The sequence below is a fragment of the Micropterus salmoides genome, unplaced genomic scaffold (assembly GCF_014851395.1).
Source record: "Micropterus salmoides isolate LMB-PRFRI ecotype aquatic unplaced genomic scaffold, ASM1485139v1 Ms_hic_scaffold_14, whole genome shotgun sequence".
NCBI lineage: Eukaryota > Metazoa > Chordata > Actinopteri > Centrarchiformes > Centrarchidae > Micropterus > Micropterus salmoides.
In genome coordinates this window covers 18,194,032-18,266,120 of record NW_024040485.1, presented here as the reverse complement: position 1 = coordinate 18,266,120, position 72,089 = coordinate 18,194,032, and the positions used below count along the sequence as shown (strand labels likewise).

Here is a 72,089-nt window from a genome sequence, read left to right as displayed (position 1 = left end):
AGTTTTAGCGATTTTTACAGCTCTCTGATAGCTTGCAAGGCAGTCTCTTAGAATTTCTAGGGAGACCTGGAGCTGATCTTTTTTCCATTTCCTTTCAGTTTGTCTACAAGTACGCCTAAGAGAGCGGGTTGTGTTATTTAGCCATGGTTCTGAGGATGGCTTTAGGAGTTTAATTCTAAAAGGAGCAACAGAGTCCAGGATATCAGTGCAGGTGGAGCCAAAGGAGGAAATGAGCTCCGCAGCACTGAGACCACATCCACCATCCAAGTTACAGAGTTTAGATTCTTTAAAAGCATTTGCAAACTGCAGCGTAGTTGAAGGGTTGATTGCACGCTGAAGACGAGTAGGATGACAAGCTGTGATCCTGGAGCATGGGATGGTAGCAGTGAACAGAACAGGAAGGTGATTGGATATTACAGATTTCCTTAATATGGACACAGAGACCGTGCGACAGTACAAGGTCCAATGTGTGACCTTTTTCATGTGTTGGGCCGGTCACTGACTGGTTAAGATTGAATAAGTCAATAAGATTCATAAAATCGGCCTCTAAAGTCCGGTGAGTAGACAGTGGAGCGACGGTACCATCCATCGCTCCAGAGCCGAGGATTGATCTCATCGGTGGGCATCAGGTAGGCTTTGGATCTCACCAGTACACCTCCCCGCTTACCCCGTCTTCTAAGACGTTACTTACGGGAATAGGCACTGGGTAAGCGCCACAAGCCTAAAGGAAGATGGTTAGAAATTATCAAAAAAAAAAGAAAAAAGAGCATGGCTGTACACCACCTGACCTTATAATATTAGAGGCAACCAGACGGGTGAAGTTGCAGAACAAATCAACCAGGACAGCAAATCATTTTGACATAACTGTACTACCATATTACCATACTCTGACATGGTTCTGTAAAATGATCACCACAGAAGAAGTCAGACAGCCATGCCAACAACAACAGTTGGTTATAAAAAGCCACACGGAAGATTTTTAACATGGAAGCTTATTAAACTTGTGATGTTAATTTTGGTCTGTTGCTGAGTGAGATCAAAAGATATGCCTAACAGTTGGGCATGGCACACCAGCTGATGTTCATGCCTATGCGGGAAACTTATTTTCCTCCATGTCAACTTCCGCAATCAGTTCCTGATCAAGGGGCCACCTGGCAACAGAGGGGGTAATCCCTATCGATGGATGAAAGATACACACTTTGTTGATTTCCTGAAACATCTCAATGAACATAGTTCTCAAATGAGAAGTCCTGTTTACTCCTTTTGGACAACCACAAGCCTTATATTTCCATTGATGGACTGAATTATGCCAAAGAAATGATGCTGTCATTCCCACCCCGCTGCTCACATCAGTTCCAACCATTAGAAATCAGTAGTAATTGTGTTCTTAGTTTTTGACAATCCAGTTTGACAACTTACCTGATGCAGTGTGACAACTTACATGCCTGTGGGGCTAATAGTCAGTGCACACTCTTTATTCAACAGTCTACAACTCCGTAATGAGATAAGATCTGAAGATGTAATGAAAACAAAATATGTCCCTAAGACTTCCTTCTTTCATTTGGTATGACATTTATACAATTGTGATGGATGGTGCCCAGTAAATGTTAGCCAGTGTGAAAAGTGTGACAACCAGAGTGTGAATTATACAGTGACAACTTTTATCCAGGTTAAAAAAGGAAACCCAGTACAGCGCAGGCGTGTGATCAGAGGCGGAAAGAGTACAAAAATCTTCTTCTTAAGTAAAAGTGTGATTACTTTAATGAACTTTCAGTACCAGTAAAGTTACTGGTATAAAAATCTACTCAAGTAAAAGTAAAAAGTATCTCATTTAAAATTTACTAATTTGCTAACTAATTAAAAGTTACTCAGTTAATCATTTATATTGATTTTATCATCTAACTATTGCATGTGAGTGTCTGCAATAGAAGCCTATGTTCCACCCTATGTAAGGATTTATTACATACTGTAGCCTGTGTATGCATGTATTTAATGATATATTTTAACATTTGACTAGCTACTTGTGTTTGTGGTGCCTTTTTCTTGGCTGGGTTTCCCTCATGTAATAAACCAGAGGCACAAAATCATTAGTCTGTATCTTAATTTTTCAATAATTTATCATCATACAAAAAGTACAAAATATATGAAAACGACAATTAATATAGATTACATAAAGTTATAATTAAAGAAAATAATAAAAATAGAATGGAAAAATAGAAGTGTAGTTAAGATCACTTTAATATCCTCCTATTCAGAACCTAGACAAAAATCTAAAGATTACCCAAGTACCTCAAATTCACTCAGATTAGCCAACTACAATAATTGGACATTAAACTTAACATTATATTGATATTAAATTATTCAATTCTTAATCCAAATTCTTAAAGAGAGATAACTGACCCAATTTTGCTGGAGACGTATTCCCTTCACTCTCTGGAATCAAGTCTGCCGGCCACTCCTTGTTTCCCAAATATAAACCCCTAAAAACTACAGCCATGTAGGCAACATGGCCGATTTCTAAACCGTGTCATCACACTTCTGGTGTTCTAGGTACTTTTCCATTGCATTAAAGTTCAACAAAACATGTGAACATGTAAGTTCACAGGTCAACTTTTACATTCAACATGACATTTTGCATACATACATTTAGATATAATTTCAGTTATTACATTTTCCCCCAACTCCTCTCTCAAATTTGTTTTTCTCATGTGCAGAGTGTTCCCGAAGGTTTTTTGGCAGAGGCAAAAGGAATTTGTGTCTCGTGGGTCACTTATCTTTGTTTTATGGGTTTAAATGTCTTTTGTATACAGAGCTGTTCCCAGTAATCATTTTCACAGCTTTCACTGCATTTCTATAAACCTTTATCCAGTCATAGTTCAAGGTTTTTGGTAACATACCACCAATATTTTTGGTAGTAGCCATATGAGGAAAGCTGAGGGAAAACTCCCTTAGCGATGGGCATCAGAGGGACACATTTTATCCTGACCCTTTTTTATTACCTACCTCATTACTGTTATTTATAAATGGTTTCTCTGCATGTAGGCCATTTCTACATGTTCAAAGTTAAGTTCATTACACATATTTAGTAGATGGCTATTGCTATAGGTTTTATGTGTTTGTATTGTATTGCAGCCTAAGGCAGTTTGTTTACCCTAAAACTCACTTTATCTGCTGATATTCCAGTCACGCGATTCAGTAACAGGCTAGCTAACACTTGTAACCAATCATCACGAAACAATGACATTTTAAAATTGGCTACTGTCAAAAAACACTGGAGCTAACTAGCAGAAGTAGTGTGAAAATTACTCAAACTAAGTTACTTGTATTTTTTATGTTTTCTTCTATGGCACTACTGTTCTCTGCTGCAGCTTAAGCAGCCGAATTGAACCCATTCGAGTTCAACTGATTTTACACAGTTGGTTTGCACAGACTCCAGCATAAACTCCAACATAATCTACACATGAGGATACAACAGTAAAGGTTTATGTGCTGAAGCCTGTCAGGCCAAAGAGAATCAGATAATGTCGGTGTACAGTCAACACCAGAAAGGCTGGAGAAACACAGAGAGTCACATTAGGTTACACCGAGCAGTTGCTAAGTTATCTGGTGCAATATATAATATGTAATTTTATGGCTTTCCATATTACTTTATCAGCTAACAAGATTCATACTATCGTACTATCCTGTGTACCTCCGGTTTTATGTCAAATTGTATTATAGCCTGCAAGAAAGTATGTAACGCTACAAAGCAAATTTGGAGCCATTTGTTTATACCAGCCTTGATGCAAGGCCGGAGCAGCCAGTTAGTTTTGCACGGATCTAACGTTACCACTGATTGCTTTGTAATGTTCAATTTTGACTTATTGCGTTATTGCCTTATTGTTTTACTGATACTCAGGTACACAGCTTCTCCACCATCTCAGTCACTGTAACTTACATGACTCACATAATAGGCTATACAATAATGTAGCATAACGTCACAGAACCACAACACAATGGAAGACCCATCCACTAATTTTACAGTAATGTTACTCACTGCGGTCTAACTGTTATTAAGTCTGACAACAATCTAATTTATAATATTCAGTCTAGCTCACTAACTGTTTCGGTGTCATCCAAAACATTTAGCTGTGCTGACATTGCTGAGCCTCCGATGAAAGACAGACAAATAGTAATGTTAGTTAGCCTACTGAAAAGCGGCAGGCGAGCTAATGCTGATGTATCACGTGAGCTAAATGAAGTAAATGTAACAATATCATGTAACGAGCATGGATTAGGTCAACCACAAGCTGATAAAAATATTACTGTAACGTTGCAGTGGGAGTTTACCTGAGTTTCCAGCATGTTGTGTGAAGCTGTTTGTGTTTCTGTCTGTTGACGCTTTCACACTGTCTTTTTTCCGGGAGTATTGTGCCAATATGCTTGCTCGCTGCCCTGTATGAGCCGGGAACATGTAGTAACAGAGCCTTAACATGTCTTAACATGGATCTCTGTATGAACGCTGTTGTGCGCTTGCTCATGAGCTCAAGTAAACAGGAGTACGAGCACACACCTGAATACTATATATTGCACATTTAAGGTAGGTAGCTAGATTAATTTTGTGACAATATAACAGGTTATAGAGTGAAATTGAATTTGTAATTCCCTAAGCCAAATGCTTATATTTACCATTATTATTATTATTATTATGATGATTATTATTATTATACCATACTGTAATCGACAAGTAATAGCTACCCGTCATATGTGCCATCGGCCTGTAAAAACAATGTATTTTTTAAAAATCTGATCAGACCGCCTCAAAAAATGGTCCAGCCCCTCAGCCATTTGCCAGAATGGCCAGATGGCCAATCCGCCGCTGACGTTGGCTAAAATATAGAAGACTGTCGGGCGACACCAAGAAAGTTGAATATATGAATGGACACTGAGGTTTGGCCAATGGTGGAACTGTTTTAACCAATTTTCCCTCAGTATGATTTCCCTGTGGGTGCCCACAGTGATGTGTTTGCCAAATCTCCCAAGCACCGATGTGATCAGTGCATACTGACATTTATGCAGCTGAAAGAGAATCACTTTTGAATAAATGGTAAGAATGGCATTGACACAGATGTTAAACACAGACAAATAATGTTTTTCAGTAAAACAAAATGACACACAGTTCCTGTAAATAAGTTCTAATTAGAGCCAAAGCTTAATGCATTAGCAGAAGTAACTAAATGCAATGGCATTGTCTCTTATGGCGCTTTTCCTCTGTGGAGAAGTCCTCCCTGAAATGGATATTCAGCTCTTTGCACACCCTTGCTTCTTTGGATTTCCTCCAGATGTCGTTCCTGGCCGTCCGTGTTGCAAACTGGATGATGATGGGCCTTGGCATTTTGGTATTTGCGGCATCATTTTTCCTTCCCAGGAGATGAACCGTGTCAACTATTTCTCAGAGTTTATCACCCGCCACTAGAATCACCCTGGTTAGGAGTCCGACCACAACTTCCTTGGTGTCTTCATTTTCCTTCTCAGGTAGGCCCATCAGTCTGAGATTCCATCTTCTCTTGTATCTTGCATTTTCCTGGCTCAGTTCTCTCAAGAAGCAGTTTTCTTTTTTCATTACCTCAATTTGTCCCTTGAGTTTTTCAATTTCTTCTTTGTTTTCTTTTGCAGCTTGTGAGTTGGCTTCTATGCGAAGTTCAAAACGTTTCAGACGCTTATGTTGTTCGTCAAATCTGTAATCAAGTACTGCTTAGACAGCTTCACAAATGTCCGATCTCTGGCTTACCCCCTTGCACTGAACGGAAGCTTCCCGCTTGCAGCATGTTGTCATAATAGGCTCTGTCACTTTAAGAAGGTAACCTATGACCCTGAGCTGTGACGTTTATTTTTAGAAAGGCCTCCGATTCGTTTATGTACATGCCTATCACGTTTCTAAACTTGTGATTGGTTAAGGGGTGGGCCTAACAGGCAGAGCCGAGCCGAGCCGAGCCGAGCGGAGTTACGGGTGAGCCTGCTGCTTGAAGTGTGTGTTTGTCTGTGGAGGTAACTTAGACAAACCGCAGAAGACAGAAAAGTGCAATTTAATTAATATACAGAGAGTCAGTAGCCTGGCTAGTTTATAATACGCTTGACACACTGCTACAGAGTTTTTGTACTGTACTGTGTATAAGAGCTATAGAGACTGCAGATAGCAACAGGTTAGTACCATCGCTAACAGCAAGCTAACGTCAAAGGGACACTGACAGCGTGTGACCTGATAAGCACCTTTGGCTTCTAGGGAAGCCATCCTGTGACTGTTTTCATCTTCATCTTTCTGAGAGGATTGCAAAACATGAGAACAGCGGGAGTCATCTGGACGATGCTGTAAAACTGGGCTTAACATTAGGTTCACTGGCCAACACAGGCAAGCCATTGAGCAGCATAACAAACAGATGGAGGAAAACAGCTACAAGCTCAGTGAAAGGATAATGTTTATTAAACTCAGAAGAAAATGTTAAACAGCACTGCAGGGCCGCAAGGAGTCGGTAGAGCCCACAACTCTGGTGAGTTAAAGCATCTTTTATCATCCTGATTCTGTGCTGCTGGTCCATGCATGGGCCAAATTGTTGTGCTGAATCGATTGATACTAGGCTATTAATTGCGGTTGTTGTCATGATGTTGTTATCATATAGCCGCTTTCATGCTGCTTTATTATTCAAGAATTTGATTGCAGGATCACTGTGGAAAGCGGCTATAGAAAGGGTTTGGATCCCTAAAACCTTTTCTGTGCGTGTTTTTGTTGACTTCAGTGGTGTTGAGCTCACTGTTGTTTGCTTATGGCCCTGTAGGCTCATTTGTTCTGAGCTTGGTTGTGTCGGCTTAAATATTGCATTCTTAATTTAGGTTTGTGACAGTGGTACTGTAACTTGTGTCAATGCACTCCTCTCTCTCTCTAACACTCTGTCTTGGTCCAGCCATGCTGTTTGTTGACATGTTAAAAACACAGTAGCAAGAGAGTATTGTAGTTTTACTGGCATCTATGTTTTTAAACCATTTTTATAAAATGGTATGGTTAATAAATAATTACACAACTCTGTACAGACTCATATTGTATATTTCAATTGAATAACTATATAGTCTAATATGAAAGAATAATATTTATGCTCTGTGATGTCTGTAATCTTGAGTTGGCTTGTTCCCAGTAAATGTTTTGTTCTTGGCAATCAGTGCTCTCCTACAAAAGCTGTAGTTGTTTTTTTAAGGAAAAGGTCAAGAACAATTGCCTAACACATACAGATACATAACACAATAAAATAGGATTTTTATGGAACTAAAATTGTTAACTGAACTGGTTTTAGTCTATGGACAATAGACAATTAGTATCATTAACTGTAAAATAAGAAAGTATATCAGTCAGTGATTCCATAACTCATATTTTAACGTAGTTTTCTCATTAGTCTATATACTGCATAATAGAATTCCTGAAATTCAGTTATGACTTTTGGTTCTGCGCTGGCAGTAACTCAGGCTGCTGAATGAACCAAAGACTCTGAGGAACCATGTGAGTGGTGGATGTTATATAGTTTATTCCTACTCCACAGTAGGAGCTGGTATGTGACAAATGAACGACTCAAACCTAGAGACCAACAGCTGAGAGTTGTAAATTAATCAATTCTGTTTCCTGTGCTGACGGAGCCCATGCAGCTGCTGTGTGACGAGTGAACGTAAGAATTCAAGACTATTCACGCTTGCTTGAAAATGAACGAATTACTCCGTCAAACTACTCGATCTTCCCGAGTCATATACAAGATTAGGCCAAATGAACGAAACGTTCTTTGAATGACGCAACACTATTGCTATTGACATGAAAAAATATTAATAAGAACTTCCACTAATACTACATAAACATTTTGAAATGTGAAAGCTGTATATGAAAGGCAAGCTGTATCAACAGTTAACAGTCCTATTTCATGTTGGCATAGTAAGCAGGCACAAATAGAAAACCAAAGACAATAACTGTTTATTGAGGATGTCCACACATGTTAAAATACCACAATAGAATATAATAAGATTAAAAAAACAAAACACAGAACAATAAAAAATGTGGGTAAGGATCGTAATAGAAACTTAAGACTTTGGACTAACATTAATAAAACGCTTATTTTTAAAGATTATATGATTATTTAGATTAACAACGTTAAACAGCTGAAATGAATAACTTTTATTAAAGCTTCTGCTGCGCCCTTAGTGTTATGTTATCATCTTCTTCTTCAAATCCCACCTTCTTGTCTGATGACCTACACCGAGACCCTCACTCACGCCACGCCACCTGAGCTACAGTCCGCAGCCGGACCCTTCTCAGTAATTTTGTTACCTATAACGTTTGAAGCGGAAACAAATCTATAACACCATTTCCTTTGAACTAACAAACAATTCTCATATGAGACCTGTGCAGTGTAGCTTTTTTTTGTATTTTTAAAAAATCATTTACTATTATCATAAGCGAAATTATGGAGATATAATTGATATTTACATTTCATTTCATATTTACTGAGGAATGGATTAAGTGAATTTAATTGTGTGAGATGCCGTTTTATGAACCTCATGCAAGTTTCTAATTATTTTTTTTTAAACAATATGATAGAAAACAGCATAGTTTAGAAATGTAGTCCTTTGTCATCACTGGGCTGCTCGGAACTATATTTTGTTCATAATGCTGTCTGTGAATCTGGTCAAAACCCTCCTGCCAAAACAGAGCAAAACACCTATAGACTAATGACTACAAGACACCAAATATTATAGGAAAACATCTGGAAAAATATTTAAAACAAAGATGTCATTGGTGACAGGGCCTGGGGGAGGCGGGGTGTAACGTGACAGAAAAAAATAAAACAAAGAAAGAAAAGCCTACATATATGCTAGGCTAATAACCCTCAACCACCTGAGGGTGGAGGTTTGCTGCAACACTTCTGCTTCCCGCTGCTGTGTCTTCTCAGGACAGCTGCACCTCATGTAGGCTACATGACGCATCAATCAACAGTTGACATTGCACCCCATCAGTGCCTCCTCTTGGCCACAGACCCCGATGATTGACGGGTGAGTTTGATGCGTGTTATATTCAGGGTGCATCCTCCACAGCTCTGCTGGAGAAGTGCTTGGACATGGGATACAAACTGAGAGAACAGAGAGAAACACACACTGAACAAGCTACACGTGGAAACGGTGTGATGGACGGTCTCTTTGTGAGACTGTAATTTCATAAAGCTTATTTGCAAATTACATGTAGGCTACTTACAGTAGACACACCCTCTAACACATCTTCACTTTCCTCCTTATGGGTTAAAGCAGATAAGTGAAGGTGAACAACCCCTGTTTCTGTCCACGTCGGCCCTGAGGACAGTGAAATTGTCAAAAGCTTGAGGCGTTATTGAGCATGGATTGGCAGCAACATAACTACTTCAGATTATTGTTGACTCAGGCCCTGATAACATCAATACATTTAGTTACAAGATGTGGAACAAACTTTCAGCATCAAGAAAAGATGTAGTCCAGCAAGTGTGAGTTTTTGAAACAGCTTCAGCATAAAACATCTTAATAACATACTTGTAGTAATGGAGACTGTTGATGCTGTGGTATTGCTGCCATCTACTGGTGTAGATGTAGTACTGTTTATAGTTGTACTGGATCCAGTTGGTAGTGCAGTAGTCAAATCTGTAGTCAAGAAGAAAAGATTTTAAACTGACTTAGACTGAATGCTAACTGCTGAGGACTATTGTTGACTCCGGCCCTGAGAACATCAATACATTTTATTACAAGATGTGGAACAAACTTTCAGCATCGAGATAAAAATATAGTCCAGCAAGTATGAATTATTGAAACAGCTTCAGCATAGAACATCTTAATGACTTACTTGTAGTAATGGATGCTGTGGTATTGCTGCCATCTACTGGTGTAGATGTAGTACTGTTTATAGTTGTACTGGATCCAGTTGGTAGTGCAGTAGTCAAATCTGTAGTCAAGAAGAAAAGATTTTAAACTGACTTAGACTGAATGCTAACTGCTGAGGACTATTGTTGACTCCGGCCCTGATAACATCAATACATTTTTTTAGAAGATGTGGAACAAACTTTCAGCATCGAGATAAAAATATAGTCCAGCAAGTATGAGTTATTGAAACAGCTTCAGCAAAGAACATCTTAATGACTTACTTGTAGTAATGGATGCTGTGGTATTGCTGCCATCTACTGGTGTAGACGTGGTGCTGTTTATGGTTGTACTGGATCCAGTTGGTAGTGCAGTAGTGAAATCTGTAGTCAAGAAGAAAAGATTTTAAACTGACTTAAGACTGAATGCTTGAAATGGTGCACCTTTGATTTCTTGTGTTCTGCTTCACTTACACTGTGTGCACGTGGAGCTGTGGTCAGGACAGCAATCTCCAAATGACACACAGACCTCATCACAAAAACATCCTCCCCTGGAACAGATGTTATTTTGACCAGCACAACACAGAACTGGAGGACCTGCACAGCCTGGAGCACACACGGTTTTGGTGAAACAATAATTCAAGACAAATAACAAAGTTGCAGCTGTCAATTAAGATCCATGGACAGAAATTTACACAATTAACATTTAGCCAGCCAATCTAAGATGAGCCTGCCAGTATGATCTAAAAATAAGTATTTAATAATAAATAATAATATTCACGAATCACCTCATCCACTGAAGTGCATAATCTAGTGGAGCAGAGTAACAAAAGAGCTCTACACTCCCTGCTGTTGCCTCCTATACTACACACTGAAGGTAATAACTAAAGTCACAAAGTGTCTGGTCTGGTTGACTTGGGGAAGAAAGAATTATTTTTTGTGGTTGCAGTACACTAAAACCACCAAGAAGGCCATTGACAAGAGTCCTGGGGATAAGAGGTGGAGATTGTATGGAAGGTTGAAGTGAACACCATGTTGTTGTTCATATTACCTGTTTGGCTGGTATTTGGAACCGTTGTTTGACCTAAAAAATAAAGACAAATAAACGTGTGATTTCATCATTATTTGGAAAAAAATGTGTGTGTGAATTATAGTAGAGAAACCACAGTGAACTTTTTTGGAGGGAGCAGAGAAAGAAGGCAGTGATGTATCTTAATCTTTTTTTGATCCGAATTAGTAATTAGATATTTTGAGTGCCAATATAAGAGAGTAATTTCTCCATTTTCCAAGTGGCACTGATGACCTGTGATGTGAATGGCCAATAATGAACAGGAAGTACAGTTTACTGGCTATTATTAACGCTCATAACCAACTCAGTGAGTTCCCAAAAAATACAGACATATATATAAAAATATATATGTAAATGTATTTATTAATGGTCAGAGGAAAACTAATCAATTACCTTTTTAATAAATCCAATAACAACCAACATTGCTTGATAGTCAAATAATTTGAAACCGTGTGTATAGCCTATGTTTGTTATATCTTGCCCATATACAACTGTTGATTTTTTTTTTTCTTTGTTTGAGTTTGAGATTTCGTACTGTCAGATTGTAAGTTGAAGCCGTTCATGAGTTAACAACATGTTTTTAAAACAAATCAGATTTATCATTAAAGACAAGATGGCAGGCCATGGGGCTTAGTGATCTGAATTGAACACTTGTTTAGAATTAAATGCAATTAAGTTTTACTCACCATTGTAGAGAAGCGGCAAAGTCATCAGGAGAAGGAAGTACAGAGCAAACCAACCCATGACTGACCTACTAACTAACTAACTTACACTCCTGCAGTGTTGGAATATAATGTACTGAGAATGTGTTGAACCTGTTTTTCTGTCAGTGAAGAATTTTTAGCTATAGATGAGTACAGAATGTTGTTGTCGCTACGGTACACTTGAAAATCCAATGACTAGACTAATTTTGCCAAATCAAAGTAGAACATCTCCAATGTACAAACATTCCAACACACAATATGACCAAATTTCTGCAACATTTGAACAACTATTTACTGCACATTTCATTTCATTCCTACCATTTGGAATTGGGCACTCTTATTATGCTGTATTATGCCACTCTGTACTGTATACATGGCCATAGTGATATAAGACTTAGACACTGGAAACATGAATCTCTGTATAAAACCATACAAACTGCAAAGATGTCAAATTACCATGTAATATCTTAGTTAGTTGATTAGGTTGTCAAACTGACCTCTTCATCAGCAAATAAGAGTGGACCAAAAGGCTACCAAAGCAAAGAATCAGAGCAAAAAAAAGAAGAAAAAAGAGAGATTGAATTATCACCAAAATTGGTACAGTCAGGCTTACGGACTTTAAATACACACACTGGCCCACATTGACATTCCTAAGATACACACATGCTTGGAAGCTAGATCTGTATATTAGAGACTATTGAGACAAAAATAGTATTAGTTAGTTAAAGCTAATTTGATTTACAACTTTGTGTTGCAAACAACACAAGCGTTGGTTGGTTGGTTGCACTTGACTGGACTCTGTAAGTTGCTACAGCTTCCCACTTTTAATGTTTTATTAAAAACCTCTGTTTTTAAAAGATATTTAATGGGATTTGTTAAACTATTTCACTCATACTGATTAACTCAAGGCCTTGATGTCAAAGTCAACAAATAGCTACTTTGTTTAACGTGCAATTTGTTTGGTCACAAATGACAATGAACCTTGAGCACAGTTGAGGCAATTTGTCGTCTTACGAAAGAATACGTACATACTTACGTACAGCGGCTACTGTGAAACTATGGACAGATTTCTGGAAAAACTAGTAACACGCTGGCCGCACTATAGAGAATATAAAGTTAACTGTTAAATGAAACAGAGAGTTTGCTTGTTTCCCAGTTTTACTTTCCAGTTAGTCATGCTGACGGTAGCAGCTATGGAAGAATCAAGGAGTTCTGTCAAAAAACTGACAAGTCCAGTGGAACCACAGACTATAAAACAGGAGTGGGACATGGCTTGGACATTGACCACTTCACATCCATTAAAGACAGGTGTAGGCTATTGCATATTTGTCATGTAGCCTATTTGATGTAGTCAGTGATATTTTTTAATGTGAACCTAAACTTTTGAATCCTTTTACTATTCAGTTGTGATCTGTAGTAAGTACTGCATGTTTTTTATGCTAAAACGGTAGATGAGAAACATGTAAATCATATATCTGTGATGCTTTTTTTTGATGTGAACATAAATCTGTTGCTTAAATATCATCATTGTAAAGTTTAGGCTACTAATTTAATATTTTGTGGTTTGTTGTAGAGCTGCAATAATTAGTTGGTCGACAGAAATTTATTTACAACAATTTGGATTGATGAGAGTCTTGCCTTGTCTTCTCAAAGTCGGCCCAGGACGGCCCTGACATCTAATGCCGCATGCAGACCAAGCGCGAATTTTCGCTTCGCGACGCTTTCCTCGCGTGATTTTAACGCATTAATGTTAATAAACACAACTTGCCATTACTACAGCTGTATGAACCCAAAGTAAACATTTTGCTGTGATTAAATAGAAATAAACGGATCAAACTGATGACGAAATAACTACAATATGATGCAGTTTTGTTAAACATATGAATTCATGCTTTGTCAGGTCTGTCAGCAAGACAGCAGGACAGCAACTTGTAAAATGTTTGTTTTCTGAATGGAGTTCGGATCGATCAGGGCTATGCTAACTTGGTACAACGATGGCTGGACTAAAGTTACATACACATGTTTTCTGAACTCGCCAGATAGTGCAACCTCCTCGCTTTCTTTTCTCCCAGCAATGTCCAGTTTTGTCCGGTTTTTATATAAATATGAAGTAGTGCCAAATGACGCTAACACTGGAACCGGATGTGCACGGAATCTAGCTGCTGAGAAGCTTGAGTGAAGATAAATCAAAACAACGTTGTAATCCTATAAACTAAAGTAAAAAGCTTATTTAATAAAAGCAGTTTACTCCAAGCTCCTCCCTCGAGCAAACGGCGTAGTTGTGAGCAAAGTCCAGTCCGACCACGGGTGTTTATTTGTCCCGAAAGCTGGAGCTCTGCTCCCTGCTCCTCCAGCCAAAGTTTAGCAGCTCTCAGCTTGCCAGCAGATTTTCAATCGCCCGCTCTGCTTGGCCCTCTCCACACAACGCTCTGAAGCTGTTAGTGACGTACGGACAATCTCAAAGTTGATAGGCTATTGCGACTCAGGGTCATGCGAATTTCATGCTTGAATTGAAAATATTCAACTCACGCGAATTCCTTCGCATCGCTGGCCCCGCCCCCTTTGCGTCACTTTGCACCGCCGACAGGAAATCGCTCTACGCGTCTTTGCATTGACTTTGTATGTAAACTCACCGCCCCAAACGCTCGCTTCGCTTTTGGTCTGAAAGCACCATAACAGCGGGATGAGAGGCTGATACACCACCGTCCTCCCTTAAAAGCTATTCCCCACTGTTTGTCGTCATCCTATTTGCCACTCGTTAATACAAGCGCCATGGCATTAAACATAATGAGCCTGTAGCTTAGTGTGGAGCCAGGACGTGTTCACACACATGTTTTGTACTATATGCTATTGTTGGCCAGGGCGTGATGGGCAGTTCTTTGCTGGTGGTTGTTTCTCAGCCAGTTTGTTTGCAAAACTTCTGAAGCCATTCAAGATAATGAGTTTAACTAAGTGAGAGCACGCACATGAAGGGGGGCTGTGCACAAGCACTGTGATGGAAACTTGTTGATCCGGTAGTGGTGGATTGTTGAAAATGGTATTAGGAGCACCAAGAGGAGCCAGAGGAACTGCTTTTTTTCTTTACAGATTATCTGTCTCATGTAGGCCTACTAGTGACAGTTGTAGCAAATATAACAAAAAGGTTATTTCTTAAGAATCTCTAAGTAAAAGAATTCCCCACTGTTGCTTTAAGTGGGCCCTGTGGTTTAAATGAGCCGGGGCTAAAAAATGCAGCCAATTTGAATTGACTCGCTCAAAAAGCAAGTCAGTCCCCATAGACAGGTTTCTGTGCAACTTCACCACAGAGATGAGCACCCAACTAGGGGTCAGAAAGCAGCAGTGTGTCTTTCCGGCATAGCAGTCTATAGACTGATATTTAGTAGCAGTGTTGAGCAAATTACTCAAATTGTTTTGAATTACTTTTTACCTATTACACCTTTAAAAAGTAACTATTACTTTACTTATTACTGGGTATTAAAAGTAAATAGTCACATTACTTGTTAAGTTATTACTTTCAACCACCCCACCCCATCCTTAAAAGTGACAGAAAACCTGTTCAGCAGTGCATTTTAGAAATGAACCCACTTTACTGGAACAATAATTAACCTGAGAAGTCAACAAGGAGCCAAACAGAAAACACTGCAGCCACTCAGACCAGAGGATGCTGTATTGTATAGGCTATGGATGTAGGCTATTTTAAAATAATAAAAAAACAAAGCAGGTCCAACATGTGAGCTAATCTTGTATCCATACCAGCATCAATGAGTATAATTTTTACGAAGCATATAACATTTTTTAACACCTCTGGCTAAGATAAAAAAAATTAAGCGAGTGTCTTGACTTTAGAATTAATGAAACACAAAATATTGCATAATGCCACTCTCTCCTGCCGATTGGATGCATCACTGGCAGTTGCGGCCGGAGTGTCTTTTTACAGGCAAAGTTTAACGTTGCATTGCTGCTTTAGCAGATGCTTCAATCCAAAATTGTTCGCTGTTTAAAGCATTTTGCCAGTTGTACAAAGTTTCCAACAGAAGACAATGTTCTTTGCATCTCTGAATGTGACCCAGCTAGGCCTAATTGCAATACTTACCGTTGTGAAAAGAACGCACTCCCTCGTTCCCTTTTCTTCTTTTAGCTTTTTGGCTAGCAGCTGACTTGAACAACATAAGTTCTGGGGCCGCTGACCTGCCACGCAGTCATGCATGTTATGTTAATATGCAAATGAAACACACACAAACAGATTCAACTCTGAAATCGCTTTTTATTAGTGAGTCAACAAGAATTTACAAACAATGTGAAATCTACACTGATTATAGTTGTTGACTACAGTCTTCTGACTGGCTACCAAAGCAGTTTTGCCCCCTGACTGCGCGCGCATCCAGTAGTGTATGTATGCAAGAAACCCATCTAGTAAATGCCCAACTTTATAACAAAAATAAACATGTTTAGAAAAACAGTTTTAGTCTCGATAGCTAATTTTCCTGTACAAGAAAATGGTATGGGCTGTGAATTCTTATATAAAACATACGGTTAAGGCTTGCAGCTGTGCATAATTAGGGCCATGGCTGCTTTGAGTGACAGATGGGAGGGTTTTTTAGGCTTGGGCTCCAAGCTCCTAGTCCAGGTAGAGTCAACTAGCTGATAGTTATGAAGCTAGCTCACTGACCTAACTAGCTAATGGCAGCAACAGTTAGTTAGTTACACTTAGTAGTTAGCTGTTTTATAGCAAAAAGTAAAGTTGTCTGTCCATGAAGAAACTATCAAACTTTCCATCACAACGTAAAAAGCGCTTTCTGTGAGACATACTGATCAACCTCCATAAACTTGAAGAGGAGTCCTTAAAGTCACACATAGCATCTTGCATAGCTAGACCTATCCTCACACTTCATTCTAGCACCATGCCAGACACTTTGGCCATGTTTAACATGAACATCAAACATTATGTATATGAAAATAGGGGACAGCATAATAGGTAAGTTTTAGTGTTGCTTTTGAGAGCTGTGTAGTCTTTTGTCACAGTATAGCTGTAGCCACACTGATGCTTCCATTGGCTGAAACATATAGCCCTTTCTCAGTTGTGTTTGATGTGTCTGATAGTCAAAGTGCAGCCCTCACAGTTCTGCTGTAGAAGGTTCTGGGATACAAACTGTGAGAGAGAAGACACTCACTGATTAGGGGAGTGACAGAGGTGTGTATAATACTGTATGTCACTGCAAAATAATGATGTACAGTATACTTCAAAGTTACTTACATTATGTAAAGCCTCTAACATCACATCTTCATTTTCCCTACTGTTGGATAAAATCGAAACTTTTAGGTGAATAGTCAATATTTCGGAATCTGAGGAAAGATAGGTGCAAAAATGAAAATGTATTTTGCCATTCAAACTGTTAACTACAACTGAAGTACAGAACTCCATGTGATTGACTGTACCATTATCTGAGCTGGTGGTGGTCCTGGGATCTTTGTTTTTGTTGGGACCTCCAGATTTGCTCCCATCTGATGAAGATATGACATTACTAGTATCTACTTTACTAGTACTGCTTTCTGTCACTGATGTCCCTGCTATGAGGACAAGGAAACTGTCAAAAGCCTGAGGTGAAAGGATATGAATCACTAACTTAACAATTCATATATTTGACTAAAGATAGACAATGCATTTTCAAAAGTGACATCAAGAATTCATTTTTACAACCCTTTATACGTACCTGGCCATTTGTTTGTTGAAATCATTTATAATTTTATACTAATAATAATAATTATATACAATGTTTCATTGTATGTAATGGCAGAGTTTAGGGATTAAAAAAGTACAACCATAATCATATAAACAGAAATCTGTGTCCAGATATTGTGGCCAAGGTTTGGAAAATAGTTGTTTTTGGCATTTCCAGTTCCCTGCCCTCCTCTCATTTTCTCCTCTCATTCTATCTCCTCCTCTCCTCTGGTCCTATATTTTCCTTTCCTTTCCTTTCATCATCTCTTTTCTCCTCTCCTTTCCTTATATTAGAAAATATTAACAGTAAACCAGTGACTCCCTGCGACCCTGTACGCTGATGATGGATGGATGGATAAAACAGTGACTAGAAAGAAGCAACATAAATGACTGACACTTTACTCAGACTTCACATGTCTTTCTGACAAATATAATGTTAGTTGAATACGCCCTGAGCATCATTGGTAGTGCCTAGGTAAATGTGTGGCTAATTAACTTTTCTGCTGGGGTACGGCAACACCACTTGGACAAACCACATGCAGAACTGTAGTGCACCATAAGTGCTAGTAATAAAAATGGCAATTTTTCAAGTAGTTATGATTCTAATTGCATTTGCTAATGATTATTTCGGACAGCGGTGCATGGTTGCCACTTGTGATTGGAACACCATCGAGGCATGGTAATGTCAGGTGTAAAAAGGGCCATAATGACCAACCTGTAGCTGTGGAGACTGTGGATGTTGGACTTCTGAGGCCATCTAGTGGTGCAGATGTAGTACTGCTGCTTTTTTGGCTGGTTGCTGTGGGAGCAGAGACTGTTGAGGTTGCGCTGATATTTGCAAGTATGGAGGTAGTACTGATGTTTGTTGTACTGGATGGTGTTGTTGCTGAAGTTGTTATTATATCTGCTAGCGTAGAGGTAGTATTGCTGCTTCTTTGGTCGGTTGCTGTAGTGGTGGACACTATGGAGGCTGAGGTTGTGCTCTCATTCAATAGTGCAGATGTTGTACTGGGTGCTGTTGCTGAGGAGACTGTGGATGAGGAAGCTGTGATGTTATTTGCTAGTGTAGATGTAGTACTGCTGCTTGTTGGGCTGGGTTTGCTTACCGGTGCAGTAGTAAAAGCTGTAGTCGAGAAAGAAAGATTTTCATCATAATCTTGAACCCTATCTCAATCTTAAATCCTAAACTGACATCTATTTTTTGTGCTCACCCTCACTTACATTGTGTGCAGGTTGAGTTGTAGTCAGGACAGCAGTCTTTAGAAATCAGGCAGAATGTGTCACAGAAACACCCCCTGGAACAGCTGTTGTTTTTACCAGAACAACACAGCTTGGGTGGGCCTGCACAGCCTGGCACAGCTGTATACAAGATCAACACTGTACACAATTAACTATAACTTCAGTGTTATTTCAATATGCTGATAACTAATAGCACAGCTTGTGCTATAGCAGGTAGTGTTGATATAATGGTAGTAGTAGTTGTAGCTAAGATCCTCTAAATTGAGAGCTCTGTGATATCTTTTATGGCTGCCTGGCAAAGCTGTTAGTGTCCGGGGATAGCTTGGCAAGAATCACTGCAAACTGGAAGGAGAGTGGTGAAAATGTTTGGTGCATCTTGGGTGGGTGCACCTGAAGAATGTGAAATGGATGTTGCTAATCATTGTGTAGTTGAGGGGGAGGCAGAATATGTTGCACTGGGGGGATCAGAGAGTAGTGTATGAGGTGGTGTTGTGGATTTTACCTGTTGGAGTGGTGTTGGGACCTGCCGTTTGAGCTAGAAAATGAAAAGGGACGCTGACGTGTCATTTTTATTGAAATTCAGGAAAAACAACATTTGATTTGTTGGACCAATAACCAAAATGTGGAAACAGTCCCCAAAAGCAGTTTGCTCAATTAGAAATGCTGGTATTTAAACACTATCGCTTGCACCCCTGTCACTTAATACCCAGCTGTGTAGGGATTTGGGGGGAAAGAACAGTACTGATGAGGTGAGTTTCTCATTCTGGGCAATGAACCAAAAGTGTAAAGCAGTAGCCAAGTTGTGGTTGTACAGTTTCTTGATCCCAACCCTCTTTCATAAACACCCTTTCCAACATGCCCGGTCCTTTTTTCTGAACTGCCTCATCAATTGGATGCTCCTAGTGTGGGACTTTAACCCACAACCTTTCAATCAAGACTTTTAAGCTCTACCTACTGAGCTGAACAGAAGGGAGGAGGCCCCCTTCTGTCACTAAAATTTGCAATATCAGCATAATGATATCTTTGATTGACTGGATGTCCCAAAAAGACCAATGCCTCACATGGAGAATATGTGCTTTCTGATGTGGGGGCTTGACCCCACCACCCTGTAATCAAGAGTCTCATTCTCTACCTACTGAGCAAGCCAGGATGACAACAATCTGAAGGGTGAAGCCTACCTTCTTTCTACTATAGTTGCCATATCAGGATAATAATAGCTTTGATTGATTTGCTCTCCCAAAAGCACCAGTGCCTCCACTTGGGGCTCAAAACCTGCCACTAGCATCATTTGACCAGCATGTTCATGGCATTCTTGGAAGAGACCCAATCAGTCTTCAAACTTTGCTCTCCTCTTTGTTAATTTAAAAATTCTGGAGTCTGCAAAAACTGCAGGCAATGGTTACTTTTGTTTCACCCATCTGCCTTTCTTCATTCTTTAATAAGTAATACAGATAATCTAATAAAGATAGATAATTCTTAAGCCATCTTTTATATTGAAAGTAAAAGAATGATGACTACAAATTATTCCAGTATATATTTTTCTTAGTTACAAGTCCCCAGAGACACCCTTCTAGGGTTAGGGTTAGGGGTCATAGCGCGTCAGAAAAAGCTTAATAATATGTTAATTCCACCACAAGATAGACTTGATGTTCTCTACAATTAGGTGAAAAGAATTATGTGCATACATCAGTATCACCTGCTGGCATGTAGAGCTGTCTGCTCCCAGCGCTGTTCCAAAGACTTCTATTCCTGTCATCATCACGCATAGACCAGTAAACCAAGATGTGCACATCCCACACAGAAATAATAGTAATCTCTTAAGGATTAGGACAACTGCACCAACTCCAGCACCCAGAACAAACTCATTTAAAATGGCTCTCTTCCATGTGAGATCACTTTCAAGTAAGACTTTTATCTTAAATGATTTTATCTTGTCTGCAAATCTAGATTTTATGTTTTTAACTGAATCATGGTTGCAAATGAATGACTATAGCCAGCTAGCTGAACTGTGTCCGCCTCAATATGATTGTTTTAGTCAACCGAGGGTCATTATGGCAGAATTGTTCTTTGTGGCGATTTTAATATTCATGTTGATGACCCCACCAATGTTAATGCAACTGACTTTTTAAATATGGCCACTTCTATTAACTTCAAACAACATGTCAAAGGGCAAACCCATAACTGTGGCCATACACTGGACTTGGTTTTTACCCTGAGTGTCAGTATTTCCTCTGTGGAATTAGTGGACATGATCTGACCACAGATGTATTGTTTTTAGCTGCGATTCGCCTGTTACTCACCTGTTACTCACCAAGCTCCGTGTGTTCTCGCATCTTAAATGAACAAAGTGTTTCAAAGTTTTGCACATTCTTTCATAGCCAAAGCAAACACCTGTCTGATTCCAACACCAACAATCTGGTCGATCACTTCAATCATATCTGCTTGTCGTCACTAAATATTACTGCTCCTCTAAAGGTTAGGCCTACGTCTAAAGCTAGTAAGCAACCCTGGATAAATGACAGCATTTGCAGCCTAAAAAGGGAATGCAGGAAAGCAGAACGCAGATGGAAAAAATCCAGTCTCCAAGTCCATTACCTCAGTCTGAAGGATTTATTAATTAACTACAATAACATGGTTAAGGATGCGAGAATACACTATTTTTCTGAACTCATTACTACATATAAACACAATACCAGGTTTCTGTTTAAGACTGTGGATCAGCTGGTAAACCCAACCCCTCCTTGCGCCTTAGCTGGAAGTAATGATGACTGTGAATTGTTTTTATCTTATTTTACCAATAAGGTGGTGTCAATCAAAGCCTCTATTACCCCCGCGGCCTCTTACTCAGAGGTTCCTCACCAGCAATAAGAGAGTTTTAACCAGTTTTATCCCATCGACTTGTCTGAGCTTTTAAAAACAGTATCACAAATGAGAGTGTCCTCCAGCCCACTTGATGTAATACCTACAAAGTTTTTACTGAAAGTAATAGATTCTGTTGGGCCCCATTTGATCTCTGTTTTCAACAGCTCCCTATCTACTGGTTGTGTCCCTGATTATTTTAAAACGGCTTGCGTAAATCCGCTTTTAAAGAAACCTGGTTTAGATCCCTCCCTCCCACATAATTTTAGACCAATTTCAAAACTGCCTTTTATTGCAAAGATTCTAGAAAGAATTGTGTCCAAACAGCTGCTCACTGTACTGGAAAATAACAAAATATTTGAAAAGTTTCAGTCTGGTTTCAGGAAGTACCACAGCACTGAGACTGCCCTGCTTAAAGTCACCAATGCCCTTTTAATGTCTGCTGATGAAGGCATGTGCTCAGTGTTGGTACTCCTGGACCTTAGCGCTGCTTTTGACACCATTGATCACAACATCATGTTAGACAGACTGAGGCACTGGGTGGGGATCTCTGGTACTGCCCTAGAATGGTTTTCATCCTACCTGTCAAATAGGAAGTTTTGCGTGTCTGTAAGCAATTATGTGTCTTCGTTCTGTCCAGTTAAATATGGTGTGCCTCAGGGGTCGGTCTTAGGACCCATTTTGTTTTCCTTGGTTCTGCTTCCCCTTGGACATATTATCCATAAACATGGCATTTCTTTTCATATTTATGCTGATGACACACAAATATACTTGCCCGTCAGATCCACAGACCCTGGAATGCTGAGTTCACTTAACAACTGCCTTTGTGAAGTTAAAAAATGGATGTCAAATAATTTCCTCCAGCTGAACTCAGACAAAACAGAAATCCTGGTCATCGGGTCCCAGCAGATGGCAGTAAATCACATTAAGCCTGTGGCAAAGAACCTTGGTGTTTGGTTTGATAGTAATTTAAATTTCGAGCAGCACACCACAAAAAGCTTGTTCAATCATGTTTTTATCAAAAATTTGATCTCTATTAACTTTTAAGGACACCGAGACCATTTTACACGCCTTCATCTCATCACGCCTGGATTATTGTAACAGCCTTTTCACATGTTTAACCCTAAAGTCTACTGATCGACTCCAGACTGTCCAGAACTCAGCTGCCAGGCTTTTAACCAGAACAAAGAAATATGACCACATTACTCCTATTTTAGCTTCATTACACTGGCTCCCAGTATGTTTTAGAATTGACTTTAAAATTCTATTGCTCACTTTTAAAGCTCTTCATGGCCTCTCGCCTTGTTATATTTCTGAACTTTTAGTCCCATACACACCAGCACGTAACTTGAGATCCTCGGGCAGACGTCTGTTGTCTGTTCCAGAGTCTCGACTGAAAACTAAAGGGGACAGAGCGTTTGCTATCAGGGCCCCGAGGCTCTGGAACAGCCTGCCCGAGGAAATCAGGTCAGCTGAGTCAGTGAACTCTTTTAAGTCTCTTCTTAAAACCTACTTTTATAGGAGAGCCTTTCCCGATCTTATTTGACTTTATTTTATCCCTTTTATTTTATTCTATTTTACTAGTTTTATATTTGTCTTAAACATGTATTTTAGTCTATTCAATGTTTTCATGCTTTTATCTTGTATTGTTTTTGTATTATTGTCTTTTGGGTATTATTGTCTTTACACTTGTTAAAGCACTTTGTAACTTGTTTTTGTGCTCTACAAATAAAGATTATTATCATCACTATTGGCCAAAAAAAACCTTGTTGCAACCTTTGTATCCTAAAACAACTCAGTTATCAGTAAAACACATTTTCTGAGATAACAAAGCCATGACTTAAATTTTTTAAACCGCTCAATATAAAATATGAAAATGTTTCACTCACCATCACAGAAAGGTAGAAACCCCAACAGGAGAAAGAAGCACAGTGTAAAACAATCCATCACTTCGTGTGGCTGAGTGTAACTAAGGCATATTTATACATGCATATAAGCATCACAGATGCACACACACACCCACATGCACACGCCTGACAAGAATAATCGCATTGTCTAGAAAAAAGTCCCTTGTCTTCACAGAATACTATCATGTTACAGAAGTTCTGTACAGTAATATTTTTCTTTCTGTTATGATTAGACGTTTTCCAGTCCTACAGGTTACACATTCAGACTCTAGACATGTCAGGAATGCTTTCGTACTACACTTGAGACCAAAATGACTAGACTAATGGCGACACAGATTTAACCACGGTGCATGTTTATTAGAAGAGTGAAATTTCAATAGCACTGACATTCAAATACACATTGTGACCATGTGCAAGCAACGTTTATTGCACATGGTGATAAATAATGAATTTGTGGTCATGCATTATTGCATGCATATATTATTATCATTTAAACACATTGTATGTTTTGTTTCACAATAACATGGCCATTACTTTGTAATATAGGCATGCAGTAGATGTAAGAATAGCACTTTTGTCTAAATAGTATGCATGGAAAGGATGCATGCAGTAAAGTCTGATACACAGTTTTTCATGAAAAAGCAAGTAACTTTAAAAAAATACATCTGAAAGGTAGACATCCAGTTTTTGAATCAAGGCAAATTGGCAGAATAATATAGGTGCAGTAGGGAAGTCTTTTTACTACGATATACATTTCAAATAACAGCAAGAAGTTTTCAATGTCCCGTATGTATGGTCCTGAAAAGCTGGAGTGACTGTGAAGAAAACTGGCCATCATTGTCACTGGTCATGTTGATGCCAAGTCATGTTTGGCGGCGCAGGTTTGGGAGAACCTGTCTTGTCTAAAGATGAAACAAAATCTGCATTAACCTCTTAACAACCGCCCACGGGCCGTCAGGTCCTGGCTGCAGCTTTCGGTATGTGCACACAGCTGATATGTTAACTTTATACTCATGACACACCGTTTGAAAGCTAAAATCCTCGCGATTCGACGAATGCCAACCATTTGAAGATACAATCACCACAGTGGGTACAATCAGTGCTTCTGTCAGACCAACCAGTACAAGCAAAATTGATGCAATTCACCTATGAAGCCTCATAGTAATCCACCGATCAATTATATTCCAACAAAAACGGTCTTGTTACGTTGTCAAAGGTCCAGATGATCCAATCCAATAAAAATATTTAGCCCAAAACACATTATTCCATCAATAAATCCCCAGGGACTGCTGCTGCATCGTTTCATATTTGCTGGCAGACATGGCTTGTTTGTCATTATAACCATAATAACTCCGATTTGAATGTAAACAACTATGATAACTTGTATTGAAATTAGCCGCTGAACTCTAACCTTTCAAGTGACACTAAATCCGAAATCTGACCCAATAAGAGCTCACATGTCCCTTTCACAACCTTCAATAGCCAACAAGAGCCCGCGCTGTATGGGGTCAGCCCCTATTATTTTGTAGGTAGGCTGAGCCAATTGCAAGCAATTGTGCCGAGGACTGGCACTTCGTGTAGCCAATAAAAATCTGAAAATAACGATATCCAACTTTAAGTAGGAAGTTCATGATCTACCAGCAAAAAAACACATCTGCGTTGAGCTACCCCATAGGAAAGCAAAATCCAAGATGAGATCTCATAGTTGTTTCCTTTTCTCCTAGAAACAAATGAGTTGCTTTTAATACCAAGGTGAGACCAAAGGCCTTTTCTCCCATTTCTCAAATTCATCTCAGGAGAAACAACCATATAAAATCTCATTTATGTCTGACTCTGATCAAAACAAGAGATCTCTAACTGATCTTAAATAAGTCTAATTTAAGTCTCCTACATTGGACCATGAGATCAGAGAAACAGCTCAAAGAAAACTCATGCTGGGTACACACCACAAGATAATCGGGTTGATTTTGGGCCGATTTCCCCTCTTCCGACAATCCTAGCTATGTCCCGATTATCTTGATGGCTCTACAGATTATCTTATCAGATTCTCCCTTGGTGTGAGGTGTGTTAAGAGTGTCCGAACCTGATCGGAAGAACGTCGGAGGCGCCCCGAACGATCAGAAATCCTGATGTATGGGGGGAGCGAGATGATTGAAGACGGAAGCATAAGAAACACAGTCATGGCGCAGCACAAGGTGAAATTAATGTGGACAGCAGAGATGGAGGATCAGCTTGTAGATTTGTGGCAACAGCACGAATGTTTGTTCAACGTCGCAATTTCTTCCTGCATATCGTCCGCCATGCATACTCTCAAGTCTTCTCAAATATGTCTCAGTTTTCTCATATTGGCCTCAGGAGCAAAAACTCATCTCTGTCAAAACAAGAGAGCTCTACAGTATCAGGTTTGTCTTAGTGACCCCACTTAGGGGTTATTTTACTCAATTACTTTACTTACATCATTCTTTTTATGGGGGTTTGTACTTTTACTCCCCTTAATTTCAAATCCTTATTGTATTTATTGTTAATTATTTATTACAAGTTACTGAGAAAAATAAAATAAATTTTGATATTGAAAATAATGCACTTTCAAATGTCATGCGTCCCAATTGGTTAAGGTAGTCACAGCCAGCATAACTGGAACACCCAATATTTTGACATGATGTTTAGAGATTAATTCATTAATGACTGAATGCACCCAAGAACTGATACACAACAAGTATCTGTCGTACAGAATAAGCACTTTTTCTTTTGATACTTCAATATATTCACTATGAAATACTTTCATACCTCCCAGTAGTCCCATAGTCCCAGCTATAGTTGTCTGCATGCATTTATTAGCAAGCATTTTCAAGCGGAAATGAAAAATATATTAGCCCAAAACCATGCATATACCCCAAATGGTTCAAGAACTACATTCAGTTTTCTTTGGATATGCCGTGAATAGGCGTTTTGCATGAATTTTACAGGAATGTTAAGAGGTTAATTCTGTCTCTTATAATTTTATAAGGTGAATATATTGTCCATGTGGAGATTTGTTTTAAACTGCCACAGTAATGTTTCTAAAAATGGTCAAAACCTCTACAGGGTATTATTTAAGTGTCATGTTTCATCCTCACATCCATCTGATCTGATTCACACTCTCCAGCTGTCTCCAAACTCTTGAACGCTCTTTGCTGTGGTACCATCTGTCTTCACCCAGTCATTCCACTTCAAACCGTCAAAGTTCCCACACAGACCCCCCACCGTCCTTTTATATATGTTTGGTAGAATGATCTCTGCAGGAGCAAAATCAAGAAAACAATGTCACTTAATTCACTGCATAACTCTCTCCTGGAGAAAGTAAATACTTTGGGATGGAATAATATGTTGTGATTTAAGTTCTGGTTCTACTGCTAATTCTATTTGACTTGTTTAGGTGAAAATTAGTTACCTGTTGTGTGTCCACTGAACACCACTGAGAGGCCAAAATCAGTCTTCAGGTAGATGCGAGAGGACTGCTCCCAGATTTTTAGACCAGCAGTGGGTGAGACGGGAGTATCAGTTATCGTTCCGTCCACCTGGAGGGAGACAGAGAGACTGAAATATCTTGACAAATATTGGATGGATTGCCATGAATTTTGAGTTCAAATAACTCTGGCAATCCCTAGCCCCTCTCAGGGGCATTTCCAGGCTCTTGAAACATTGGGGGCTTTGAACACTTAATTTCCTGCATTCTAGTGAATTTTCTGCACTGATTTATTGAGGAAATGTCTTTATTTATATAAAAGGAAACACAAAATTCAGGTGGCAATAAAAAAAAAAAAGTGTAATATAGTGCAGTAAAGCTCTCAGGCATTCTGTATTGTCAGATATGTTTCTCCTGTAGATCAACTGTTCTCATTTAATTTAATCCCTGCTGAATCTACATACATGCAGGCATGACTCAAGTAGTCTTTTTAAATGTGCATGTGGCGCCTTTTCACCTCAATGATAAATTAGCTTAATTAATTTGAATTCAGTTAGAAAAGCACTTTACAGGTTCAGTGTGTAAGTTTTAGTGACACTTAGTGGTGAAGGTTGCGAATTGCACGCCTATCCAAGTGAGTTGGATAGCTGCGGTGCCTGAGACAGGACAAAGATGTCATTTATGAGATAGCAGAGTTGCTAGTCAAGAATTAGGAGGAAGAAGGTAACTAGTCCTACTCTGCTGAAATATAGCAGAATCCACTGCATCCGCTGTCTGACAGCATGTTAGTTTCAATAAGAGGGCATGTTTTAGCAGCACTGTAGAAGGTGTGACAACAAGCCTGACAATATTTAAATATGTAGTGAAAGCAAAATACTTTTCTAAGCCTAAATCTAAGATACGGAGTCTAGTTTATTTATCGGTAGGATTATCGAGAGGAACTTGAATAGTTACAATTAGTGAACAAACATCATCAAACAAACAATATGTGGAAGCTCACAAATGCAGCATCCAAAATACAACAGAGTAAAAAAACGTTTGTACAAAAATACAGTGACTGAAAAGAGTTGGGAAGCACAGGAGCGATTGTTTATCTCCAGAGCTGAAGTCAAAGCTAATTTTGGGGCTAACCTCCTTCACTTTATTCAACAGTTGGCAGCAACACACATGAGCTTCTCTTTAGTTCTGAGAAGCTGCAGTCTTTATTCACCAGCCACTGTAACTTCTACTGTACATTTGCTGCTGAACAAGCCTTATTGCTGACCCGTTTCTCTCTATTCACCGGGGCTTCGTTCACACTGGTTCACACACGCAGTAAAATGTGAAGCTTAGCTGCTGATCTGAGCTTCCGTGCTGTTACCGTTTCATTACCAATAATATTCATCATCTGTCTCAGGAAGGTAATGACACATTTCTTCTCTAACAGAGGCTGGAGAAGAACTACATTACAAATCCAACTACATATTTTTTCTACCAGCGCAGTAAAAGTTTAGCTGGCTGATCTGAGCATCGATGCTGGAAGCTACAGTTTTATTGCCAGTTAGTGATCAGCTGATTGTCTCACGAACATAACTGACAAAGCCAAAACAGAGGGCTGGAGAGAGAGTAACTACATGAAATTAATCCAACTATATACTGTATTTTACACCAGTTTCTTTCATTTTTTTCACGTTCGTTTGAGTCAGTTTGACAGCCTCAATACAACCTTCAAATGAATAATGCAACTGCTATACTGTCTGCTTCTTTCTGAGATCGCTTTTTCCAACAAATTTGACAATACTTCTCCAGGGAGTGCAGTAATAGACAGTGGCAGCGCCGTCAGGATGTTGGACTTAGCAACAATAACTAAGGGGGGCGGGGCTTAGCGATGTGTCAATTTTGCTAGGGACAATTCAGTAGTTGCTTACATGCCACATTATGTGAACATCAAACAAAATGTATCAAAATTATTGCAAGTAGCCTCCGCTCTTTAAATACCTGCAAGATAGGTAGCGTCTTGAAGATTTTTGCATATTAATATGGAAAATATTTTTGTTGCCGTTGTTGAGTTACATTCAGGGCTACAGTCAAAACATCTGGAGCTAAAGCCCCGGAAAAATAACCTAGCGACGCCGATGTGCCCTCCCATGATGTCAGATTTTTAATTTGTAATGTATGACCTTAAGCCTGCAAAACTGACTCCCTTCAGCCTCAGCCATGCTTTATGTTAAACTAATTTGCAAATGTTAGCAAATGCTACCATGCTAACACCCTAAACTAAAATGCGAACATTGTAAACATTATACCTTGTCAACATTAGCATGTAAGTTGTCATTGTGAGCATGTTAACATGCTGATGTTAGCACTTAACTCAGAGCTTCTCTGTGCGTAAGTACAACCTCACTAACATGGCTGTAGACTCTTACTTCAGTGTGACTATGTTTCAAATTCTCAGACATTGTTGAAAGTTTATGATCTAGTGGTAATACTGAAAGCCATTTTCACTCCCCTAAAAGTAACTATCACCACTGTAATGTCAGTCTTTTTTTTTGATTTGGGCTCCTTTATACATTAATATAATAACATAGACTTTTAGAAAATGTAAGCTATACCAATTTAAAAAAAATTGACAGTTGCTGCTTAAATATGCTCAAGCTTGAGTGTCAGTGTTGTACAATATATAATATACTGTTTGCCAGCCCTCTTAGAATTACATATGACCGAGCATAATTTAGTGCACAGCAAAACATCTGCTTCACTGCTGTCGTAACACCTGAAAGAGAAAATGCGAAGGACTGCTGGTTATTTCCCTCAGCGCTTTCACAAATGTTTGTGGGCGGGCAAAAATTTTATATTATCCCATGACCAAATATTGTTTCTGCTGAAAAGGCGCCACAGGAAAATGAGATGAAGGCAATATGTTGTTAAAAATGTCCTTGATACTTACAACCAGTGTCCGATTCTCCTTGAACTCCACAGTGTGATTGTACACTCTGATCTTAAGCTCTTGTAATCTGTGGTGTTCCTTATGAACTTCACTATGGGCATCACGTTTGTCATCATCATCATCTTCATCATCATCACCATCATCATCATCATCATCACCATCAACATTATCGTCATCTTCATCGTCATCTTCATCTTCCTCTCTGCCTCTGTGTTCTACTTCACCACTACTGTCATCATGATGCGGACTATCATCGTCATCATGTGTGGTGTGTGTATTGATGCCCTCGATGTAGACATCTGGAAGGTTACTTGGCAAGTTGTTGGTCCTGACCAGCACATACGAGTGCTCACCCTCAAAGCCATACGTCATTTTATCAAAGGTTCTGTATTCAGGGTCTCCCTTGATAGTGCACTTACTGAAACCTGTGGAGCAACAAGTGTAGAGAAAATTTGTAATTTAGTGAGTAAGATGTAACATCATTTGGATACATCAAAGAGTTAAATGTTGACCTCTACATCACCTGTAGACTGGCAGTAATAATGGCCCTCCTTGTTTTGAAGGCAGACAGCATTTCGTTTGCACTCATATTTGTCATCGCAGTCAATCTTCCCCACGCCCTTGTTTTTCTTACATTTACATTTCTCACTGCAGTGATTGGTGTACCACACTTTATTGAACTGACAAGAAAGAGAGTGTCATCATACTGCCCATACCATATCCACATTCACCATTTTTCATAAAGTATTCTTAAGTATTTGAAAATCAATTAAGACTTGTGCCATTGATGAAGAGTCATTCTGAACTGTCACTCACCTGATGTTTGGTGCCACTCCCATCCACACATCCACAGTGTTGTATCGGCACACAAACCATCAATTTCTGCACAAAGCCTTCATCACATACACATCCCTTCACACAACCCATATTGTCCCTGCAGTTTGGTGGACCGTTCAAGTATGTACAGGTTGGACTGCAGGCAGGCATACAAGTGGTGTAGTGACTGTTCTTTGGGCAAGAGGGTGCTAGAGAAAGACAGAATGGTAGAGACAGCCTGTAAAGTTATACTTCATAGGCAGTCATAGAGAGTCTCTAAATTGCGTCCACGTTTCCCTCACTTGCGTCTTTTCCTTGCGTCTTAGTCCCGACCACCGGGGATGCATGGAGAGTAGGGGTGGGAGAAATAATTGATTCTTAGATGCATCGCGATGCGGATCGATTAACAAATGTCTAAAAATCGATTATTTAAAGGTTTAATGTTAACAAATGAACATAATGTTGATGGAACGCAAAAGGCGGAACCAAAGAAAGTGCAGCGCCTGGACCGTCTGTGGAGCGCACACAACAGAGAGACCAGCGTTCCCCCTGTATTCAGCACACCACCGCTGCGGAATGAATAACCACCCTACTAAAATGTCACACAACCATTACTATTAGTGCGCAAGTAATGATTTTAACTCGCATACTGCAAACATGGTAACACTCGACGCTGAGCAGCTCTCTGCGTATCCTGTGTGTGAGGCAAGAGCAAGTGAGAGAGAGAGAGAGCGGCAGAACGGTGAAAGTTAGCGGTGAAAAATATTAGCAGTAATTTTCATTCTGGTAGTAAACGTGCAGCGTAGGTCACTGTGTGTCCGTTAATAAAAGTCTGTAGTTTCCCCAATGGCTGGAAAAGTGAAGGCTGTTAGCGCTAGCTAATATCACCCGTGTACAAGGGCTTGCTCTTTCCCCCACACCAGATTTTTGGGGACAGAGCCTTCAGCGTCACAGCCCTCACCCTCTGAACTCATCCCCACAGAGATCTGAAATGCTCCCCGTTTGGACACTTTCAAAAATCTACTAAAAACCCAGCTCTTTACCCGGGCATTCAATCCTGAACGACTTTTTGTTGTTCTGTCACTGTAACAATGTTTAAATATTAATTATCAGCTGTATGTCATTACTAACTTACTAAACTGGTGTACAGCTCTGTCCTGTACACATACTGTACGTCCCTTCTTCCAAAGTGTCACGTGAAGCGACGTCTATTTGTGATAGATCATAGCTGGATCAGCTGCTAGTCGGCTTAAACAGCTGTAGAGACTTTTGATGGAGTTTGGGTGTGCACACATGCATTGTGTTGGTATTAATAAATTATCACAGTTATCAGTGCAGAGCAGCATGATTCTCTCTCTGTAGCTGTTACCTGTTTAACAAACACCTGCACATGAATAATTATATCGTACTGTATGTCCTGCTCAGGCACAGTTCTTTATATTATCTGCATTTATATTTATTGATTCTGATTGTGAATTTGTTATTGAATTACCCAGAATGTGATCATGGTGTCTTGGGATTTATTAGGCTAAATGTTTAGGGGAAATTGAAATGAACTCATATGAAAGTAGACACTCAGTTTTCGGCTTTCCGTTTATTTCTTCTTCTGATATCCTTTAACACAACTCCATACATTTTATTTGCAAGTCACATCACTCATAACCTCGATCACTGCGTTCCATCATGTCAATCCAATGATATTTTTTTTAGTGCAGCAGCTTCATTCATTCTTTCATCAGCTGATTTTACTTGTGGAGTAAAACCGCCAGCTGCTTTCATCAGATGCGGTAGGTGAGATTGGCTGGATGAGCGGATTTATTTTCCTTTGCTTGCATCATTAGAGTTGTTTTATTTTTGTTTTATTGTCTATTTGGACTTAACACAGGAATGACCAGCCTCACATGTGAATGAATAGAAATGAAACTTATTAATGTAAAACGTGTTTCTTACTGACAGACTCTGTCTTTAATTGTCTCCATTATAAAAGTAGATGGGAGAAATAAAAGAAAGAAATCTTTCTAATAAATGAAGAATGTTGTGTGTGGGGCTTTTGTTGTTCAGATCTACAATGACAAAACAAAACAAATCAAATATAGCCCAAGTGTAAGCCTAAGTAAATATAGCCTTTGCAGTGATACACTTGAGTTTAATGCTATCTGTCCTGATGTATCAGATCAGTCCAATCAGCTGCAGCATCCAATCAATATAACGGCTACCCAATAAGGGGGCGTGTCGGTCAGTAAAAGATGAAAGATGCACTGGTGTATCCTCGCTCATAGCTCCTCAGAGATCAATCCTCTATCATCGCCCCTTGGAGCGCAAATAAGAGCTTTGGGACAGTCTGCAAGATGGCGGAGCGGAACAACTTCGGGTTCAAGCAAGGATCGAGGAGTGAGGAAACGACAAATAAGAGACTTAAGAAGCGCCCATAGGCTTAAAATGACAAACAAAAATGAATATGCCATTGTTATTTTTTCTTAGCGTATCTTATCTCACAGGTGAGTTTTGCCACAGGTGCCAAAAAGTGAGGTGTGTGATGTACATGAAGTATACATTATAGGAAACCTGTAAACATGTTTAAAAATGGAAACATAGGAAAATGCAAATTTATAACTTACTTGGTACAGGTGGGGTTGGTGCTTGTCGTCTAACTGTCGTCGGCGGCTGTGGTTCAGTTGAAGGTTGTGGTCTTGTTGTGGTTGGTGTCTGTGGCTGAGCCATGGTTGGTGGGCTAGTTGTTGTTTGTGGCTGAGTTTCAGTTGGAGGTTTTGATCCAGCTTTGGTTGGATGTTGTGGTCTGTCTGTCATTGTAGCTGTGATTTTTTGTTCATTTGTTGATGTAGCTGGTTGTGCTGGTCTTGCTGTTGTTCGGGTTGTTTCTGTAATTATAGGTTGCTCTGAAGTTTTAAGTCCTGGGTGCTCTGTTGTTGGTGGGTGAGTTCTAGTTGTAGTTTGGGATCGAGTTGTGGCTGTCATTGATCTTGATGTTATTGGAAGCAGTGGTCCTGTTGTTCGGACATCAGGATTTATAGTTTTGGGGGTTACAGTTGTTACTTGCCTTGTAGGGGTTTGGATATCACAATCAGTTGTGGCTGCTGTTGTTGTGACAGTCGTTGCTGGTGGTGTTTGTTGTTGTGCAGCGGTTGAGCTATTCACTGGAGGAATCTCTGGACCTGTTGCAACTGGATTGAAGGTTGTGGGAGGAGGGGTTGTTGGCTTAGACAGGTCTAAAACCGCATTTCAAGGTTGATAAACAATGATTTTTTGGTTATGATGTGTATGAACTAAACTGATGGTCAGTAGGAGGACAGAATTACCTCTGCAGTGCCCATGATGAAGAGATACATCATCTATGGCCACATCAGACTGATTATTGGAACCTCTTCGCCCCTCAAAAATGATCTAAAATTAATTGAACAGGTTAGGTCCATACAGTATCTGAAATAGCGTACAGATTCAGTAGGTTCCATTACACTCATTTATTGTTGCAGATAGTACACAGTTTTGCTCTGCAGGTTTCTAACATTAGAGGTCAGGAGAAAAAACATCTTAGGTCAGAAACTCACCTGGAAAGCTCCAGTTGTTGTCAAGTCCACCTGAGCCAGGTGCCACATATTTCCTTGATCATTCCTCTTCCACCAAACTGCGTCAGCTACTTTGTTTTGGAGCAAGTAGACATGGAGGCCCATTGTATCGGCTGAGCCATACATATGATACCAGAACTGCAGACACTGAGGACCAGAGTTAGAACACTCAGAGCTGATGAGTCGAGCTGTGTCTCCATATGTCACGCTGCTGGCTTCGATGTAAAGATAGTGGCCATCTGATTAAGGACATAAGAGTTAAGTAAGTTAGAATAACACACAGCAAGGTTTTTGGATAATGTTATTTCTTATTTAATAATACATTCAAGGCATGTGTAGCTGTGTAGCAAGTGCAGCTGAAATTGATTGCTAAGTGTTGACAATGCAAATGTCTTTTAAACACTGAAATACAAAAAATGACCTGATTCAAAAACAGCAGCTCTACTGTCACATACCCAGGAGGCTAAAGGAAAAATATTGTACCTTGATGAAATACAATACATCAGGAACTCTTGACATGAGACCACGTGTCTATTATTCTGATTTGACATGGAAGAACTGCTTCAACAATGGGGTTTTTGCTAGTTATGTGTGACTGTGATGACAAACATCACATGGTATTGGATGAAAAATGAAAAAAAAAAGAGTGTGTTTTATTTTTTTGTAACAGCTCTACACCAATTTTACTTGGCTTGTGTCAGAAGGCTAATTACATCCTGTGGTGTGATCTGAAGAAGGCCCAGTCATCTTAGTAGGAGTGGAGCCACTATGCCTTGTCCAGTCAAAAACATCAGTAGGAAGTTGACTCCACTGACATAGATCCTGTTCAAAATCACAGTGGATCTGGCACACTGGAAACAAAAGTCAGTAATATCTTTAGAGAGTAATTTAGCAAATCACAAAAACTGGATTTCTAAAAAATGTATAGTGGAAGTCCAATACCAGGGATTTACAGGTGCTGCTGTGGAAAAAGCACTGTACCTGGGTGTGGTGGTAGTCTGTTGTCTGGAGCTTCAGTAACATTATTAATTAAGTCAGTTGTTGCTTTCACTGCGGGAGGTATGGTGATATTTAGTATGGGAGGCTGAGCAGTAAAAGGGAGCTGAGCAGTAACAGTGACTGGAGGAGGCTCTGGAGCCGCAGTAGTTGGCACAGGGACACTTGGAGGAGCAGTGGTGTTTCCATCAGGTTTAGGAGGACTTGTCACAACACGACTCAGATCTGCAACAGTGAAGGAGTTTTGTTAATGATTGCAAATATTTTTAAACATAATCAAACTACACAGCCTTGAAATAAGCAGCGTTCCTTTAAGTTTTGTGGTTCATATTCTATGTGCATGTTTCTTACCAGAGCATGGGCCACGATAAAGCTTTACATCATCTATGGCCACATCGGACTCTTCGTTCGACCCTCTACGACCCTCAATGATTATCTGAGTTAGAAAAAATTGGTATGTTATTATTTTCAAGATGTCTCTCATTAATATTCTACCATTACAAAATCATTGGCTGATAATCTTTAAATCATCTGATTGCCTGGTGGAAAATGTCTGACCTGGAAAGCTCCAGTTGTTGTCAAGTCCACCTGAGCCAGTTGCCACATGTTTCCTTGATCATTCCTCTTCCACCAAACTGCGTCAGCTACTTTGTTTTGGAGCAAGTAGACATGGAGGCCCATTGTATCTGCTGAGCCGTACATATGATACCAGAACTGCAGACACTGAGGACCAGAGTTAGAACACTCAGAGCTGATGAGTCGAGCTGTGTCTCCATATGTCACGCTGCTGGCCTCAATGTAAAGATAGTGGCCATCTAGAAAAGATGGATACATTTTCCATGGTGAGGCAAACTTTATCCATACCTCTGTATATTATCCGTCACCATTTATAATTTTACATAGAGTATCTTACCACCAGTGTGGTCAGCAGAGGGCCCAGTCATAAAGGTGGGGGTGGAACCACTTTGCCATGTCCAGTCAAAAGCATCTGTGATCATCTGATTCCAGCTGCAAAGGTTGCTGTCGAAGCTACAGTCAATATTGCAGACTACAAGGGAAACGTTTGAAAAAAATAACATGAACTTAGCATTGAGGCCCTTGTGCAACTTACTGAAAATTTTGACAATATGTAACTTCAATAACCATTAATAATTGCACATTCAGTTTTTATGGGACAAATGTTAATTAGTAACCACACTTAAGCTTTCTGATCCAGAAACAAGTGGCCCATGAAATTATACTTCCTGTGTACTAACCTGGGTGTGAGGGGAAGACTTCCGCAGTTGTAGAAGGAAGCTCAGTTCTACTAATCAGGCCAGGTAAGCGACCTAAAGGAGGTGATGTTGTTTAAACCCTCATATCTCTGGTATGGTCATAATTTTAGATCTTAATTTATTTGCACCATTGTAGGAATGTAATAATTAAATTAAATTTTAACTTTAATTAAATTTATAATGTTTTATTGTCCTTTTTTAGAAGTGAATGTTACCTGAGCATGAGCCAAAGTGAATGGAAATGTCATCTATGGCCACATCTGATTGAGCATTAGAGCCTCGAATTCCCTCCACTATGATCTGTGGCAATAAGAACATGCTATGTGTCACTGTATAGAATAAGAGCATTAGTCTTTGCAAGAAAAGTGTGCAACATTCAACCAGCATCTTTTAGGTCCATATAGTATCTGTATATGGTGCCAGACTTACTTGGAATGGACCTGACACTCTGATGTCAACCAATCCTTGATGCCATTCTGGTCCCTGGTTGTTCATCATGGACCAGAGCTTGATCGCTTTATTGTCTTTGAGCAGGAAGATATTGAGGGCCATGGCTGTGGCTGAACCATACATATGGTACCAGAACTGCAGGCAGAGTGGGCCATTATAATGGCAGGTTGAGCTCAACATACGGGCTGGATCTCCATAAGTTACACTGTTTGCCTCAATAAACATGTAGAAACCAGCTGGAGAAATGAAAAGAGCACAAAAAAACATGAATATTGAAAAACTAATGCAGCAACACAACAGATGTAGTGTGGCTGGGCACAGGGTTTTACCTCCAGTGGTGTGGTCTTGGTTTGGGCCAGTTTGGTCTGATGGGGTGGGTCCCGAATTTCTTGTCCAATCAAAACTGTCCTGTATGAGCTGCTCCCACCCACAAAGATTTTTTTCAAAGTCGCAATTCATAGGACATACTATGAAAAAGCATATTAACACAACGGAAATGAAAAGTATTACAAGCTAATTATATGTAGGAACATTTACATTCTGAAAAGTATAATTATGTTTTAAAATAAGTTATCTGGAAATAAATATTATATCATCCAGTCTGTAGACAATTACACCAAGGTTACTCAAATGTAATCAAATACATTTCTATATTAAATGTTTGTAAATCTAGTTTAGTCTATTTTTTGAGGCAGGCATAGTCAAATTATTAATTATAAATTGTATTATGCCACGGATTATCTAAACCAGTAACAAATAAACCTTCACAACCCTGAGTGCTCTTACAAGTCTGATCTGTTGTTGGAGAGGTAGGAGTTGGAGTTGTTGGAAGAGATGCAGTGGTTGTGGGGTCAGCTGAAATGGGAACAAAAACAAAACAAAAAACCAAACAAACAAACAAACAAAAAAGGGAGTGAGTTCACCACCTTAGCCTTTTTGGCACCCTAGGATATATTTTGCTTTAGGCCCCTCCCTCTTAAACTTAACTACCTCATTTCTCTTTGCTAATGCTTATGTCAATGACAAAACAAACAAAAAAAGATTCACTCAGGCCTGGCTCTAGGCACTAGCCTAGTATGCAGTCCTGTGTCATAATCAAAATAATGAAACTCAGGAGAAGAGAGTGTGGAAGATCATAGTTGGAGAGAATCAACAAATATGAAGTACAGGACATGCAACATAATTATTTGATCTAATATTTAGTGCTAATAAATCACCAAATTGTATTTTGTTAATCAATCAATCAATCAATCAATCAATATCATTACACATACAGTAACCATGCTATCCTCATCATCATCATCATCATGTGTGACTCAGCCACTCACCACAGGCTGTGTCTGTCTCCCAGTGGGACAGCTTCACTCCTGCAACCTGGCATGCTGCTGCATAGGACTTGAGAGATTCGCATAGGGTGTGTTGGTCACCACCTGTGGCACAGTAGTCATACACGCAACTACTGAGGAAAATGCTTGGGTGGATGGCTTCATGGCAAGGGTTGAAGGCCTCCCCTAGTAGCGTGTAACACTCTCTGTAGGCCTCATTCTCCTCATTATAATCACAGATTCTGGGATCATTTGGATGGGCAGTACACCTGGAGAAAAGACAATTATAATAAAAATATAGACATTTTGATTTATTGTGCTACTTCAAAATAAGACAAAATAACTTTTGTTAATGGTTGATAATTCATGTATTAATACTTTGCAATTCTTTAACAACCTATTTAATCTCATAAATGAAAAGAAAAGTCGGTTTGTGAGGTTGAGCTTGGTGGATTTCTTCTGCCTACATAATTTGCATTGTGTACACATGTATTCAGCTAGTAATTAGGTAACTAACCGAGCAAATGAGACTGAGAGATTGTGTTCATATTAACGGATTATTACTTTGGTTATTACCGCTTCGTAAACAACAACTACCTCTACACAGAAGACATTTCAAATGTGTCTGTACTTGGGTAGTAGTGGTTTGAGCTAAATGATATTATCAGTGTGCTAACTTGCTCACAGTGACAATGCTAAAATGCTGGTTTAGCAGGTATAATGATTTCCATGTATACCATCTTTGTTTAGTGTGTTAGCATGGTATCCATTGCTAGATAGAGCAGTGTTAATAATTAATTAATAATTAAGTATCAGGTATTAAAATGTCATAACTTCCATTTCATTTGTACTAAAATGTGTGCAGATACCTTGTATAGTAAAATAACTTACTCATTATTGCCTTGCACCCTCCAGCTATCACCAAACTCAAATGGATCAGTAACATTTTGGCCTCCTGGTGTTATGAAGTCATCGTCCTGTTGTTCAGAGTAGGTGCCACACAGTCCACACAGTTCATACTTGTAGCGCTCATCAACCTGCAGGAAGAGTCTGTTCTGCCCATCTATCATCATTCTGAGGCCAAAGGTTGTCTCCAAGATAATATAATGATTCTTTATATTGACCCATGCTGAGCCGTATGTACCACTGGTGGAATATGGGAGTTGGACATGGACATCATTCACCTAAAGAGAGCATAATCCATCGTTTGTAATGACTTTATTCTTGTGAGAAATTAGTTAATTTTTTAATTGTCTTACATAAAACTGTTTTTCCCTTACTAGGATGGTGCAACATATTAGCTACCGAATGGCTGTTCAGGGCAAAGTCAAGTGGCTAAGCTATTAGTTGGTGTATTCTTGTAACCCCCACATGACAAACAAGTGACTTCCTCCAGAGACCTGACACAGAGTAATAATTGACCCCTATAAACATGGGTGTGCTGATACTAAAGTCATTAGCCACTGTCATTAATGAATCACAGCAGATAATACAGAACAATGACCCTCCAAATCCAGTAAATGGGCCACTTGTTTTGACAACAACCTTTGTTACATTCACATGCTGTAAAAGAGTTTGTTATATAGAGTTGTCGAGAACTATGAGGGGTTTTCATTCTTACATAGACATCTCCGCTTTGATTCAAGGTGAGATACAGATCCTCAACCTGAAGAGACACAGCTTCCAGCTTGGAACGGGTGAAGTTCTGAAGAGGAGGGTACATGTTGTGTCCGATCACAGTGAACTGGACTGAGCTTTCTCCTCCGCACGTGGTAGTTAGTGTGTAACTGCAGCCCCCTTGAAAATCGTAAGCCATCTTGTCAAAGGTGATATAGTGTGGATCACCATACACACTGCATGTTGCGGGATTGAAAGGGAAGCAGCCTTTGACCCCATCCTTGACCTTACACACCTCACTGTCTGTACATCGCATTTTGGCACACTGTACGTCATTATTACCCATGCACTGGCAATGCTGCACACACTCTCCTTCCAACAATGTTTCTCCTTTCTGCAGACAAAAGGGATTTGTGATGAATAAATTCTAGCACTGTGGAAGTGAATAGGTGAATATGAAACTGTTCGCTGTTCAGCCACCTCACTTACGTCATAGTGTTTTCCATTATACCAGCACCCACAGTCCTCTGCTGGGACACACTTTCCCCCACTGAGTTTGAAGCCAGAGTCACACTCACATCTTTCCTCACAGCTTCCACAGGAGCCAGCTATTTCCAGGCTGGAGCACACCTCGGGACAGCCATCAGCACATGAGTTATAGTGGCTGTTCTCCCCACACTGAAGGGCTGAGAGTGGTGTCATAGAAGGGAGGAAAGAGGAGAGGACATGACCTTAACTATTCTTATATTATTACTAGGGGTGTGATGATCCACTTAGCTCTCATGCTGATATTGTGAGACACGTTTCACCTCAACGAGAGATTTCATCACGTTTTTTAATGTTGCGAGATGTGTTGACCACACCCCTAATTATTAGTCATTATTTGCCACTATTTCCCTTATTTTTAACAAGAGGAAGAATACAAATGACAGAAGGAAGCAATAAAGCAACATACGGCAGAATGTAGAGTTCCTCCATATGGAAATGGCAACTCCAGCCTCCTGGCAGATATCAGCGTAGACCTGTAATATTTTACATAGCACGGCTGGGTCACCATGACTAGAGCACATGCCAACCATACAGCCCCTGAAGTAGCTCTCTGCCCCCAGAACTGCGAGACAGTCAGAAAATGGCCCAGTACTAGAGAGGAGGCCTCCACAGTACAGTTCACTGGCATACTCCGCCTTCTCCAGCGGGTCACACTGATGAGTTACCAGAATGGTTTCACAGGATGATGTGGTTTGCCTGGTCTGCCAGCTCTGCCAGCCCTCGGCGAAAGCTGTAGCCTCTTGGGCATTCGTACCATCTGGCTTTCTGAAGTTATCTCCTCTGGGGTGGTTGAATTTTCCACACAAGCCACAGACATTATCAGCGTAAGTGGATGGCAAGTTGACTTGGACAGCACCAGTGTTGTCATATGTGACAGAAAGGCCAAAGTTGGCTCCCAGTTCAACAGCAGCGGGGTTGCTCTTGATGTAGACAGTGCCATTGCTGAGGCTGAGTGGAAGCCTCCTCCAGACCCCATTAACCTAAAGAAGAGTGTTACTTTTAGACTTCAGTTTTAGTCATCAGCATATAAACTCACTGCATCTGACAGTTAGCATAAATAGCAGCACTCTGAAGTATATGTTTTCTAGCCTTGATAAAATTGATAATTTCTCTAGGAATTCCAGGTCACCGTTGGGAAAGTAATAGATTGCAGCAGCAAGGTAATATTTACTTTATTTTAATTTTTTACTTCCTGTTATGCTATCACTTTGCAATTTTCTAAGCATTCGACTAGAAACTGGAGGTTGGCTGAGTGATCACAAACAGCTGGGTCTGTGCACATAATAGAGAGATATAGAGTATATAATTCTGCTGCACTTGCACTTGGCATTCATTCAAAGCTGGTGGTCTCCCTCTTTAAATGGAACAGGGTGGCATGCTTAGACCAAGACATTAGCATTGGACGACAGTGCGTGTGCCACCCTAAAATTCTTTCTCACTTTAAAGTAACTCACCACAACCCGGTGTGTCTGCCTTTTCAGCAAGGACACTCTATAGTTTCCCATGTACACGATAACCTGTTGAATGGTTGGCAGAGATGAGTTCCCATTCTGCTCATTGACAACTTCCACACTGAACATGGGCAGGGCTTCAGAGGGTGAGCAGGTCTTAGCCAGTATGTAGGTGCAGGGGCCCGTGATGCGGAACAGCACTCCATCAAAAGTGCTGTATTCTGTGTGACTGTGTATAGTGCACGTCTGAGAGGCGAAAATGCCACCGGAGCTTCCTCTGTGAGGACCACAGATTTGGCCCTTTGGGCACGGAGAGGGAGAGCATGAGAGCTGGCCAACAGAACAGAGGCAGCGGGTGGACTCATCTGTCCAGAACTCTGTGTTAGATTCACACTGGTGTCCTGTGGGGGATATGAACGAGTAAACAATCACTTTATAATCACAGCACCATCCGGCTAGAGATAACTGATTAGTAACATTAATGAATAATTATGTTCAGTAATACTGTATGCACTATACTTAATCAACCTATCATTCATGTGAGTGATACTTGGATTAATGTTTTCTCAATTGTCATTAATCAAAAGAATGAACACTCCTACTGCTTTACTAAAGCTTATGCAACATGAAAAATTAAAGGAGGCTTAGTAAAAGCATATTTACCACAGGAGCCTCTCCTTACACCTATCCGGTTAAATGTGACCTGTTTCTGAATGGACATTGCTTGAATCTCTTCGAATACAACCTGGTATAAAAAGAGATAATCTATTAAAATGTATACACAATGTTACAGTTGAATTCCTCAAGTTCAGTTACAGATATGTGGCTTTAAATTGTACCTGAGTCGTTGGCTCGATGATGTTCAAAGGGACAAACACTTGTCTCCAGGAATCCCTGGGAAGGGCAGGTGAGGTCCAAATTTCTACCACTCCAACGCTGCTTTTTAGCAGAGCCTGCAGTTCTGACCCATTAGCTGCAACCGGAGCCAGGTACCAAAACTCTAAACAGGCATCACCCTCCAACCCAAGTGGACCACTCTCTAAGATAAGCAAATAATACAATTTAATATACTAGATGCTTTCATCCACATACTAGAAAGTGACAATTTGTTTCTAAAGTAAAAATTCAGTGACCTCCGATTGTTTTTAAATCACACAATATAAAGGGTAAAATGTTAGAAATCAGCTTTTATGTTGTATCACAATTTTTTTTTTGCTTTAGAAATAGCAAACCATTCCTTCGTTTTTCTTATTGTAGTGGAAGAAGAAATACATCTGTTGTGGTGCAATTATCATTAAATGCAAAATAGTTTGTAGAGTGTTTTGTGCTAAATTTGAACCTCAAGTGTAGGCCCCCTACTTTTATTGCCCCTGGGAGAACACCAGGCTGTAAAAGGTTATTAGCCTGCTTGAAATCAATTAGTGATATGCGCCACAGCCGCAGCCAATCTGAAGATTAAAACAGAACTGTGGACCAATGTTCCAAATCGCCTCCAGAAGGGTGGGACACAATTAAAGGTTACCTTAGTCAAGTTATCTCTTAAGTGTCAAAATTAACTCATAACTGAACTGAACTGTAACTCGGCTTGATGGCTTTTCATTTCATTATTATATTTAATTAACCCATCGCTGTACTATTGTGCAGAAAATGTCACCACCTATACCTGTTCGTAGTTGGTTCCTGGTCCAGTCGCAAATAAGATTGTTGTGTCTGTCATAGAAACACTGTGTAACATATTCTATGAATGAAAAGAAAGGGGTTAGACATAATAATACGTACAGTATGTATCTAGCTATCTGGCTTATTGTTGTGACAACTTTGTATTCAAGCACTTCTAGCGAAGGAGTATCTACAGGTCACAGTAATTGTAAAACCTCATACCTGAATTTGTCCTCCACTCTGGTAAAGTGACTAACGAAAAGTCATTTTCAGCCCTGAAATAGGAAAACAATGATCACAGATTCCTTTAAAATTAATTATATAAAATATGTGATTGACTTAAAAACAAAATCCCAATACGTTTCCACAAATGCATATGACCAGTATAACAACATTTCCAATAATGTATCAGCAAAAATTTGGTAGTTAAAAGTTGAATTATCTTAACACCCACCTGCACTGATTCTCTGTCTGTGTTAGAAAGAGTAGAGTCACTGTGACCAACAAATCTGTGTGGATGCCTCCAAGCATGGCTGATCCCTTAACGGCAGCTTCTTAGCAGCTCTCTCTTTGATGAGTTGAAGAATGAATGATGAGCAGTAACTGTTGTGGAGCCGTGCTGTGGAACTACAGCTTATGTGACTCTGTAACTGCCAGCACAGAGGTTTGGACCCTTGTGTGTAGTTTTCAGAACAGAGTGGAGGGTTTTTATAGCCCCACCACCTAACCAGGTAACCTCAGCAGTGGGTGGAGACAGACGGCTGGAGTACAGTGTGACATGAAAGAGACTGGGCTAATGGCATAAAAAAATTGTGAAAGTGATAGCAGCAACACAGTTACTGTAAATATAATGTGTGATAGGCAAGGTCAGGGTTTAATGTTTTTAGGTCGTAAAAAGCACTGAGACCAAGGTAAACTAACACTGTACAAATGCTTCTTTAATTCTTTCTTCTGTCTTAATGTGTTAGCAGGTTACTTTTGCTGTTGATACTTTTCCCATACCCAAACACTACAATACTAAAAAGAAAGAAACAGCAACAGTGTTCCCACAATGTAAAACACTTAAAAGCAAATATTATCATGGATGTTTTCTCGTGTCTAAATATGGGATGATAATAATAATTTTTATCAATTACATTTGAAGGAAGTAATAACACCATTAAAATAAAAAACTTACTTGAGGTCCTTGACTTTGACGGTGACATTGTTTTCTCCTCCAGATTGGTGGCTGATGTGTTATACACTATTATTACTTTTATTGCTATACTATTATACAGTATGTAGCTATTAAAGTAGAATGTACACCACAGGTATATCTAATAACTAGTTGTAAAGAAAGCAAATTAAGTATATAATAAATCAGTGGAGAGCAGGAGTGGATGAACCCAGTTAAAGTTTCACTGGTCAACACTACACCTGGCATTGTATTGGTTGGGGTCTTTTGACAGGGTTATTGCACACAAATCAGAGAGCAGAGCAGAAATCTGAGAGAACGTTTCACAAGCGCACAGAATCAGCCTGAGCACAAGGAGAAGGGCTGAAGATGGAGTGCAGGAAATCTGTGCAAACAACAATATATGAATTCAAGCGTGGACTGGCCAACGTTAGACCTAGGCGTTTTCCCGGTGGGCCGCTGGACAACTGGGCAGATAAACCACATAATATTAAAAATAAAGACAAAAACCTGCAGTTGAAAATTGATTTGTATCTGCCTTGATCGACTGACCCAAAGTGTGTGGTTACTGGCCCAGACGGGGATGCAGGGCTGTTTTGATATGATTGGCTATGCCAAACAATCCCACACTCCACATTAGAACATAATGAAATGGTTGAAACATAGACCTAACCTCTAGCATGGATATTTGTGCTTCAAAAATCATTGATTAAAAACATGCACAAATGTGATACTAAAAAGTTGAGGGAGGAAAAAAAGTCGCTTGAGTCAGGTGCAGCAAAGTCTCAAAATTGAGGATGCCGGCAGCCCCAGTACTAGCACTTACATGGGTAAACTAAGTTCCTGCCATTCTAAAATATAAAAAATAACTTAACACATATATGAACTATTCATTGCATTTTTATTTTTTTATTTTTTTTACAACAATCTCTAATAGTGTATTACATTGTATTTTGTTTTTTTACCTTTTCTTGTTTCATTGTATGTAATGGCAGAGTTTAGGGATTAACGTACAACCATAACCATAATCATATGAACATAAATCTATATGTCCAGATATTGTGGCCAAAGTTTGTTAAATAGTTGTTTTTATTTACAAATTTAAAAGTAAATTGTGTGGGCAGCAGGGGCATTTCCGGTGCGCTGCCCCATTTTCTCCTCATTCTATCTCCTCCTCTCCCCTGGTCCTATATTTTCCTTTCAGAATCAGCTTTATTTGCCAGGTATGTGAACACATATGAGGAATTTGACTCAGGATTGTACATTGCTCACAATGTGCTTACTTACAATACAATAATAATACAATAATAAAATCACACACAGGCTACAGTATAGAGAACGCATATATACTCATTATAAACAAAAACAATATAGACAGATGCAGGAGTAAAATTATTATCATTATTATGTACATGTCGGAGGTGGATGAGATATACATACACATACATGGATAAGTGTACCCATGTACACAGTGTGATGGAGCATAGTGCAAAGGATAAGTGGTAGTCAGTAAGCAGGTGGCTGATTAGAGGCAGAGTTACTGGCTTATTGCACAGGAATTGTTCCAGACACTGTGAGGCAGAAATCACCTATTTATCAGAGTGATGGCTTGTGAGAAGAAACTGTTCTTGAGTCTGTTGGTTTTGACGTACAGTGCTCAGTAGCAACTACCAGAGGGGAGAAGTTGGAACAGGTTGTGTCCAGGGTGAGATGGATCTGCAGTGACATTTCCTGCCAAATCCTGAATGGAGGGCAGGTTGGCACCAATTATTTTTTCTTCAGTCCTGACTGTCCGTTGTAGTTTGCTCCTGTCCTTTTTGGTGGCAGATCCAAATCAGACAGTGCTGGAAGTGCTGAGGCGAGGCTGCATGATGGCTGTGTAAAAGTGAATAAGCAGCTCCTTAGGCAAGTTGAGCTTCCTGAGCTGGCGCAAGAAGTACAACCTCTGCTGGGCCTTCTTGATCCTGGTCCTGGGATATAGTGGATCCCAGAAACCTGAAGGATTCGACAGGAGACACAGGGTTCTTCCAGAAGTTCACGATCATCTCCACAGTTCTGAGTGTGTTAAGCTCTAGGTTGTTCTGGCTGCACCAGAGAGCCAGCTGATCAATCTCCCATCTGTAGGCCGACTCATCACCGTCCCGGATGAGGCCGATGACCAGCGAACTTCAGGAGTTTAACAGATGGGTCTCCTGAGGTGCAGTCTTTGGTGTAGAGGGAGAAGAGGAGGGGGGAGAGCACACACCCCTGGGGGGCCCCAGTGCTGATAGTTCGGGTGCTGGATGTGATGTTCCTCAGCCTCACCTGTTGACTCCTGTCAGTTAGGAAGTTTGTGATCCACTAACAGGTGGAGGCTGGCACAGTGAGCTGGGTGAGTTTGGTGCTGAGGGCGGCAGATCTGCAGAAGTCAGAGTTAGTTCTATTGGGGAGAAGCAGTTCATCTGGCCAGGTGGATAGAAGGGAGCGCAGTGCGAAAAATGATTATTTCGGACAGCGGTGCATGGTTGCCACTTGTGATTGGAACACCATCGACGCATGGTAATGTCAGGTGTAAAAAGGGCCATAATGACCAACCTGTAGCTGTGGAGACTGTGGATGTTGGACTTCTGAGGCCATCTAGTGGTGCAGATGTAGTACTGCTGCTTTTTTGGCTGGTTGCTGTGGGAGCAGAGACTGTTGAGGTTGCGCTGATATTTGCAAGTATGGAGGTAGTACTGATGTTTGTTGTACTGGATGGTGTTGTTGCTGAAGTTGTTATTATATCTGCTAGCGTAGAGGTAGTTTGTATTGCTGCTTCTTTGGTCGGTTGCTGTAGTGGTGGACACTATGGAGGCTGAGGTTGTGCTCTCATTCAATAGTGCAGATGTTGTACTGGGTGCTGTTGCTGAGGAGACTGTGGATGAGGAAGCTGTGATGTTATTTGCTAGTGTAGATGTAGTACTGCTGCTTGTTGGGCTGGGTTTGCTTATCGGTGCAGTAGTAAAAGCTGTAGTCGAGAAAGAAAGATTTTCATCATAATCTTGAACCCTATCTCAATCTTAAATCCTAAACTGACATAACTGTAGCTTTCTATTTTTTGTGCTCACCCTCACTTACATTGTGTGCAGGTTGAGAAATCAGGCAGAACGTATCACAGAAACACCCCCTGGAACAGCTGTCACAACAAAATCAACACTGTACACGATTATAACTATTCAGTGTTATTTCAGTATAAACTGATAACTAATAACACAGCGTGTCATATAATAATAATAATAATAATAATAAACCTTATTTGTAGAGCACTTTTCAAAAACAAGTTACAAAGTGCTTTAACAAGTGTAAAGAATAATACAAAAAAAACAAGATAAGAGCATGAAAAATTAATATAAAATTAGTAAAATACAATAAAATAAAAGGGATAAAATAAAGTCAAATAAGATCGGGAAAGGCTGTCCTAAAAAAGTACAGTGGGTACGGAAAGTATTCAGACCGCTTTAAATTTTTCACTCTTTGTTTCATTGCAGCCATTTTCCAAAAATCAAAAAAGTTCATTTTATTTCTCAGTAATGTACACTCAGCACCCCATCTTGACAGAAAAAAACAGAAATGTAGAAATTTTTGCAAATTTATTAAAAAAGAAAAACTGAAATATCACATGGTCATAAGTATTCAGACCCTTGGCTCAGTATTTAGTAGAAAGACCCAACATGAAAGATGCAACAAGTTTTTCACATCTGGATTTGGGTATCCTCTGCCATTCCTCCTTGCAGATCCTCTCCAGTTCTGTCAGGTTGGATGGTAAACGTTGGTGGACAGCCATTTTCAGGTCTCTCCAGAGATGCTCAATTGGGTTTAAGTCAGGGCTCTGGCTGGGCCATTCAAGAACAGCCACGGAGTTGTTGTGAAGCCACTCCTTCGTTATTTTAGCGGTGTGCTTAGGGTCATTGTCTTGTTGGAAGGTAAACCTTGGGCCCAGTCTGAGGTCCAGAGCACTCTGGAAAAGGTTTTCGTCCAGGATATCCCTGTACTTGGCCGCATTCATCTTTCCCTCGATTGCAACCAGTCGTCCTGTCCCTGCAGCTGAAAAACACCCCCACAGCATGATGCTGCCACCACCATGCTTCACTGTTGAGACTGTATTGGACAGGTGATGAGCAGTGCCTGGTTTTCTCCACACATACCGCTTAGAATTCAGGCCAAAAAGTTCTATCTTGGTCTCATCAGACCAGAGGATCTTATTTATCACCATCTTGGAGTCCTTCAGGTGTTTTTTAGCAAACTCCATGCGGGCTTTCATGTGTCACTGAGGAGAGGCTTCCGTCGGGCCACTCTGCCATAAAGCCCCGACTGGTGGATTGCTGCAGTGATGGTTGACTTACTACAACTTTCTCCCATCTCCCGACTGCATCTCTGGAGCTCAGCCACAGTGACCTTTGGGTTCTTCTTTACCTCTCTCACCAAGGCTCTTCTCCCCCGATAGCTCAGTTTGGCCGGACGGCCAGCTCTAGGAAGGGTTCTGGTCGTCCCAAACGTCTTCCATTTGAGGATTATGGAGGCCACTGTGCTCTTAGGAACCTTAAGTGCAGCAGAAATTTTTTTGTAACCTTGGCCAGATCTGTGCCTTGCCACAATTCTGTCTCTGAGCTCTTCAGGCAGTTCCTTTGACCTCATGATTCTCATTTGCTCTGACATGCACTGTGAGCTGTAAGGTCTTATATAGACAGGTGTGTGGCTTTCCTAAACAAGTCCAATCAGTATAATCAAGCACAGCTGGACTCAAATGAAGGTGTAAAACCATCTCAAGGATGATCAGAAGAAATAGACAGCACCTGAGTTAAATATGAGTGTCACGGCAAAGGGTCTGAATACTTATGACCATGTGATATTTCAGTTTTTCTTTTTTAATAAATTTGCAAAAATTTCTACATTTCTGTTTTTTTCTGTCAAGATGGGGTGCTGAGTGTACATTACTGAGAAATAAAATGAACTTTTTTGATTTTTGGAAAATGGCTGCAATGAAACAAAGAGTGAAAAATTTAAAGGGGTCTGAATACTTTCCGTACCCACTGTATGTTTTAAGAAGGGACTTAAAAGAGTTCACTGACTCAGCCGACCTGATTTCCTCGGGCAGGCTGTTCCAGAGCCTCGGGGCCCTGACAGCAAACGCTCTGTCCCCTTTAGTTTTCAGTCGAGACTCTGGAACAGACAACAGACCTCTGCCCGAGGATCTCAAGTTACGTGCTGGTGCGTATGGGACTAAAAGGTCAGAAATATAACAAGGCGAGAGGCCATGAAGAGCTTTAAAAGTGATCAATAGAATTTTAAAGTCAATTCTAAAACATACTGGGAGCCAGTGTAATGAAGCTAAAATAGGAGTAATGTGGTCATATTTCTTTGTTCTGGTTAAAAGCCTGGCAGCTGAGTTCTGGACAGTCTGGAGTCGATCAGTAGATTTTTGGGTTAAACAGGTGAAAAGGCTGTTGCAATAATCCAGGCGTGATGAGATGAAGGCGTGTAAAATGGTCTCGGTATCCTTAAAAGTTAACATAGATCGAATTTTTGCTCTATTTCTAAGTTGATAAAAACATGATTGAACAAGCTTTGTGGTGTGCTGCTCGAAATTTAAATTACTATCAAACCAAATACCAAGGTTCTTTGCCACAGGCTTAATGTGATTTACTAGGGAACCAGCAGATGGCAGTATTTGATTTGCCATCTGCTGAGACCCGATGACCAGGATTTCTGTTTTGTCTGAGTTCAGCTGGAGGAAATTATTTGACATCCATTTTTTAACTTCACAAAGGCAGTTGTTAAGTGAACTCAGCATTCCAGGGTCTGTGGATCTGACGGGCAAGTATATTTGTGTGTCATCAGCATAAATATGAAAAGAAATGCCATGTTTATGGATAATATGTCCAAGGGGAAGCAGATACAAGGAAAACAAAATGGGTCCTAAGACCGACCCCTGAGGCACACCATATTTAACTGGACAGAACGAAGAGACATAGTTGTTTAAAGACACGCAAAACTTCCTATTTGACAGGTAGGATGAAAAACATTCTAGGGCAGTACCAGAGATCCCCACCCAGTGCCTCAGTCTGTCTAACATGATGTTGTGATCAATGGTGTCAAATGCAGCGCTAAGGTCCAGGAGTACAAGGACTGAGCACATGCCTTCATCAGCAGACATTAAAAGGTCATTGGTGACTTTAAGCAGGGCAGTCTCAGTGCTGTGGTACTTCCTAAAACCAGACTGAACCTTTTCAAATAATTTGTTATTTTCCAGTACAGCGAGTAGCTGTTTGGACACAATTCTTTCTAGAATCTTTGCAATAAAAGGCAGTTTTGAAATTGGTCTAAAATTATGTGGGAGGGAGGGATCTAAACCAGGTTTCCTTAAAAGTGGGTTCACGCAAGCCGTTTTAAAATAATCAGGGACACAACCAGTAGATAGGGAGCTGTTGAAAACAGAGATCAAATGGGGCCCAACAGAATCTATTACTTTCAGTAAAAATTTTGTAGGTATTACATCAAGTGGGCTGGAGGACACTCTCATTTGTGATACTGTTTTTAAAAGCTCAGACAAGTCGATGGGATAAAACTGGTTAAAACTCTCTTGTTGCTGGTGAGGAACCTCTGAGTAAGAGGCCACGGGGGTAATAGAGGCTCTGATTGACACCACCTTATTGGTAAAATAAGATAAAAACAATTCACAGTCATCATTACTTCCAGCTGAGGCACAAGGAGGGGTTGGGTTTACCAGCTGATCCACAGTCAAACAGAAACCTGGGATTGTGTTTATGTGTAGTAATGAGTTCAGAAAAATAGTGTGTTCTCGCATCCTTAGCCTTGTTATTGTAGTTAATTAATAAATCCTTCAGACTGAGGTAATGGACTTGGAGACTGGATTTTTTCCATCTGCGCTCTGCTTTCCTCCATTCCCTTTTTAGGCTGCGAATGCTGTCATTTATCCAGGGTTGCTTACTAGCTTTAGACGTAGGCCTAACCTTTAGAGGAGCAGTAATATTTAGTGACGACAAGCAGATATAATTGAAGTGATCGACCAGATTGTTGGTGTTGGAATCAGACAGGTGTTTGCTTTGGCTATGAAAGAATGTGCAACACTTTGAAACACTTTGTTCATTAAAGATGCGAGAACACACGGAGCTTGGTGAGGCGGCATGAGTAACAGGCGAATCGCAGCTAAAAACAATACATCTGTGGTCAGATATGGTCATGTCCACCAATTCCACAGAGGAAATGCTGACACCCAGGGTAAAATCCAAGTCCAGTGTATGACCACGGTTATGTGTTTGCCCTGTGACATGTTGTTTGAAGTTAAAAGAAGTGGCCATATTTAAAAAATTAGTTGCATTAACATTGGTGGGGTCATCAACATGAATATTAAAATCGCCACAAAGAACAATTCTGTCATAATTTAAAACCAGAGTAGATAAAAATTCAGGAAGTTCTGATAAAAATCCTCCAGGCGGTTTTGGGGGGCGATAAATTATAACAAATATGATAGGTTGCAGCCCTCCAACTTTAAGAGTGAGAACTTCAAAGGAGTTAAATTTATCACAGCGTACTTGATGACATTTTAAAATTTTCCTATACACGCTCACTAGCCCACCACCACGACCACTGACCCTCGGTTGACTAAAACAATCATATTGAGGCGGACACAGTTCAGCTAGCTGGCTATAGTCATTCATTTGCAACCATGATTCAGTTAAAAACATAAAATCTAGATTTGCAGACAAGATAAAATCATTTAAGATAAAAGTCTTACTTGAAAGTGATCTCACATTGAAGAGAGCCATTTTAAATGAGTTTGTTCTGGGTGCTGGAGTTGGTGCAGTTGTCCTAATCCTTAAGCGATTACTAATATTTCTGTGTGGGATGTGCACATTTCGGTTTACTGGTCTATGCGTGATGATGACAGGAATAGAAGTCTTTGGAACAGCGCTGGGAGCAGACGGCTTTACATGCCAGCAGGTGGAGACAGTTGTTTGTGGCAGTGAGCCAGAGATCTGTTCAGTGAGCAGTGGTGCGTCCAGGTGTGCTGCATGAATGATTAGTCATTCACGTAAATCATGTGTGGACCGCACCACATGCTGTATGTGCGCAGCTAACATTTCTGAGCCCCGTTTGTTTGGGTGAAGTCCGTCTGTCTTAAAAAGAGACATTCTTTGCCAGAAAATATTAACATTATCCACATAACACACACGGTGAGCCCTGCAGGCGGACTGGAGCCTGTCGTGGAGGCCAAGGAGTCTACTGAAGCGGCCAGCACCGCGACCAACTGTGGGAATGGGACCAGAGATAAAAACGGACTTTCCACACTGCTTTAAAAAGTTAAAAAGACGGTTAAAATCTGATTTTGTCAGCTCAGACTGCCGAAGAGCTGTGTCATTTGTTCCGACATGGACTATCACTCTTGTGATGGAGGTAGTGTGGATATAATGGTAGTAGTAGTTGTAGCTAAGATTCTCCAGATTGAGAGCTCTGATATCTTTTATGGCTGCTTGGCAAAGCTGTTAGTGTCTAGGGATAGCTTGGCAAGAATCACTGCAAACTGGAATGAACTGAAACTCAAATGTTTGATGCATCTTGGGTGGATCCACCTGAAGAATGTTAAAAGCAATTTACTCAAACTAGAAATGGTAGTATTTAAACACTATTTTACATTATTAAGGTGGACAGCAGTGGTGGACTGGTAATCTGGTATACATTTTCCCGGTGGGCTGATGCACTTTGGGACCTGGTCATCTGGCAATACATAAATTAAATTGCTAAGGACTGGCCCATAAAGCAGAGGCTTCTACCCATTGGTTCATTTCCTATAATGACATCTCTTACTGGGCTGGCCCCACCCCTCCCCCTTGTCCTCTAAAAGCTGTAATTGTAATCAATTACTTCTGTAACTCTACAGCACTAAATGTATGACTGCTTATTTATTAGCAAACAAAGTTATCCTATGTTAATTTAATTGATTTTAATAATTTGTCATAACTTTTATGATGTATATAGTATAGATTACTGTTATTACTATCTGTGGGGTACTGCCTACGTGTAGGCTGCTCCAGACCTTTCTCCACCTACAGGACGTTGTCTATAACTGCTGTCCAGTATGCATGCACATTCAAGTGGTAGGCACACAATTCAGTTATCAGTTAAACACCTTTTCATGTTCTGAGATAATAATGCCATGACTGAACTTTTTTAAACCGCTCAATAAAATGTTTCACTCACCATCATAGAGAGGTCAAAACCACAGCAGGAGAAAGAAGCACAATGTTAAACCAGGCCATCACTGCGTGTGGCTGAGTGTAACCAAGGCATATTTATACATGCATATAAGCATCACAGACGCACACACCCACAGGCACAAGCCTGACAAGAATAATCTTATTTTCTAGAAAAAAAGTCCCTTGTCCTCACAGAATAATATCATGTTACAGAAGTTCTGTACAGTAATATTTTTCTTTATGTAATGATTAGACGTTTTCCAGTTCTCCCTGTTACACATTCAGAATAGATATGTTAAGAATACTTTCGTACCTACGCTTAAGACCGAAATGACTAGACTAATGGCAACACAGATTTACCATATTTACATATTTATTAGAAGAGTGAAGAATTCAGTAGAAAACCAATGCACTGACATTCAAATACACATTATGACCAAGTGCAAGCAACAATTATTGCACATTGAATTTCTTTTCAGCAGTATCATATGGCGATAAATAATCAATTTGTAGTCATGCATTATAATGATTTAAACACACAGTATTGTAGGTTTTGTTTCACAATAATATGGCCATTACTTTGTAATATAGGTGTACAGTAGCTGTATATGAATAGCACCTTTGTCTAAATAGTATGCATGGAAAGGATGCATGCAGTAAAGTCTGATAACACAGTTTTTCTTGAAACAGCTAGTAACTTTTAAAAAATACATCTGAAAGGTAGACATCTGATTTTTGAATCAAATTGGCAGAATAATATAGGTGCAGTAGTTAAGTCTTTTTACTACGATATACATTGTGAATAACAGCAAAAATTTGTCAATGTCCCGTATGTATGGTCCTGAAAAGCTGGAGCAACAGTGAAGAAAACTGGACATCATTGCCACTGGTCAAGGTGATGCCAAGTCATGTTTGGCGGCGCAGGTTTTGGAGAACCTGTCTTGTCTAAGGATGAAACAAAATCTGCATTAATTCTGTCTGTTATAATTTCATAAGGTGAATATATTGTCAGTGTGGAGATTTGTTTTAAACTGTCACAGCAATGTGTCTACAAATGATCAAAACCTCTATGCTGTTGTGTTTCATCCTCACATCCATCTGATGTGATTCACACTCTCCAGCTGTCTCCAAACTCTTGAATGCACTTGGCTCTGGTACCATCTGGCTTCACCCAGTCATTCCACTTCAAACCGTCAAAGTTCCCACACAGACCCCCCACCGTCCTTTTATATATGTTTGGTAGAATGATCTCTGCAGGAGCAAAATCAAGAAAATAATGTCACTTAATTCACTGCATAACTCTCTCCTGGAGAAAGTAAATACTTTGGGATGGAATAATATGTTGTGATTTAAGTTCTGGTTCTACTGCTAATCCTATTTGACTTGTTTAATGAGGTGAAGATTAGTTACCTGTTGTGTGTCCGCTGAACACCACTGAGAGGCCAAAATCAGTCTTCAGGTAGATGCGAGAGGACTGCTCCCAGATTTTTAGACCAGCAGTGGGTGAGACGGGAGTATTAGTTATTGTTCCGTCCACCTGGAGGGAGACAGAGAGACACTTTTCAACTAGCCCCTCCCATGAGGTAAAATTTTAAATTTGTAATGTATGACCATATACCTGTAAAAATGAAATGTCCTTGATACTTACAGCCAGTGTCCGATTCTCCTTGAACTCCACAGTGTGATTGTACACTCTGATCTTAAGCTCTTGTATTCTGTGGTGTTCCTTATGAACTTCACTATGGGCATCACGTTTGTCATCATCATCATCATCATCATCATCTTCATCGTCATCTTCATCGTCATCTTCATCTTCCTCTCTGCCTCTGTGTTCTACTTCACCACTACTGTCATCATGATGCGGACTATCATCGTCATCATGTGTGGTGTGTGTATTGATGCCCTCGATGTAGACATCTGGAAGGTTACTTGGCAAGTTGTTGGTCCTGACCAGCACATACGAGTGCTCACCCTCAAAGCCATACGTCATTTTATCAAAGGTTCTGTATTCAGGGTCTCCCTTGATAGTGCACTTACTGAAACCTGTGGAGCAACAAGTGTAGAGAAAATTTGTAATTTAGTGAGTAAGATGTAACATCATTTGGATACATCAAAGAGTTAAATGTTGACCTCTACATCACCTGTAGACTGGCAGTAATAATGGCCCTCCTTGTTTTGAAGGCAGACAGCATTTCGTTTGCACTCATATTTGTCATCGCAGTCAATCTTCCCCACGCCCTTGTTTTTCTTACATTTACATTTCTCACTGCAGTGATTGGTGTACCACACTTTATTGAACTGACAAGAAAGAGAGTGTCATCATACTGCCCATACCATATCCACATTCACCATTTTTCATAAAACTGAACTGTCACTCACCTGATGTTTGGTGCCACTCCCATCCACACATCCACAGTGTTGTATCGGCACACAAACCATCAATTTCTGCACAAAGCCTTCATCACATACACATCCCTTCACACAACCCATATTGTCCCTGCAGTTTGGTGGACCGTTCAAGTATGTACAGGTTGGACTGCAGGCAGGCATACAAGTGGTGTAGTGACTGTTCTTTGGGCAAGAGGGTGCTAGAGAAAGAGAGAATGGTAGAGACATCGTGTAGAGTTATACTTGGTTATAGGCTTAAAATGACAAACAAAAACTAGAACTGCAAGCAGTTGTAAGCGCGGTCCAAGCCTCCTGGCGCAAGCCGCCCCCGCTGGCCCTGAGGAGGGTGTGCGAGTTGGTCCGGGCGCCCTGCCGTCGTACCGCATGTTTGGTGTTGATGGGCCATTCCAAACAGAGGCAAAACGTCCTGCCTTTGAGGAATGGGATTTAGTGAGATTTCAGCTTTGCTTTTAGCACCACCTTTTGCACCAAAATTGTCATGTGTGATCAGTTGTGGTTGTGGAGATGTAAAATGCATGTAAGTCTATGGGATTTTTTTGAATAGCGCCACCTTTTTTCAGATCAAAATTCCATCTACAAAATTTCTTCGGCTCAGTCCAGAGATGGTCTGTGCCAAGTTTCATGCCCATCGGACTTGCTGCTTCGGAGGAGTTAATTAAAATAGGTTTTCCAGTTTCCGCGATTTCGCGAAATGAGAACGTCATCGCACAGAGGCATGTCCTATACCATTGGAATCGGCAGCATCCCCCAAACAAGTAGACATAAGGTTTATGAATGTGCAATGTAGTGAGCCGAAGTTATCCTGCAAAATGTGCTTTGGTTGAAAATCCCATTGAAATGAATGGGGTATTTGAGCTTTGATTATAGCACCACCTTTTGGCTGAAGTGCACCAAATTTTTCAGGTGTCATCAGGGCAATTGACCCAAATTTGGTGTCAATTGGACTTGTGGTTATGGAGATATAAAATGCATGTAAGTCAATGAGTATATATATTTTTTATCTGCAATAACAGCGCCACCTATGGGTATATTTGGGTGAAGTTTGGTGCCTGTAGTAAGGGGACCATGCTGAACAATTTGGCACTGGTTTCATGTCAGTGTGATTTGTGGTTATAGAGGAACAATTTCTTGTATTTAATAGCGTATTTGCACAGGCCCTCAAGGGGGTGTCCCACATTACCGCTCCAAATTTGGTGTCGGTCGGCCATTCAAAAGTGAAGATATGACATCATTCAGTTAGTAGCGTTTTTCGCAAGCGTTTGCTAGCATATAATTGCGACGTTTTTTTTGGATCAAAATTTCCTCTACAAACTTTCATCAGCTTGGTCCAGAGATTATCCGTGCCAAGTTTGGTGTTGATCAGACTTGTGGCTTCAGAGGAGTTAATTAAAATAGGTTTTTCAGTTTTCGCGATGTGGTGAAAAAAAAAGTCTAGGCGGGGCCTATACCACGAGATTCAGCTCGATCCCCGAATGCATGGATATAAGGTTTTTGATATCCGCCGTTGTAGGCGGGAGTTAAAGGCCAAACGCGTTGACCTTGCTTATAGCGCCCCCTAGAGGTAGACTTGTGCGGATTTTTGCGCCTGAGTTACGTGCAGTGAACTGGAGCTACCCTAGGAGTTTCTGTCTAGGCTGCAGTATGAGTTTTATGCACGGAAGAATAAAAAATAAAAACGAGAACGAAAACAATAGGGTTCCCAGCTCCGCTGGTACTGGGAACCGCGATGCCTTGCATTTGCGGATTCCCAGACCCACTCGGGCTTGGATCCCTAATGAATATACCATTGTTATTTTTTCTTAGCGTATCTTATATCACAGGTGAGTTTTGCCAAACATGTGAGGTGTATGATGTACATGAAGTTTACATTATGGAAAACCCAGTACATGTTTAAAAATAGAAAAAAAAAAATTTCTAACTTACTTGGTACAGGTGTGGTTGGTGGTTGTGGTCTAACTGTTGTTGGTGGCTGTGGTTCAGTTTCAGTTGAAGGGTGGGGTCTTGTTGTGGTTGGTGGCTGTGGCTGAGCTGTGGTTGGTGGGCTAGTTGTTGTTTGTGGCTGTGGCTGTGTGTGCGATGGTGTCTGTGGTTTTGATGAAGTAGATGTTTGTGGTTGTGCAGCGGTTGAGCTGTTCACTGGAGGAATCTCTGGACCTTCTGTTGCAACTGGATTGAAGGTTGTGGGAGCAGGGGTTGTTGGTTTAGCCAGGTCTGAAACGGCATTTCACAATCATGGCACTCATAATTTTTCAGTTAAGATGTGTATGAACTAAACTGAAGACCAGTAGGAGGACAGAATTACCTCTGCAGTGCCCATGATAAAGAGATACATCATCTATGGCCACATCAGACTGATTGTTGGAACCTCTTCGCCCCTCAAAAATTATCTAAAATTAATTGAACAGGTTAATACAGTATCTGCAATAGCGTACAGATTCAGTAGGTCCTATTACACTCATTTATTGTTGCAGCTATTAATTACACTGTTTTGGTCTGCAGGTTTCTAACATTAGATGTTAAATAACATCTTAGGTCGGTAACTCACCTGGAAAGCTCCAGTTGTTGTCAAGTCCACCTGAGCCAGGTGCCACATATTTCCTTGATCATTACTCTTCCACCAAACAGCATCAGCCAGTCTGTCCTGGAACAAGTAGACATGAAGGCCCATTGTATCGGCTGAACCGTGCATATGGTACCAGAACTGCAGACACTGAGGACCAGAGTCAGAACACTCAGAGCTGATGAGTCGGGCAGTGTCCCCATATGACACACTACTGGCCTCAATGTAAAGATAGTGGCCATCTAGAAAAGAGGAATTAAATTAGATATACTTTCCACGATGAGCCAAACTTTATCCTTACCTCTGATATTATCCATCACCATTTATATGATTACATAGAGGATAGAGTATCTTACCACCAGTGTGGTCAGCAGACGGCCCAGTCATCAGGGTGGGGGTGGAACCATTTTTCCATGTCCAGTCAAAAGCATCTGTGATCATCTGATTCCAGCTGCAAAGGTTGCTGTCAAAGCTACAGTCAATATAGCACACTACAAGGGAAACGTTTGAAAAACAAAAACATGAACTTAGCATTGAGGCCCTTGTGCAACTTATTGAAGATTTAGACAGTCATTAAAAAAATGTATTAATTCAGTTTTTATGGGACTAGACACAAATGTTAACTTGTCACCACACTTAAGCTTTCTGATGCAGAAACAAGTGGCCCATAAAATTATACTTCTTGTACAATTATCTGGGTGTGAGGGGAAGTTGTGGAAAGAAAGCTCAGTTCCACTAATGAGGCCAGGTAAGCGACCAGGGATGGAAATTAGCACCCACCACCCGTCAAATGCGGGTGGATTTTCTGTTTGGTGGCAAATTGTTAGAAGGCTTTTGGCAGTTAGCCAATATGGCTACATGATATAGCATCACACCAGTGTTATACCAAGGTTTACATGCCTGCCGAGAATTGCATGTAGCTCTCAATACTGCTTTTTTAAACGCTATAATATTTGTGGGGTTCATCAATGTTGATCAATGATTCGAAGTATATATTTTATGAATGTGTAGAGTCCTTAATATTTTAATACACTTAGTAGAAGTAACATTCCTTGACTTTCAGCAAATATATGTGGTGATAACTGCGTTTGGTGTGCAGAGCAAAGTGTCTGAAAAGGGCCTTAAGAGGCAGATGCATAATTTGGCGACTGGAACACATGCAATTCATAGTTTTCACGTGACGTCACATAGGGCTGTCGCGGTGAAGTAATTTCCACCTCGGCAATATGTTGGGGCTCAACAGCGCGGTATGCGGTATTATCGCATTTTTCATCACTGAAGTAATTTGGTGCCATATAACAGTACTGCACAGCGAGCCGCTAAAAGCAGCTTTATGGTCTGAGCAAGCTAGCTGCTGTGTGCTAGTCAACAACATTGCCAAAAAAACTCCTTTTTGTGGTTTGACCTGTCTTTTTCAGAGCGGTTGTGGAACTTTTGAAGCATTCATTTATTAATTTAACACGCCCTGAAGTGTACAGTATGAACATTGTTTTGCCCTCCAGGTCACCGCACATGTCACGTGACTGAAAACTATGAATTGGTCTGTGTTTCCTTTGAACCAGTACAGTAAATGCTAGAAAAGCTGCGCAGGTTAAAATAGAAATGCTGTTTCTATGCTGTACACAGCTGCAGGGTTAGCCTGACAGTCGATGTGCTAGCAGCTAGGGTTAGCCTCCTTTGTGTTTCTACATTGTTAGAAATTAAAAATGTACTGTTGAATAAGGTTTTCATATCTTAAGTACATTAGTATATATTCCTATTACTTCATAGTGAACAGTTTCATCTTCAGTGATAATATTTTGTTATCTTGATTTATAAGATTTAGTTGGATCATTTTGAATACACATTTGCGGAAACCTTCTTTGAATGACAGAACCACTTTTGCACATGTGCAGAACGGATCCGGCAAGCATTGGATTTGGCACTGATACTAATGAATAACCACCCTTCGACTGTATATAGAAGTGGACGTAGTGTTCGTGACATCACCTGTTGGTTTGTGGACTGTCATTTTGAAGCCTCAAGTTTGGCCGATAGGGCGCCGCCATGTTGAGTTTTTGCAACCAGCAGCACCGTGATGCAGGGTTATAAAGTTTTATATAAAGTTTGGAGTGAGACTATGTGTGTTAGAGGACGAGCCACTCAAAAATTTGCAGCAGTGGCCCCTTGGCCCCAGCCAATCCTCTCAAGTTTTTACAGGCAGATAAACTTTACCTATAGTTCGTAATTGATCCGAACAAATAGAAATGATAACAATAACTACATCTGATAAAAGACTATTTAAATATATATACTTATATTTCAAAAATACAAATGTATCAAAATAAAAAGAAATTTGGCCCCAAACGAGCCCACTGAACAGCAGTGCTCAATGTATATTGTACACATAGGCCTAGGATTGCTTAACTTGCCCTACATAGGTATGCCAAGCTGTGTGTGTGAGTAGACTACACGTCAGCTTATGAATGGTGTTTTGTGCTGTAAGTGTTTGTTGCACATTTTAATGACTTGATGACGGGTAGTGGGCTCCCACTTAAAGCCCTGTGCCTCAAGGCCAGCCATTTTCACCATCATGATGGATGATAGCTTTCCATCCAGAGCCAAAATATAGAAAAACATCTCTAGTCCTTTCCTTAGTTTCAGGTAGCCAATGCTAAGCCCAGTGGTGGAGAGTAATAAAGTATTACTGTAGCTATTTAAGTACATGAGGTATTTGTACCGAACTTGAGTATTTTCTTTTCATGGCACTTTCTACTTCTACTCCACCACATCTCAAAGGGAAATATTGTACTTTTTACTTGATCTGACAGCTTCAGTTACTGGTTACTTTAAAAAATTTGCTTTTTACACACAAAACGTATGAAGAGTTTAAAAAATAGGACATTTTGATATAAATTAAATTACTTAACAGTTTATAGAAGTCCAGCTTGTAGAATTACATCAGTTAGGCTAATTGATAGAAATTGAATTGGCAACTGTTTGGTATTAGTAATTTTTCAAGTAAAAACATTTTGCTGCTTTTAACTTTGATTATTTTAATGTATTTTCAATCATTTTGAGGTTTGGACTGACAAAACAAGCATTGTGAAGGTCTCACATGGGGTCTTGGGTAACTGACATTTCTCACTATTTTCTGAATTTATAACAATCGAATTATAGAGAAAACAATCAGCTGAATAATACATAATAAAAATAATCATTAATTTCAATGCAGTACTTGCAGAGTTTTTTTACAGTGAGGTATTAGTACTTAATTTTTTTTTAAAGGATCTGTTAAGTTGCTAAGTTACTTTGTTATCACTGGCTAAAAAAGCCAAAGCAGAGCTGCCAACTCTCATGCATTAGGCGTGAGACTCATGCAATTTACACTTTTCACACACCCTCACGCCATACATCAATTTTCTCAGGCACTGGAAAAACTAATGTAGCCTATAGCCTAACTGATAGCATTGACTCGGTGCGATTACACTCCACCCAACTGATGCGACACTGGCGGACCCTGTGACAGGAATCAAGCGAACCCGCTCTTGCACAGTGACTAGCAGACAGTTTGTGATGGGGTAACGTAGCTGGTATGGTTTTGCAATATAAAAATGTATGATCTGAAGCACAGCCTTTCTCTGTTGGGAATGTGAGCTGCACAGAGCTGCTGAAGTTAACGTGTAGATTTGTCGTGAAGTGTTTTCAGTAAGTTTTGTTTTGCACAGGTTTATACAATCCCAAACGGGTTCTGTGTCTGTCTGGGATCATATCAGCAGAGCAAGGAATGAACAGCAGATTATAGGGCGGGGAGATTTTGAAAAATATTGTGAATTATGATTAAATGATGATGTTATTCTCTTAAAAATCTTTTTATGTTAGATAACACAATTATACGGGATAGATGCAAAAAGTATTGAACATTCAGTCCAGGAGTTTCTAACTGAGTTAAAATGAATTAATTTGTCCTTGAGGTGAAAAGGTGCCACATTTAAAGAGAAACTTCCCTTCCCCGAACAAAGACACAAAGAGGAGGGAAGACTAAATCATGAAAGAAAAAGAAATACAGAATGCTTCACAGCCATTCACCTTCTGAATTATATTCTAGTATATTTTATATTTTAAATTGTCACCTGCTGCATGAGTTTTGTGTTTCTGTTGACATAGCTTAAAAACATTTCCACCATAAATTAATGCGGAAAAGGCAGGAATTGGTGCAGAAACTTTCACCAGAATGCAGGAAATTGAGTGTTTAATGCTAAAGATTTGTTGGGGGGAAAAGCCCCCAGACCCCCCGCCTAATTATTTGGCTCGTCCATTGCTAAAGGAAACCTATGCTCTTTCTTATTATGAACTTTAATATTCCATACATTCTCTAGAATTAAAAGAAATACAATCTCTTGTTTGACACATAGATTCTGTGGGGGAAGACTCCCCAATACATAGTAAGGTTTGGTCAAAATTAAGGCTATCATGTCTAGAGGTTGGCAAGTATCTTGATTACACTGATCTGACCATGATTATTGACTTGGCTTTTCATCTACACATACATGTGGCAGTTGAACTTTTTAAACAAAATTAAAGAGTGATGACCCTGCCATGGGATGTAACACAGAAGGTCTAAAATGAGCTGACCTCAAGGGCGTTATCTCATAACTTACTTCTCAGCGTGAGAAACACAAGGTCTGACGCGTGAGGCTTGAGTGTCCTGGTAACGTGACCATATTTGGAAGAGATGGTGGAGCTAACAGCCGTGTGTGGCGCTAGTTAGCTTGCTTAGCTAGGTGCATCTGTAATTTAAGTTAACTTTCATTTTAACAGGGCTCACAATTTTTTTCTAGCAAACACCAGTCTTAAAACTAAATGTACTCACCAGACGCTTTTTCAATGACTCTGTTTAAATTTACACAGTGCCATGGGTACGAGTCACTCTAGCCTGATTGACAGGTCGCCATGGTAACAACTTGTCAATCATGGATAATCCCTCCCTGAAGCATACTCTGCTTTATGATCTATTTTCCTCTAAATGGGACCATAATTTACTAAATGAACATCATGTTTTAGGTAATAAATCAGCTGAGAAGTAGGGTAATTTTACCATTATTTCTAATGAAACCGGTCTTCTTTTTGCAACCAGAAGAGTCGCCCCGCTGTCCGTTCATGCAGGTTTAAGGGACTTCCACATTGGATTCACATCTCAGACCTAGCTTCCCACTTGTAACCATCCATCTTAAATGTTAATCATTAATATCAATGCGCAAGTAATTAGATTTTAACTTGCACATTGTGCAAGCTTGGTGACACGCTTGGCTAGCTCCCTGTATTTTCTGTGTGTGAGGCCCAGTGAATGAGAGAGAGAGAGTGGCAGTATCTGTTAATAAAAGTCTGTTTCCCCAACTGCTGAAAAAAGCCAGTTTTTTTGGCTGTGATGTAACGTTAGCTAAATTAGAAACGAAGTAATATTAATTAGCTCAGCTGTATGTCATTATCATCTTACCTACTTGTCAAATGATAATAACATCAGTTACAAGCTTAGATTAAAGTAGTGTACAGCTTTGTTCTGTACACATACTGTATCTTGAGTAGGGCTGGACGATATGGCCAAAACTTATATCACGAAATATTTCTTAATTTCGGTCGAAACAATATAATTCCGATCTTGATATGAACAATATAACAGCCTCAGAAAAACTGCCAAGAATGGCCACAACAGATGCCTGTACAAACTTATGAGAATTATTTTTGCCAAGTCTATGAAACTCCTCCAATATAACATTTTAGAAATAAAAACTGTACAAATAAATTAATGTTCACCTTTTATTTGTATTTAACCTTCAAACAAAGACAATTGAAATCACCATCAAATAAACTCTCACCTTTGTCAATATGAATAGCTTTAACTTTAAACTACAACATAGGCTTATTATGTTATTCTTATAGATTTAAACAAAGGTGCTTCAGCCAGGCAGGGACATTGTTGAGGGTTGATGACAGCCCATGACAGGCTCTAGAGGTTTCTGGCAAGAAATACAAGCTGGTCTACATTATCTGGCTTCAAAGATGCCCTTTTACACGTGACAATGTTGCCACCTGTACTGAAAACCCTCTCAGATGGGGAACTTGTGGCCTGAATGCACAAGTAATGTTTTGCCTGTTTGCTTACTCTGGGGAAGTTCTTATGATAGACTTTCCACCAACCCAGAGGATTTGAGTCATTGTCAGCACCTGGAGACAAAAGGTAGTTACCGAGCTCCCTCTCAACTGCCTGCTGTGCACTCAAGCCTTCTGTGTTGGAAGTGGTGGGCCTGTTTAGAAAAAAAAGCTAGCCACAGACCTCTTTGTTTTCTTGGGTGGTGGCACTGCTGCAGAAGCATCTCCAAAGCCGCCTTCTCTGGACTCCTCTTCTCTTACCACAACAGCTCTCTCTCCCTTCCGCATTTCCAACACTGCCCTCTCTTTGATGTACTCTCTCTTCTCCTCCTGAGTGTATTGAAGTTTGAATCTTGGGTCAACGAGGCATGCCATGTCAAGTAGATCATCCATGGCTGGTACTTTTCGTTGAGGTATCCCATCACTGTTGTCTTTATGGTCCTGGTGAGCTCTGTGTCATCCTCTGCTTCCTTCAAGATGGAGGTGTTTGAAGAGATGCATAACTGGTTTTAAGAATGACACACTGACGTAGGACTCACCGGACAAGGCATCAGTGAATTCAAGGAGTGGGCTTAGAGCTGAATCTATAGACTCTAAAACGTCCACATCTTGCCACGTAGGAACCAGTGACCTGGTCTTCTTGTCCTTTGAGAAGACCTCTGTGATGGCCCTTTTCTGCTCTAGAACCCGCTTCACCATTTGTTGACAGGAGCCCCATCTTGTTGGTGTTTCACTGATGAGCTTGTGCTTTGGAAAGTGAAACTCGTCCTGAGCAGCTGCAAGGTCCCGTTTCTTTTTCAAAGAGTAGTAGAAAACAGCCACAACCTTTTTATAGAGCCCAACTGCTCTGTCCACTCGCTTGTCTTGGTTAACGTTCTCTGTAGACACAGAGAGAAAAAATATTGCAATATACAGTTCTCATTTATATTTATATTTTAACAGAAAAAATCATTATTATTAGATTACATCTGATTTAGCAACTTAAACATCTGTTCCCATGCCAGTAAAACACTGTTGAATTTAAATGAGAGAATGGCTGTATGTATAATCTATACAAATATGAAGGCCTGAATGAATAGCCAATAAAATGACCAAATCAAAAGTACTAAGTGATGGTACAATATCTCACAAAAATTAGGACATCCCGAACATTTTGTCTTTTCATGTGACAACACTAAAGAAATGGCACTTGCTACAAAGTAGTGAGTGTACACCTTCAAATCAAATGCACAGTATAACACATGCTTAATTACATCCTTATTAAATGGCATTTAACAACTATATACCAAGCATAAATTGCTCATAATAAAATTGTGTGAATATAAAAAATATATACAGAATAGTCGCTTTGGATAAAAATGTTAGCTAAATGAATGTAATGTAATAAAAATAGCTATCAAAAAACATACAGGCATTGATATGATAAGCTTCGTTGAGGTTAGGCCTATTTAGTGTGAAGCATTAATCACCTATTTGTTACTGAAATGATTTTAGTAATAAATCCTCATATCATAAACAAAATAACTTAACATAACACTAAAATATATTTTAACTGTGTATAACTTACCAAAAGCGTTTAGTCGGTGCCCGAAGCATTGTAGTCTTGTCCATGTGTTCAACTCAGCGGCTTTGACGATATTGGTCCCGCTATCTGTGTTTGCTGCATGGGTTTCTCTTTTGACACAGCTGGGGCTGGGGGTGATGTTTCAGGGACAGGTTGGCTTAAACTTTTATGGTGCTCCATCTTCTGACTCTCAAAATATTCTATTGAGTGGAAACGCTTCAGATTTTTTTTTGCAGCACACTGAAACCTGAAGTTTATCAGATCTTAGATAGCCGAACCACTTCCACACCACCGAATTAGTCTTTCCTCTCTTATCAACTATTTCATCTGCTTTCTCCTCACTCGTGGAAGCTCATTCAGTCACATTTGTATTGCGGTCATGGGCACTCATTTTGTAGCTAAAACTTACCGCGTTGGAGCTTCACCTAGCTTAGCCTACTACCGCTGAGCACAGCCTACTGATGCTATGCACGGGCTCTGTGTCTGTGGTGTTCGTCATCACTCACATAGCCAATTGTGTAGCGCTCTTTCTGTTTCGGCTTGAATCGGCTGTGCTCTGAACATCAGTCAGGGACAAATGGTGTAATCATAGACTGTAATGTATATCGAAATATCAGAAATGTGTTTTAAAATCATATCACCGTTATTGAATAAAAGAATATCGGGATATATATTGATATTGAATTATGGTCAAGCCCTAATCTTGAGTTATATTTATAGTTTTCAGAGGAGTCTGACAACTGTTTTTTAAAGAAATGAGGGACCATGGAGATGAGGTTAATGAAGTAAATTAGGGATGCAAACTAGTCCTTTTAAACTATTTAGGAGATGTTTGTTTTGGATTTTAATGCTCAAATTGAATGCTTAGTAATTATCCAGAGATCCTAGAAAAAAATTAGGCATCAAGATGCATCAATAATCATTTTATAATCATATCGCAGCCCTCTGAATCGTAATCGAATCGAGAGTAGCCAAGAGATTCCCATCCCTAATAGAAACACTGTGTAACATATTCTATGAAGGAAAACAAAGGGGTTATATATAGTAATATATACATTATGTATCAGGCTATTTATGTTTGTTTATTTCAATCCATATTGTTGTGACAACTTTGTATTCAAGCAATTGTAGCGGAGAAGTATCTACGGGTCGCAGTAATTGTAAAACCTCATACCTGAATTTGTCCTCCACTCTGGTAAAGTGACTAACGAAAAGTCATTTTCAGCCCTGAAATAGGAAAACTGAATTAAATAAAGTATGTTAAATAAATTAATAAAATATTCATTCATTCAGCTTCCACTTAATCAAATGCATATGACCAGTATAACAACATTTCAAATAATGTATCAGCAAAAATATGACAGTTAAAAGTTGAATTATCTTAACACCCACCTGCACTGATTCCCTGTCTGTGTTAGAAAGAGTAGAGTCACTGTGACCAACAAATCTGTGTGGATGCCTCCAAGCATGGCTGATCCCTTAACGGCAGCTTCTCAGCAGCTCTCTCTTTGATGAGTTGAAGAATGAATGATGAGCAGTAACTGTTGTGGAGCCGTGCTGTGGAACTACAGCTTATGTGACACTGTAACTGCCAGCACAGAGGTTTGGACCCTTGTGTGTAGTTTTCAGAACAGAGTGGAGGGTTTTTATAGTCCCACCACCTAACCAGGTAACCTCAGCAGTGGGTGGAGACAGACGGCTGGAGTACAGTGTGACATGAAAGAGACTGGGTTAATGGCATAAAAAAATTGTGAAAGTGATAGCAGCAACACAGTTACTGTAAATATAATGTGTGATAGGCAAGGTCAGGGTTTAATGTTTTTAGGTCGTAAAAAGCACTGAGACCAAGGTAAACTAACACTGTACAAATGCTTGACTAAATAAATGAATGATTTAATAAAGCGTTGTTTGTAAAAAGAGTAACAAATAGATTGGACACAAAATAAAACAGCAATTGTTTTTCACCATAGTTAATCATATATTGACCACAAAGACTGAGATTGAAATAAATTGGAATCTGTGACACAATTTTAGGATTTCCTCAGATTGATCAACTTTTCACTTTTAAACTAAAGACATGTAACCAGTCCCCAGATGGGAGGCCGATGTGTTATTATTACTTTTATTATTATACTATTATACAATATGTAGCTATTAAAGTAAAATGTAACCCACTGGTATATGGGTATATGTAATACCTATCCTTTCTATTCCAAAAGTTGTAAAGAAAGCAAATTAAGTATATAATAAATCAGTGGTAGGCAGGAGTGGATGAACCCAGTTAAAGTTTCACTGGTCAACACTACACCTGGCATTGTATTGGTTGGGGTCTTTTGACAGAGTTATTGCACAAAAATCAGAGAGCAGAGCAGAAATCTGAGAGAATATTTCACAAGCGCACAGAAACAGCCTGAGCACAAGTAGAAGGGCTGAAGATGGAGTGCAGGAAATCTGTGCAAACAACAATATATGAGTTCAAGCGTGGACTGGCCAACGTTAGACCTAGATGTTTTCCCGGTAGGCGGATGGACAGTTGGGCAGATAAACCACATAATATTAAAAATAAAGACAAAAACCTGCAGTTGAAAATTGATTTGTATCTGCCTGCAACTGACCCAAAGTGTGTGGTTACTGGCCCGGACGGGGATGCAGGGCTGTTTTGATATGATTGGCTATGCCAAACAATCCCACACTCCACATTAGAACATAATGAAATGGTTGAAACGTAGACCTCTGCCTGGATATTTGTGCTTCAAAAATCATGGATTAAAAACATGCACAAATGTGATACTAAAAAGTTGAGGGAGGAAAAAACGTCGCTTGAGTCAGGTGCAGCAAAGTCTCAAAATTGAGGATGCCAGCAGCCCAAGTTCCTGCCATTCTAAAATATAAAAAAATTACTAATAACACAACTATTCATTCCATTATTATTTTTTCCCCCAATAATCTCTAATAGTATATTGTATTACATTGTTTTTTCTTTTTTACCTTTTCTTGTTTAATAGTAATGGCAGAGTTTAGGGATTAACAAAGTACAATCATAACCATAATCATATAAACAGAAATCTATCTGTCCAGATATGTCCAGATATTGTGGCCAAAGTTTGTTAAATAGTTGCTTTTATTTACAAATTTAAAAGTAAACTTGTGTGGGCAGCAGGGGCATTTCCAATGTACTGCTATACTCTCATTTTCTCCTCCTCTCCCCTCCACAGGTCCTATATTTTCCTTTCCTTTCCATTCATCATGTCTTTGCTCACCTTTTTTCACCTTTCCTTGGCTCTCCCTCCCTTTCTTCCTGGATATGTGTGCTTCAGAAATCATGGATTAAAAACATGTGCAAACGTGATGCTGAAAAGGAGGAAAAAAAGGAGGCAGGTGCAGCAAAGTGCTTCAAAATTACAGACAGCCGGCGGCCCCAGTACTAGTGCTGACATGGGTGAACATGAAATAGACAGCATAGATGAGGGCAATAGCAAAGCAGTCAAAGCCAGTACACCCTGTAGATCCTAAGCAAAGCACCAGTGATATGGTAAGATTGATGATATGGCTTATTTGACAAATGAGGTAGCTAACAGTTACACAGGTATCAATAAGACACTAATTTGATGGCTGAGGTGATTAATTTAGTTGAAGAGAGCTAGATACGTGTTTATAGGTTTGAAAATGTATTTTATTGGCCCATTTTGGGCCAAAGGTTTAACTACAAAGGTATTTGATGGCATGTTCTGTTCTGCAATCAAAGCTGATAATCCTTATCAATTTCACATGCAGTAAAAGGGCAACAAGATATTTTCATTTGCAAATCAGAGCTAATCCTCCAACTGCATCACACTTAGCAAAGATAAGCTAAAAATGAGCCATTAAGAGTGCCAACTTATGCAGTCTATACTCTTGAAAAGTACAAAATGTGTACATTGTCACATGATGTAATAAAACAGGCTCAAGAAGTGTATGGTTGAGTATAAGTAGTGTATGTCAGCTAGATAGCAGCGCACACTGTAAGTACAGGTGGAGCAAGAATGATAAGAAAGAGGTGCTGACTGATACGCCTAATGTGACATTCCTGAAGCCCCGACATTCCTGGTATGTGTCAATAGAGAGGGTGGACCAATACAAATATTAGAGCTCTTTAAAACTGGCCACCCTAAAACAAGGTCTTTGTTGGTTAACAGTTACAAAATATTATGTATATCCAGAATATAATAAGGTATTGTGCTTGTTGGCAAAGAGAAGGCAATGTAATAACTATCTTCAGAAAATCTACAGTTATCTAAAAACAAACCAGGCTGAACAGATCATCAAGGTTTTATCTCAGAGTCAGTCTGATGTGTCTAAGGCGTGTGATGAATGCCATAGGAAGTGAGTTATAAATTGACCCATAGGGTTGTGTTCGGATCGGGGACTGACATTTTAAGAGGATTTAACATGAAACAAAGCAGATAATAATAATAATAATAATAATAATAATAATAATAATAATAATCCTTATTTGTAGAGCACTTTTCAAAAACAAGTTACAAAGTGCTAACAAGTGTAAACAATAATACAAAAAAAACAAGATAAGAGCATGAAAAATTCATATAAAATTAGTAAAAATACAATAAAATAAAAGGTATAAAATAAAGTCAAATAAGATCGGGAAAGGCTCTGCTATGAAAGTATGTTTTAAGAAGGGACTTAAAAGAGTTCACTGACTCAGCCGACCTGATTTCCTCGGGCAGGCTGTTCCAGAGCCTCGGGGCCCTGACAGCAAACGCTCTGTCCCCTTTAGTTTTCAGTCGAGACTCTGGAACAGACAACAGACCTCTGCCCGAGGATCTCAAGTTACGTGCTGGTGCGTATGGGACTAAAAGGTCAGAAATATAACAAGGCGAGAGGTCATGAAGAGCTTTAAAAGTGATCAATAGAATTTTAAAGTCAATTCTAAAACGTACTGGGAGCCAGTGTAATGAAGCTAAAATAGGAGTAATGTGGTCATATTTCTTTGTTCTGGTTAAAAGCCTGGCAGCTGAGTTCTGGACAGTCTGGAGTCGATCAATAGATTTTTGGGTTAAACAGGTGAAAAGGCTGTTGCAATAATCCAGGTGTGATGAGATGAAGGCGTGTAAAATGGTCTCGGTGTCCTTAAAAGTTAACATAGATCGAATTTTTGCTCTATTTCTAAGTTGATAAAAACATGATTGAACAAGCTTTGTGGTGTGCTGCTCGAAATTTAAATTCAAACCAAACACCAAGGTTCTTTGCCACAGGCTTAATGTGATTTACTAGGGAACCAGCAGATGGCAGTATTTGATTTGCCATCTGCTGAGACCCGATGACCAGGATTTCTGTTTTGTCTGAGTTCAGCTGGAGGAAATTATTTGACATCCATTTTTTTACTTCGCAAAGGCTGACGGGCAAGTATATTTGTGTGTCATCAGCATAAATATGAAATGAAATGCCATGTTTATGGATAATATGTCCAAGGGGAAGCATATACAAGGAAAACAAAATGGGTCCTAAGACCGGCCCCCGGGGCACACCATATTTAACTGGACAGAA

The 72,089-nt window shown here is 39.8% G+C and overlaps 2 protein-coding genes across 3 annotated transcripts; both read right to left on the bottom strand.

Annotated features, from left to right (window-relative positions):
• Window positions 1-23,720: 23,720 nt before the first annotated feature.
• On the bottom strand, window positions 23,721-44,135 carry LOC119902160 (zonadhesin-like). 2 transcript variants are annotated; one of them, XM_038718144.1, is made up of 30 exons: window positions 43,931-44,135; window positions 43,699-43,751; window positions 43,481-43,555; window positions 42,657-42,856; window positions 42,481-42,562; window positions 41,821-42,218; window positions 40,773-41,346; window positions 40,307-40,503; window positions 39,822-40,211; window positions 39,092-39,384; window positions 38,204-38,469; window positions 37,662-37,730; window positions 37,205-37,342; window positions 36,855-37,111; window positions 36,641-36,725; window positions 36,408-36,479; window positions 36,065-36,199; window positions 35,710-35,966; window positions 35,503-35,587; window positions 35,137-35,376; window positions 34,869-35,006; window positions 34,138-34,394; window positions 33,889-33,973; window positions 33,190-33,753; window positions 30,572-30,780; window positions 30,279-30,435; window positions 29,756-30,180; window positions 26,815-26,941; window positions 26,501-26,659; window positions 23,721-24,286 (listed from the first exon to the last, which is right to left on the bottom strand). In XM_038718144.1, the coding sequence occupies exons 1-29, from the start codon at window positions 44,005-44,007 to the stop codon at window positions 26,517-26,519; spliced, it is 6,048 nt and encodes a 2,015-aa protein (XP_038574072.1). In that variant the 5' UTR covers window positions 44,008-44,135; the 3' UTR covers window positions 23,721-24,286; window positions 26,501-26,516. The 2 variants fall into 2 exon arrangements, with proteins under 2 accessions (XP_038574072.1, XP_038574073.1); XM_038718145.1 differs by lacking the exons at window positions 23,721-24,286; window positions 37,662-37,730 and having other exon boundaries at window positions 25,994-26,659.
• A 10,153-nt stretch (window positions 44,136-54,288) lies between these two features.
• On the bottom strand, window positions 54,289-67,044 carry LOC119902980 (zonadhesin-like). The gene is made up of 11 exons (XM_038719376.1): window positions 67,005-67,044; window positions 65,521-65,859; window positions 59,209-59,343; window positions 58,838-59,094; window positions 58,595-58,679; window positions 58,216-58,503; window positions 56,263-56,471; window positions 56,025-56,181; window positions 55,532-55,926; window positions 55,294-55,420; window positions 54,289-55,134 (listed from the first exon to the last, which is right to left on the bottom strand). The coding sequence occupies exons 1-11, from the start codon at window positions 67,042-67,044 to the stop codon at window positions 54,992-54,994; spliced, it is 2,175 nt and encodes a 724-aa protein (XP_038575304.1). The 3' UTR covers window positions 54,289-54,991.
• Between the last annotated feature and the right edge of the window lie 5,045 nt (window positions 67,045-72,089).

Bases quoted from the DNA above. Each gene is read 5' to 3' on its own strand.
- LOC119902980 (XM_038719376.1), bottom strand. From the start codon at position 67,044: ATGACGAACACCACAGACACAGAGCCCGTGCATAGCATCA. The intron at 59,095-59,208 runs GTAAGATACTCT...CCTCTTTTCTAG, and splicing joins GTCTGCTGACCACACTGGTG to ATGGCCACTATCTTTACATT. The intron at 55,421-55,531 runs GTAAGTATCAAG...GTCTCCCTCCAG, and splicing joins AGGAGAATCGGACACTGGCT to GTGGACGGAACAATAACTAA.
- LOC119902160 (XM_038718144.1), bottom strand. From the start codon at position 44,007: ATGCTTGGAGGCATCCACACAGATTTGTTGGTCACAGTGACTCTACTC. The intron at 43,556-43,698 runs GTATGAGGTTTT...TTTCATTCATAG, and splicing joins AGAGTGGAGGACAAATTCAG to AATATGTTACACAGTGTTTC. The intron at 26,660-26,814 runs GTAACTAATTTT...TTGCTCCTGCAG, and splicing joins GTTCAGTGGACACACAACAG to AGATCATTCTACCAAACATA.